General features: G+C 34.2%; 6 protein-coding genes and 2 pseudogenes across 8 annotated transcripts; 5 read left to right on the forward strand and 3 right to left on the reverse strand.

Moving 5' to 3' along the window:
* The first annotated feature begins 3658 nt into the window (after positions 1 to 3658).
* On the forward strand, positions 3659 to 22296 carry LOC110723019 (protein ENHANCED DOWNY MILDEW 2-like). 2 transcript variants are annotated; one of them, XM_021902293.1, is made up of 20 exons: positions 3659 to 3848; positions 4251 to 4669; positions 4749 to 4845; positions 6565 to 6618; positions 6732 to 6919; positions 9402 to 9498; positions 9618 to 9716; positions 10292 to 10539; positions 10630 to 10719; positions 10852 to 11292; positions 11456 to 11606; positions 11744 to 11845; positions 13538 to 13630; positions 15594 to 15635; positions 16480 to 16590; positions 19389 to 19460; positions 19563 to 19681; positions 19774 to 19837; positions 19918 to 20075; positions 20906 to 22296. In XM_021902293.1, exons 2-20 carry the CDS (start codon positions 4260 to 4262, stop codon positions 21912 to 21914), a joined length of 3645 nt encoding a protein of 1214 aa, XP_021757985.1. In that variant the 5' UTR covers positions 3659 to 3848; positions 4251 to 4259; the 3' UTR covers positions 21915 to 22296. The 2 variants fall into 2 exon arrangements, with proteins under 2 accessions (XP_021757985.1, XP_021757986.1); XM_021902294.1 differs by lacking the exon at positions 3659 to 3848 and having other exon boundaries at positions 4586 to 4679.
* A 202-nt stretch (positions 22297 to 22498) lies between these two features.
* LOC110722920 (long-chain-alcohol O-fatty-acyltransferase-like) lies at positions 22499 to 23856 on the reverse strand. The gene has a single exon (XM_021902202.1). The coding sequence runs from the start codon at positions 23795 to 23797 to the stop codon at positions 22748 to 22750; it is 1050 nt and encodes a 349-aa protein (XP_021757894.1). The 5' UTR covers positions 23798 to 23856; the 3' UTR covers positions 22499 to 22747.
* Positions 23857 to 26422: 2566 nt separating this feature from the next.
* On the forward strand, positions 26423 to 28642 carry LOC110722921 (long-chain-alcohol O-fatty-acyltransferase-like). The gene has a single exon (XM_021902203.1). It carries the CDS (start codon positions 26950 to 26952, stop codon positions 27949 to 27951), a length of 1002 nt encoding a protein of 333 aa, XP_021757895.1. The 5' UTR covers positions 26423 to 26949; the 3' UTR covers positions 27952 to 28642.
* Positions 28643 to 29530: 888 nt separating this feature from the next.
* On the forward strand, positions 29531 to 30612 carry LOC110722923 (annotated as a pseudogene).
* Positions 30613 to 30822: 210 nt separating this feature from the next.
* On the forward strand, positions 30823 to 32273 carry LOC110722924 (long-chain-alcohol O-fatty-acyltransferase-like). Its single transcript, XM_021902204.1, has one exon. The coding sequence runs from the start codon at positions 31087 to 31089 to the stop codon at positions 32158 to 32160; it is 1074 nt and encodes a 357-aa protein (XP_021757896.1). The 5' UTR covers positions 30823 to 31086; the 3' UTR covers positions 32161 to 32273.
* Positions 32274 to 33974: 1701 nt separating this feature from the next.
* LOC110722925 lies at positions 33975 to 35556 on the forward strand (annotated as a pseudogene).
* An 8001-nt stretch (positions 35557 to 43557) lies between these two features.
* On the reverse strand, positions 43558 to 48490 carry LOC110723020 (transcription factor VOZ1-like). Its single transcript, XM_021902295.1, has 5 exons — positions 48260 to 48490; positions 46082 to 46356; positions 45800 to 45958; positions 44498 to 45197; positions 43558 to 44335 (listed from the first exon to the last, which is right to left on the reverse strand). Exons 2-5 carry the CDS (start codon positions 46301 to 46303, stop codon positions 43848 to 43850), a joined length of 1569 nt encoding a protein of 522 aa, XP_021757987.1. The 5' UTR covers positions 46304 to 46356; positions 48260 to 48490; the 3' UTR covers positions 43558 to 43847.
* A 1277-nt stretch (positions 48491 to 49767) lies between these two features.
* Positions 49768 to 59189, reverse strand: LOC110723021 (histone deacetylase 9-like). Of its 2 annotated transcripts, none has more exons than XM_021902296.1 (14): positions 58994 to 59189; positions 58763 to 58875; positions 58545 to 58662; positions 53320 to 53394; positions 53026 to 53245; positions 52645 to 52708; positions 52328 to 52420; positions 52122 to 52230; positions 51944 to 51993; positions 51773 to 51863; positions 51597 to 51667; positions 50689 to 50787; positions 50279 to 50342; positions 49768 to 50169 (listed from the first exon to the last, which is right to left on the reverse strand). In XM_021902296.1, exons 1-14 carry the CDS (start codon positions 59028 to 59030, stop codon positions 50084 to 50086), a joined length of 1290 nt encoding a protein of 429 aa, XP_021757988.1. In that variant the 5' UTR covers positions 59031 to 59189; the 3' UTR covers positions 49768 to 50083. The 2 variants fall into 2 exon arrangements, with proteins under 2 accessions (XP_021757988.1, XP_021757989.1); XM_021902297.1 differs by having other exon boundaries at positions 58545 to 58676.
* Between the last annotated feature and the right edge of the window lie 4788 nt (positions 59190 to 63977).

Below are 63977 nucleotides of genomic sequence, written 5' to 3' on the forward strand. Positions count from 1 at the left end.
AAAATAATGATTTTGGCCGCAAGGTCCACCTCCCCACCGGATACGCCACAGAGCGCCATCCAATTCATCCTGGTACACATGACGATAAACATTTCGGTTAGAGGCAATTTCGCTGTACATCAATTGACGCACCAAACCGTAGTTGTCTTCGCCCATTTGAAAACATCAGCCACGACCCGGAATCCGCAGTTACCATCTACGACTACATCATTCCACCCTTCCAAGTACGGCATGATGATCGCAGGTATCCTGTCCTTGTACGGAAACTGATGAACATCGTTTCTTCCTATTCACCATATAATTAAACACAGTTAAGAAGGCAGGAGTAACCTTATAAACAATGTGCAATGTAAAAAACCAAAACGTACCAGTTCTCAGGGGCATATTCACAGACGATGAAGATTGACTACGACTAGATGACGATGTCTGACCACGAGCACGAGCACGACCAAGACCACGGATATACTCAAACGCACTCCTGTTCCGCCGTTGTCGACCTCGAGGACGGTCAAATCCTTCGGGTTCCTCATAATCTAAGGTAGACGTGTGGAACATGTCATGAAGTACATGAGTAGCGTCACGAATAATAGAAGGATGGCTGGAGGACACTCGGTCGTACATCGAACGAAAATGCTCCAACTCCTCCTGTTCACGGTCGGCCGTTTGAGTATCTGCATGCTCACCAATAACGAGCGTCCGCCAGAATGAATGGACCTGATCAACATGTAACGACGCCCTTTCTTCTGTAATAACGCGGTGAATGGTGCATGCGCAAGGTAATCCATGAGTTACTGAAATAGCACACCCACACCGAGCATACACTTCGTCAGCCAAGTCCCTCATCTTGTTCAGCTCAGTGAGAATCAACCCCAAGCAGTAGTGCGACACACGACCATGGAGAATCTTAAATATGAAATGGTTATACATCGTACCATGTCGTCGTCTGGAGTCCTCTAGAGAGTTCCTGATGCCGTTCTTCTGAGTTTCAATGGACTTGTTAAGTCTATCGAACAGTGTATCCAAAGCAGCGGTCGATGAATCAATCCAGTCCTTGGTAGCTCTATGAGCGCTCTCAACTCTGCATGTTGTAGTGTTCCCGAAATGAAGTACCTGGTTTGTCCAATATTTGACAAACTTTTCCCTGTGAGGGACCCATTGCTGCATCACATAGTCCACCAGTGCCGGACACCACTGGTACGAATCCCTGAAGTTAGCTAATTCTCGCTCGTACGCTTCCTCTGTGGTAGCCTGTAGGATCTTCCGCCACTTACCATTCACCAATCTCTCTGCCATTTCCAAATTCTTCTTGAAAAGGTTGTAGGCTTTCACTTTCACGCAGTTGTTGATGTGCCATGTGCACAATAAGTGCTTCGATTCTAGAAACAGCTCTGCTATGGGGGTAAAGAGACCTCCCTCACAGTCGCTGACGATGGCTGCTGGATGAACATTAGGCCCGATGTAGTTTCTCAGATTCTCCAAGACCCAATAATAACTTGGAGCCGTCTCATCCTTGATGATTGCATGACCAATCAGAAAGTTCTGGTTCGTTGGAGTCATCCCCATGATCTCAACCAGTGGGAACTTGTACTTGTTTGTCTTGTACGTTGAGTCGATCAAAATCACAAATGGCCAAGACTTGATCATATCAGCACAATTAGGATGCACAAGGAAAAGATGAGTCACCTCCGCTGTATCTTCATCAGAATCAAACCAGAACAGGTAACCACGTGATTGTGCCTGGTGTAGCAGCTGCTGTATAGGGTTCCTTCCCTCTGACCGTTCAAACCTGAGTTGCTGTCTGACGTTGTAGATGTGTCTTCGGTTTGGATGGTCTTCTGGAAATTTCTCTAACACATATGCTAATATTTTAGCAGGCTTGACTTGAGCATCACTCATTTCTTTCACAACTAGTTTCGCAGCAGGACTTAAGCCGCTCAGCTGTCGATGACCCTCTTCATATACTATCATCTCATGGTTGTGATACCCCCATTTAGAGTAACCAATCACTTCCCAACCGTCACGACTCCGTAGTTGTCGGACCTTTACTCTGAACTCACACCCACAACCTTTCCGCTTTGTATCAAACCGAGTGGCTGTACGAAAATCTCTTTCTTCTCTTTTGCGATAACGGTCACATCTCAAAATGCGATCTATTCTACCATCCCGTTGAGATTTATGAGTTACTACTACCAAGCAAAATCCAGCTGCAATTGCAACCTGTTTTGCCCAATCAATCGATTGTTGAGCTTCTTCGAATGGACCATCATGTCCAAATATCCCACTGTAATCATTTCCGTCTCCACCATAATCTTGCATCAATTATATATTATAATAAATACATTTAACGGATAATACATTTAATTTCTATATTTACACAGAATTAACAAAAAAAAAAACATAATTATGTATAATATTATTCATACACATACACATACAAATTTTAAACACAATCATTTATAAAAGTCACATAAACAATTTGCAATTTTTTTTAATACAATTTCGAATTGTCAAACTTAATTTTAGAAAAAAACCTTTCTCAACAATCAAACTTAATTTTTAAAAAAACCCAATTCGAATTTTCAAACTAAATTTAAAAAAATACCATTTCGAATTGTCAAACTTAATTTTAGAAAAAAACCTTTATCAACAATCAAACTTAATTTTTAAAAAAACCCAATTCGAATTTTCAAACTAAATTTTAAAAAATACCATTTCGAATTTTCAAACTTAATTTTAAAAAAACCTATTTCGAATTTTCAAAATTAATTTAAAAAAAACCCATTTCGAATTATTTAAAAAAATCATTTTCGATTTTAAAAAAAAAAAATAAAAAACAACAACAAAATCAAAAAAGAAAAAAACAAAAAAAAAAAAAAGAAAAAAAATATAAAGGTGGCGTCTGCCAGGGCCGCCACAGCCACTGGACTGGCGCCTGGCAGGGCCGCCTCAGCCAGTAGAGTGGCGCCTGGCCAGGACGCCAGTCTGGTGGTCTGGGCGTCTGAGCTGGACGCCACTGTGGTGGTTCTGGCGTCTGGCTTGGACGTCCATGCTACGGTTAGGGCGTCCATCCTAGGCGCCGGAGCCATTCCTACGGTAAACCGTGAATTTTAACGGTGACTTACCTCGTTTTCCGTCGACGACAACGTACCTCCGGCGTCCCCAGCATCTCCGGCCTGCCCTCCGGTCTCCCCCGGCGAGCCAGTACGGCTCCACATTTTTTAAACCGAGATTTGTTCAATTTTAGAAAATGGGCATAATGGTCACACCAAGTCATATTTGTGGGCTTTATATGGTAATTTGCGGGCGATGTTTAGCGATTCACATAGTATCTCGGCTTCCCACTAATTTTATTGTAGGTTGTAGGACTTTGTCTGTTTTTGAGCTATATGCGATAATAATAATAATAATAATAATAATAATAATAATAATAATAATAATAATAAAATCTGCTCTGTTCTGCTGAAATCTGATCTGCTCTGCCCTGTCAGAAGCTTAAAAGAACCGGGCCTAGATTAGTTAAAACTCTTAAGAGGAGATACTCGAGACCTAGGATCAAAATCCGTCTATAACTCTATATCATTTACCCTTGCGCCCCTCTTAAGATTGCCATATTTCAATCATTGGTTGGATAATTTAGAAACATACTTGTAGGTGGACATTGTATTGCGGAATTGAGTAATATAATAGGGATAACCATGGATATAACTTAGATCCAACGACTGTCATTATACTTCTGTTTTCATATTTTTTCCTTCAAAAAAACAAACAAAAAAAATTCACTAGTACTCTGCACCGCGCTCTCTTCCATTGAAGCGTGCTCTTAATTTTCCATTGAAGCAACTTTCGAGGTATTTTTTTTTTTCTTTCGCGTAATTATCGAATTTAATAGTCAATTTAATCAATTTAGGGTTTATCGTTAATTAATAGTCAATTTAATCAATTTAGGGTTCTTCTAAGGAAAAATATGGAATTATTGTTTATAATTACAAAGTTATGAAATTTATAACGAGCGATTTTGTTGCAAGAATTTTGTTACATGCAATTTACTCTGATAGCAGAACTTCTGTATATTGTTAATTGTTTATAAATTGTTTTTATTTATCGTTGTTTGATTGTGAATTTGTGATTGATACTGTTTGTTTTTTGATGCTAAATCATCTTGTCAACTTCTTTAATGGTTTACTGGAAGGTGTTTTGGATTATTTTTTGAAGTTAGGTTTTTGATTTTTATATATTGTTGATTATCAAAGGTAGAGAATATGGCAATTTCTGATGATGAGATGGAGGAGTTGCCGGAGTCAGTCACAAATTATTACTTTATTGATGATGGTGAGGAACCGATTTCATTTTCGGTTCTTCCTGTCAACTGGAATTCAAGTGAGACCGAGCAGGGGCCGGGAAGCCCGATATACGTGCGTGGTAATGCTGATGGTGGGCTGGATAAAATCTTTAAGCCTGTGAAAGCTTGGAAGTTTGATTGCTCTGGAGTAAAACCGGAGATATCGGTTCTTTCTAAGGACAACAACTGGATCAAACTTCAAAAGCCTAGGCAAAGTTATGAGGAATATATTAGGACGGTGTTGATAACCGTGAATTTTCTTCATGTTGTAAAACGAAAACCAGAATGGACTTGGACGCGTGTGAGGAATAAGTTATCGGATATTTTCTGGTATTTAATGGTAAATAGGACATTCCTTCTGCTTGCATTTATAGAAATATAGTTTCTCACCCTCTCTTTGGATTTGTAGCTTGTATGATAACATCCCTTCTACAAAAGACCTCGCTCATAATAGGGCTTTGATTGAGCAAGCTGTGAAGCATGACGAATCATTAAAAACATCAAAGGTACGTCAGTCTCATGACACTCTCATTGTCTGTATCAACCTGATGTGTATATATATATATATATATATATATATATATATATATATATATATGTATCTGTTTTTTTTTTGTCTGATAGTTAGCTTTTACATTCCTTTGACCTGGCTGTCTGATACTTTGTGATTATTTTCTTTTGACCGGGTGATGGCTTATTGCACATAAAAGAATTTCTGTTTTCTGTCCCTTGTCTGCAACACATGTTCCTTTGTTTTGGCTGATATGCGTTTAGAGAAGATGCTTTGGTTAAAGATTTGGTTTATTTTATAGAATTAAAATATTCTAATGATGTGAAACTCATGTTACAGCTTATAAATCAGTTTTCCATCATTACACAGGGATTTTACCAATTCAAAAATGATACCAATTTGTTCTTTTTGTTGATGTGTAAATTGTTTGCTTCGTCATTATTGTTTGGGTTTTCTTTATTTCATGTGAACATAATTATCCGTAAAACTGGTTTTATCATCCTGGATTACAAAAATGTAGTTCTAAGATGATGGGAAAGGAGGGTTAATCCTTTGGTGATAGTAGTGTTAGTAATTAGTGATCTCACAAAGCCAAAATTTAGGCAACCTGTGGAAGAATGGAAGGTATTGCTGTACTGGTGATGACAAGGAGTTATTGCAGGTTGTGCTGGTGGGTATTTTTTGGGGATGGGTTTGAAAAGAGGGAGGGCGGTGGTGGTGGATTGGTTGAGGTGAGGCAAAAGAAATTGAAGGGTGGTAGTGGGGCAAGCGTTGGGGTAAGGTTGTCAAGTAAGAGAAAGGGAAAGGGAGTGTCAATTGTATCACTGGTGCATATATGGGATTTTTGATATGACAAAAAAGTTACAGGGAGGTCAAGGAAAGTTGAGGAATCTGGTGACTGTGGGCCTGTGGCTGGGAAATGTTTGACTTATATGGATTTGGGAAATTAAGCGAGGAATAAAATATGTGGGAAATTTTTATTATGGATGAAATCTCGGGGATTGCAGTTTGTGAAGAAAATGGATGTTCGTGGGAGGGGTAAGGGCTGAGTTGGCTGGTGAGTGAGGGAGAAAGTCAAAAGGGAGTGTAACTGTGGCTAGGGGGAGGGAGTGTGGGGTTTATGGAAGAAAGGAGGTGTCAATGGGTGATTGTCTGATTGAGAGGAGAGAATGATGGTTTGAAAGTGGTGGGTATAGGGAAGCAAAGATTTATCTTAACTTCTTAAGGATGGATGTGGTTAATGAATTGTGGAAGGATTGTGAAAGAAAGCGGGAAGCAATGGATTATCAGTGAGGAGAAATTGAGAAAACAAAGTTGAAGAAAAAATTGCATATCTTAGAATTTTGTGACCAAACAACTTAATTAATGTTTTTCCTTGTCTCTTTGGTTACAGTTCAATTGTTCTTTCTATATTGCTAATATTCTGCAATACTTTTCTCTGTTTGCCTCCTTTCATACTTGTAGGCCACTGACTAGATGTAACACCAATTAATTTTTTGCTAGTTACTCGAGGACCCGGGGCTTCTATTATAAGACTTGTGAAAATTATACTATGAATGTGCTTTGCAGCATTCTCTGTTCACATTGTCTATACGCTATACTTTGATCTGCCTTTGTGATCAAATACATGTATAATGGTTCTAGTTTACGTTATTTGTTATCATTTTTATGTCATGTATTCTTTAGTCTAATATCAAAGAATGGCTCTGGACAGTGCTTAATGGCATTTCTTGAGAGAAACCCGCAGAAGAAGCATAAAACTGACGAGGTTTGTTGATTTAATATCTAGTATTTTGTATATGTTTTTGTTCTATGTTATTTTTCTATTGAAGTGGCATCATAGCACATTTTGCTGATGCGGGCCCGTTGTTGGTCACACAGAATGTTTTAGCTAAAGGAAAAAGTGAGTTTGTGGTTAGTGATGATGATTGTTCGTCAGATGATCTCGAGGATGGTTCTGGTGATGACGAAGTTGGTTCTGGTGATGAAGGTGGTTCGACTGATGAGGAAGACGATGAGCCTTTTGATTCAGTTTGTTCCTTATGTGACGAGGGAGGTCCCTTATTGTGGTATGTATATCATCTTGTATTTTATTGATCTTGGATTAATTTAATATTGGAAAGGAAAGGTTTACTGTTTTGAGGATGGGTCGTTGTGGTCTGGTCTGTACAGTGTCGGGATGGTGTACTGTATTACGTGGGAGGGGCTGACTGGTGAAAGAGGCTACATTTTATGTTATTTTTTTTTTCCTTTTCTTTCTCTCTTAAAATCTTTTGCAGTTTGTACCTATACAACTGCTATTTATTTAAATCCAAAGTAAGCAAGTCAATTTTTAATCATAGAGAATTCAGGGGCTGTTCGGTTGGGGTGATGTGTAAAGAGAAAGGGAGTTAGTTATCTCATTTCTCTGTTAGTGTTTGGTTTGCTTTTTTTTTTTTTTCTTCTTCTTTTCCCTTATATCTTTCTTCAACATTGTTTATTGAGTTCATCTCTAATCCCTTTATCATGATTCTCAAACCTGCTGAGACTTGGATTCCTCCAAATCTTACCAAGTGACCACCACCAGTGCACAACGGTAGCCCTCAAGTCATATACACAATTACCTCTGCTGTCAAATACCACCCAGCCCCACCACCTTGCCCTGCCAACCCCAACCCACTAAACTGGCAACACTCACACCCTTACCAACCTGCAACCACCCAACCCACTCCTTACCAACATGCAACCTCCCCACTCCTTAACAATATGCAACCTGCCCAACCCATCCCTACCAATCTGCAACCAGTACAGCCCCTCCCTTAACCCTACGTGTCTCACACCATCACTACCACCACAGCCACTTGAATCCACAACCAAACTAGAGTGAAGAGGTGGGTGTTGGGGGGAGGGGGATGTTAAGAGCAACCAACCTTTCCCTTCCGATCAAGGCCACCACGAATGACAACAATAGTTGTTGTCTAATCACTAGTTTCACCATCACCATTCAGATCTATACTTTGGCGACCGGACATAGTGTTTGGGCTTGGCGTTTGTGAGATGATGAGACAATTGTTTTTTAACAATAATGATTGGGCTTAGAGTGGTCAAAACGACTTGATGGCTTGACAAGAATCCCAAAATAAGTGGGTTTGGGTCAAGAATTCTTGACGTGTTTAAGTAATCTGGTCAACACAAAATTAAACGGGCTAGGTTTTGGTTGAAATATTCAACCCGAAATCGACACGCATAACACATTATATTAAAGGGTTGACCGTCAACCCAAACCCTACACGTTTAACTTGTTTATTAAAGTTGTCAAAAATAATTGATTAATTTATGCCAATCTTACTAACCCTCTAAACTGCATAATTGGTAGTATAAATATTTTAGTAAAAACTTTTAGCGGGCAAAGTTTTTTGGTTTGGGCGGACAAATTTTACTTTTCCAATTTTTTCGCAACTCTTCCTTCACCCTGACCTCCTATTGTAGGTTTTTTTTTAATTTTTAAAATGAAGTATTTTAATAGTCTTGCATGAGTTAATAAAGATAACTGGGTAACCCGTTTAATAAGCGGGTTAGGTTTGGGTTAAGGGTTTATCAACCTGTCTAATATTAACACAAACACAAATTGGACACAACACGACCCGTTTGATAGCCCCCTTGGGCATCTTGAATTGGTGTTGACTGTTGCAATTACTTTGAAAAAGTAGCAGTAGAGCAGCTAATTTCCTTTTTCTGTAATAACACCTATGATAAGGTAATTGTATTACTTTCATTAAGCGAACTGATAAAGTGATACAAGTTTCCTCTCTTTATTACTTTTCCCTCATTTTTCTTTCTTGACTTCTTACCCCTCATTTTCCTTTCTTTGTTCCTTTCCCTTATCATCGTGTGAACCAAATAGCCCCTTATGTAAATGCTGATAAATTTTAGCAAATTAGAATGATTGAATTGTTAGTGTCTGCTGATCCAGCTCCTGAATATGGATACTTTTACCCACATCTCTGAATGAAACATTCTTTATGTCATGTTCTTGGTTTATGACAAATAATACCACTACATGAATCTCACTGTTCTTGTGTAGAGGTTAAGAATTTATGGCATAAATTCATGGTGGTAAAAATTGATTACTTTGTGCTTAGCAATTGCTGTGACTTACATTTTCATGTAAGAAGCAAGCAACACATGCTGTACACTTTATGGTTTATGTTGTCACCTCAATGAATAAATAAATCTTGAAATTTTGCGTTGAGAAGAATATGTTGAGCCAAATTTCTTCCACGAGGGCTCATTTTACTTTCTTTTTATATATTGCTTTTTTTTTTGGTTTCTGTTCTTTTTCTGTGAAAATCATATGGCAGATTAGCAGTAGGAAGTGAATCAGTTTGATTTTAGTGTATAGCTGCTTGCATGATATTCCACTATGTAACATTTGTGAATTACAGCCTATGGATTGGGCCCTATGTAACATTTGTGAATTACAGCTTATGGATTGGGACACGATATACTTGAAACAATATATCTACGTTGATATGTCTATGGTTAGTTTAGATTTTGTTTGTTTCAATGCAGTTGTGAAGGAAGTTGCATGAGATCCTTTCATGCTACTCCAAGAGCTGGTAAACCGTCAAAATGCGTCTCTCTTGGTTTTACCGAGATGGAAGTGCAGGTGTGTTGCTTTTCATTTTTTATTCACATTGTCAAATGAATTACTAGCTTCTGCTTATCAAAATTAATGTCTGCACTTTTGGTGTTGTGTGGAACTTGATATGAAGTGTTACCTTGCAGGCTTTGCCTTATTTCAAGTGTCAAAATTGTCAGTATATGCAGCATCAATGCTTCGCCTGTGGGCAGTTAGGTTCTTCTGATAAACAGACTGGTGCTAAGGTATCAGCTCGATAAATTAAGATTTTGCTTCTTGCTCACCCTTTTCTGTTTATATGCTCATTTATATCTTTTCTATCTCTGGCTGTCCCTACATATTTTTCATAATTTTTGTGACTTAAATATATTGATGTACACAGCATGAGAGGGCTACTCTATTTTACAATGGAGTATAAGTGACTGGAAACAAGCTGTTTTTGATAGCTTTTCTAATGCTAATGTGGCCATTGTGTGGTTTCAGATTGAATTTGTTGGATGTGCACAGTTTGGTTTTCTTTATTTTCTAATATTATTTTAAATGAACAAGTTTGGTCTGAGTTCAACAAGAACCTTAAAATTTGGATGACTGGTTCCTCCGTTTTTATTTTACTCTCATCTTTTCTTCCATGTCTCATGAAACTTTTCTTCTGTATCTGAAACTTGAATACATGGTTGAGTCACATGTATCCACTATATGTAGAATTGAGTGTGCTGCATCAAAGTATACATTTTCTGTTTATATGGTCTTATGAATTCTCCAAGTGTGCAAATTGTCTCTACTATGGTGCCTTTATGAGTGTCAACTCTTTTTTTCCTAGGTGTTTCAATGTATTAAAGCAACCTGTGGATACTTTTATCATCCCCATTGTGTTGCAAAACGGCTACATGGGAATCATGAAGATGCTGCTAAAGAATTTGCAGAGAAGATCGGTTTGGGAGAGTCATTTACTTGCCCCCTTCATACTTGCTGTGTTTGTAAACAAGCGGAGGATAAGAGTAACCCTCAACTGCAGATGGCTGTTTGTAGACGTTGTCCAAAGGCATATCACAAAAAATGTTTACCCAGGTAAAATCTATTTTAAATTTTAGGTTCGCTTGCTTTTAGCACCAGTCCTTTTAGATTGTCCCTTGATTTTTTTATGTTACCTCTCACCAGGAAGATAGCTTTTGAAGAAGATGAAGATGCAGGCATTGAACAAAGGGCTTGGGAAGGCCTATTGGTAGACCGCATTTTGATATATTGTTTGTGAGTGAATTTAAAGCTCTGCTGCCAAGCTTTTATTTTTTGGATTGTATATATTTGTCACATTGTTACATAATTCTTTAAACAGCGACTAATTTTTTTTTTTTTTTTTTAAATGTTCTTTTTTTGCATCAGAAAGCATAAGATTAGGGATGATTTAGGGACTCCTTCAAGGGACCATATTATTTTTGCTGGTGTTACAAAGAAGGAGACAGGATCCTCTGTAGGAGTTTTGCAGGAAGATAAAGTTGCACTAAAAAAGGAAATTGCTTCTTTGAAGGCACCTTCTCCGGCTTTATCTGCCATTGCGTCTAAGAAAAAGACTGTTGAAGACATTGATTCCGATAAAAAGATTGAAAGAAGAGTTCCTAAATTGCAAAAAAGTAATTTATCCAAGAAGATAACGTGTGAAAAAAAATCTGGTTGGACAAACATTGATGGATCTTTTGCAGTTGAAGAACGCAAGTGTTTCAAGCCTTCCCAGACTGAGAAACTTGCAGTAGTTGAATCTTCTAAAACAAGTACATCTGCAGTGAACAGTTTTGTGCCAAAATTAGATTCTGATTCTGAAAGATGGTAACGTTTATTCCTAGTGTGAGATTTCTGAGTTTGGTTTCTCTAAATTAATTTGTTTTTTCTTTGTGCCGAGGAGTTTTTAAGTTCTATAACCAGCAGCTTAGCTAATTAAACTTCCACTGTGTATCTTATTTAGGTGATAATGTATGGTTTCATTATGCAGGATTCTCAATTTGATGAGTGAAGCTTCGTCTATAATCACTTTGGATGATATCATTGCAAAACATGAGAGTTTAATTTCTAGCCGTGTCTATAAGCGAAAAATGGATCCCTGTAAGAGTATTACACTGGGGAAAGTGCAAAACTCATGTGATGTATAATTCTTGACCCATTTTGAGAAGATTAAATTGACATTTGTTGTTGCTTTTCCCAGTGTGCCATTACATCCTGTAAGTTGGGTTGTGCTATTGACTGTTTGACACTGTATGTTTCATCTTTGTGTTGTATGTAGGCTGTTCGTGATGCCATTAAGAAACTAGATGGAGGAAGCAATATTGTAGATGTAAAAAAAGACTGTGAGCCATCAGTTTTAAACAATTTGATCAATTGGAAGGTAGTTTCCGTTGCTGTATTAAGCACTACTGCTATGCTATTTGATTTCATAGCTTATGAGGTTTTTGAGAGCTATTAGATATTTTACCATGCCATTCTACCAATCCACATTTCCACAAGTAAGGAGTGGTTGCCTTTTTTTATTTTGGTTGTGGGAAGTGAAAGTAGTTTCTTCCAGTGTTTCATTTTCTCTTTAGCTACAATCGCCACAACTTTCTGCAATGTTTTACATCCATGGTTATATTTAAAGTCTAGGTAGTTCAGCAAGAGTCTCTTCTGTCATATTTAAAGTCTAGGTAGTCCAAGATATTGAGCTGGACTACCTGGACTACCTTTGGTCCCATAATAATATAACTCCAAATTTTCGGTTTTTTATACTACTCCAAATTAGTAGCTGTTGGAAACTTGTTTTAAAGTATATATATTTAGGTCTAATTTTAATAGCCTAGTCAACAAGCTTGAGTAGTGAGCAACTGAGCATTGTGTAAAAGAGCTTATTATTGGAACCGTATTTCTCGCCCCTAAAGCTGGTTGACAAACACTCAAAAGTCAAATTCAGGATTTAAAACTGATCGAAGGTCTAAACTCTTCCTAAAAGTTACTCTCTGTTTCTTTTTACTTGATAAATATCTCATTTCACGCTTGTCAATGCAATATTTCTCTCACTTATATGTATTATATCAATATATAAAAATTTGATATGTTATGAAAGTAAGTGTTTCCCTAACTATAAATCATCAATACCAGTCAAATTAGATTATGTGAATAGTGCATAAGCCAAAGGTGTTGCAAGTAAAAAGAAACGGAGGAAGTATTAGTTTTGAAACCTTGCAATGAAAATATAAGGGCTCGTTCTGTAGTGTTGTAGTTTTCTGATTTTTGGTTTTTTTTTTTTTCAAAATCATATAATATATGTCATATAATGAATCAAAAATCGGTCAAACATATTAATATCATGATAATTTTTAAAATTGACAACAAAAAAGTAGAAACAACTTTTTCTAGTTGCTTGTTTTTGGTTTATTGTTTATTAATAAACAGAAATCTAAAAACAAAAAATATCACGAACAAGCCCTAAACTGGCTGATTGTGTTTTACATGCATGGTTCTTTATCCCTATAAAATTGAGGGATTATTTCCACTTTCCAGAATATACATTCAGTTTGATAAAAATGATGATACATCTTTAAATTGAAAGTGGCCGACTGTGTTTCCTGTTTCTTTTTCTTTCTTTTTTTCTTTTTTTTTTTTTTTGGGGGGGGGGTGAATATGGTAGGATTCAAATTGGAGGGAATCTATTATCTAGTATTAATCTATTGTAGCTTATAATTAAATCATATATGTTGAACACTTGCTATAATTGCCCCACTTCTCGTCATCACATGGGCTTCATTTTAGGAAGATTCAAATAATTGCAACATTACCCCCCTGGTCTCATCATCACATGGGTTTCATGTTGTAGTTATCGAATACCGAAGTATTTAGGAAGGTGATAGCAGTTATATCAGAGAAATAATAAATCTTTTGAAGCTGTGAGGACTTTAAGATAGTTCTATATTATTTGTGATTAAGATTGCATAAATTGTTTTACTTTTGGGTGTAGTTTAGTTGGCTACATATTATGAGCTACTCTGGTATAAAAAAAAGAAAAAAAGTGAACATTGATTGTATGCTGCATCCTTCTTGTTTGCAGGGCAAGCTCAGAGTTCACCTTGCTCCTTTCCTCTATGGTATGCGCTATACTTCGTATGGTCGTCATTTTACCAAGGTTGAAAAGCTAAAGGAGGTAAGCTGTTTTCAGATATTATTTACTCAGTGAGTGAGAATTATTTAGCACTTTATTTCTAAATGTTTTTATTGTGATTGTAATTCTACCACTTGTTTTCGTTGAATTTCAATTGCATGCCTTTTTTTTTTGGGTAAAAAAGTCATATTGGTGCTGGTGAATTACATTTCTATAAATTTTCTTGATTTAACTTGGAAATTTGCTAGAATCAAACTGGATCAGTAGGAAATTATGAGAATTATGCAGTAAATCAAGGAAGCAGTAAAATAGTAGAAAGCTGAATGTAATTAACACTTGCAAGTTATCACTCTTCGATGGGTGATAAACTGATAATTCCTTCTATACTCTGTCTCTACATTTTACATGCCTCTCTACTCCCGTATTACAGCTTTCCTTTATTATTATTACTTGTTACTGGCGTAGCAAAGCTTCTTTCTAACAAGCTCTTACAAAAAGACCTTGATACCCTCTAACAAACAGTGATATGAGCTAACATTATCCTTATCATGTACTCCCTCTGTCCCATTATTTTTGCCCCATTGTCATTTGTTGGGTCAAATTTTATAAATTTTGACCGTAAATTACCAATAATCTATAAAAGTTAATATAGTCACGAGTGATCTTGTTAGATTTGGCTAATTGCATATTTTATTAATATCACATTTTTATAATTTTTACGTGTATGGAAATGAAGATATGTGCGTTCTAAGACACATCTTGGAGAAATGAAGATATGTGCGTTCTAAGACACATCTTGGAGACCGTGAAAAGTCAAATGGGGCAAAAAAATAGGGACAGAGGGAGTATATCTAGTATTACACCATGGAGTTCTCCTGCTCCATGTAAAAAGCATAGGAGGTGTAGGGTGAGCCATAGCATATTCAAATAAGCTCTTGCTTATATTTCAGTTGCATAAGCTGCATTCAATTTCCAGTCTTTTTTTCATTAAAGAAAAGAAAGGCATTGCCTTTAAAGCTGTTAAAATATTATGTGTAGTTGCAAAAGATGCAAGGAAAGAAATAAGTTTATGGAATTGTAAAGAGATACTGACCTATTAATTTAATTTGCTTACCCTTGCATCCCATCTAGTTTGATGAATTTGGAATAATGAAAGTGTAAGTAATAAGTCTTAATAATTTTTCAGTAAGCAATGGAGTCAAAAAGTTGTAGTTGAAGTTTCTTTTCCATCCAATATGTTGGAGTGTTGTTTCCTCATAAACAAATCTGGGTTGGATGCAGGAGAAATTGAGATTTTTCTGATTTTTTTATTGAGGATATATATGTTCAGAAATTACATTTTTAATTTTTGGGATTCTCTGGTACAAGAAATGCCATCTTCATCATTACAATTAAAACTTTATGTTTTATTCAAAGTCTGTGATTCTACTAGTCATGCAAGAATGTCAAAATTCAAATGTGGAATAGATTGGGATGGATATGTTCTTGGTTCAGGTTTTAGGGTACTAGCTCTTTGGTCTCTAATACTTTTTCCAAGTGGGTGGTAAGGTAAGTTTTCAAAATTTTCAGGGCCTAAAGCAAAGGCCTGTGGGCTGTAGCCTTGTACTCTTTTAACCCCTAATTCCTGCCTGCATGACTACTACTTTTTATTTTTATTTTATTTTATTTTGTTTTTCATTTTTTTGGGTAATTCTGGCTTTGTATTGCTCAAGCTTCTAGTCAACTTCTGCCTTTTCTGGCAAAGTTATCCTTGTGTTCTGGTTTGTCATTGAAACCTTGTTCTGTGGAAATAATATGTACCATACCCTTGAATGAGCTTCTTATTATATTGATGTGCACATCTATGCATACAAGTTATGTTTGATGGTAAATAAGGTTATTTGAAGAATCTGCAATGTGATAGCATTAGCACTGTCTTGGATAAATTTTCTTTTGTAATTTGTGTTTTCTGTAATACAAGCAAAATCTCTGAAAGATTTTCTGAAAGCATCATTTCTGTATGCAGATTGCTGAATTACTTCATTGGTATGTTAACGATGATGACACGGTATGATTTTCTGTTGCTATTCACTCTTCCACTTTGTTTGTTATATACTTGGATCGTTTTTTTTTTTTTTAAAAAAATATATATATATTAAGCTTTAGTTAGAAGCAGTGTCTTTGTGCGCAACCTGTAATTGATAAGTGAGGTTAGCTTTATATTATTGGATGTACTAGGTCTTGTGAAAATCATTCATTAATATCAAGGTGATAGATCTTTTATCCTCAGTGCTTACCTCCATTTCCGAAAATTCGATTCTTTTACTGTAGACTCCTTTTTAAGAATAGTTTGGAGAAAGTGAGTGGTTGTGAGAAAAGTTGGGTATAAGTATGTGTGTGTGTGTGTAGGGAAGGGAGGGATGTGAATAGTGATGAAGTAGTGTTCTTATGTTGGGGGTTAAGAGGTATTGGACTATTGGTGATTCTCTGATTTGAGGGTATTGATTTAGCTGTGGAAATGTTAGTACTTGGCGCCTCAAATTTGCATGATCATTCTCAGGTAAAATAAGCTCGGATCACTTAAACCTGTTGTTAGTTATCGATGGAAGGTGTTACTAGGATTTGTAATGTGCAGTTTTCTTTTCAAATCAATAGCAATAGTTTGTAAAGATCTTGCATATCAGGTAGATATTATACAAGTTATATTTATTCTCTTGCAATTTTAGTGCTAAAACTGTATTTGTAGTTTGCAGTATTTACATGTTTAAGCTAGTTGATTTTCATGCTTGTTCTGCTATGTGCTGTAGCCTTTAGGTAGTGGGTATGTTTGGCTTCCCGTTACTTATTAAACTCTCGATGTAGTTCTTTCTTGAATTACTAATGCTTTGCTGTATGTTAAATATTTTGAACAGATAGTTGATTTCTGTTGTGGAGCTAATGATTTCAGCCGGCTTATGAAAGAAAAGCTTGAAACTAGAGGGAGAAAATGCAATTACAAAAATTATGATCTTTTCAGACCAAAGGTATTACATATTTTTTTCCTTGGCTATTTAAACTTGTATCAAGTGTTGGGATCGTGAGATGTAGGGGAAGACCTAAGAAAACCTGGAAGAAGGGTGATTGAGAGTGACATGGGTGGTTTGGTGATCAAGGAAATATGGTGTTGGATAGGGTAGTGTGGAGGAAGAAAATTCACGTCAACGACGTGTCGTGATTATGTATTTACTTTCTAAATTTATTTTTGTATTTAAAATTATTATTTTATCCCACTAATGATTTATGATTTATATTGATTTCCTTTTGCTAAAGTTTTCTCAAACCCTTATGTTTTTTTTTTTTACTCCAACGTTTTAACCATCCCTTTAAAACTTTCTCGAATTTCATTCTTGGTTCTCTTTTAAAACTCTCTTAATTTTTCTTGGATGCTCTTTCTTTTGCTCACTTTACTTACCTTTTTTGTAGACTTTCAAATCATTATCTTGTTATGCCCCTTTCTTTATGTCATACGGTTCCTTATGATGATTCATGTTAGCCGACCCTAAATCATTTTGGGACTAAGGCTTTGTTGTTGTTGTATCTAAACTTTTACCACTAAATAATTTTTTGCAGTCAGATGTTTAAGCATGTCATATATATTACTACATGTGAGACATATTAGCTGTAGTGATTTCATGAATTTTCCAATTGTATGACAAGATGAATTCTGAACCCATAATAACATGATCTCCACTTGCCAAACTTCTTATTCGAGGTTTACCCCTGTGGCTGGTTCATTAATCAGATCCAGAGCTGAACTTTGCTACCTTGATCTTAAGCGAAATTCCACTGGAGTGACCTGTGTTTTCAATATTTTCATGTTTGTGGATGAATGTATAATCACTTTGGTAATGTACTTGTTGTCCCTGTTAACCCCAGTGTTAAGTAATAAAAGCATTTCTTGAATTACTGACTATAAGTGACTCGTGTCTGGGTATTAAAGTTGACAAACTTACCTTCTGAATCCCTAAACAGTGTCTAAGGTGCTGAATCTTGCTTCAAACTCCACAAAACATCCCCTAACACATGTATCGGAAGACAGAGAGTGGCTAAGGTGCTGAATCTTGAATTACTGACTATAAGTGACTTGTGTCTGGGTATTAAAGTTGACAAACTTACCTTCTGAATCCCTAAACAGTGGCTAAGGTGCTGAATCTCGCTTCAAACCCCACAAAACATCCCCTAACACATGTATCGGAAGACAGAGAGTGAAACTAATTGGCATGCTAGGAAATATCTTGTTGGATTTTGGTGATTTTCATCCTCATATTAAATGTACAGATTTACTAGTGCCGTGTCAATTATTTTAAAAAGCGTTAATAACATACGGTTTTCATCTACTCACGTACTAGTGTAGTCTTCAATTTCTTCATTTGATTTATGTACACCATTCTTCTATAGGGGAGAGTTTGCTGGTGAAACTCCATCAAGTGGGATTATCTAAAATATTTGTGCTCCTTTTTTGCTTTCACATGAACTCTCTCATTTTAACCTTGCATTGTTTTCCACTTACTGCAGTTTTTGTAGACTTTGAGCAAATCACCCCCTTTGTTTCCAAATAGTTGATCATTTCTTAGTGCCCATAATTTTTGGAGACGAGTTGTGCTTCCTTCCCCATTGTTGTTTGAGACGTGATAGGAGATGAAGGGGTGTTTGAAGCGAGATCTGATTGTAATAGTTATAAGAGTATATTAAGATTTTGAAATGAGATATGATTGTTAATAAGTGTTTTGAGAATTGCTTTAGTCTTGTATTTTTTTTCTTTTACAGAACTCCTAAACTTTGCCAACTATTTGGCTAGCATATTTGAAAATTTGAGTGTAATGCAGAATAAGGGTTTTATCCTTTGTTAATCCATGAGTATTCTGTAGGTCTTAAGCTTATTGTTTCACCCCTGTTTCCCAAGAGGATAGTCTGTTAGATACTTAGTTTTGCGCCTAACCACCAACAATCAAATCGCCCACCACCTTGGATTCACTTAAAGATTTGAAGAGCCTCCAAGATTTTCATACCAAAAACCATCTGTTCCATAGTTTCTTTCATTGATTTATTGTGAAGTATATTTCAAGTGGACATGTAAATCACAGAGTAATATTTGGAGAGAATGGGAGGTATTACATGTTTTCTGTGTGGAATTAGAATTCAAGAAAAATCAAATAATAAAGAAAGCAAGCAAATAGTGGAGTGAGCAATGGAGATATGAGAGGGTGCAAGTAGAGGGGGATGCAGAAGAATAACTGTGAGGTAAATGCATTGAGGATAGTGTGGAGGAAAGAAACAAACGTACAAATAAGAACTAAAATAGCTGCCCCCTTTTCAAATGCAACAACAGGATGGACCATAGTTGTTTTTTGGTTTTGAACTGGTATCCTTGCCCCATTTCCGGGTGTGAGCAGAAGGTTGAGTTTGGCCAGTGGCATTTGCATGATAAATTAGCTTTACAAGGATGGAGTTAAGCATATGTACTTCCCGAGACGCTGTTTGGTTGAACCCTCTAATTTTCAGCCTGTGGTCCACTTGCAACTTCATTGTTCCTTTCAGCCTTCCCCCTTCATCATCTGTTTCCCTCCCTCAGTCTCTCCTTTTTGTTGATCCCTATGCCTTAATAAAATTGTCATGAATTTTCAAAGTCTCTTGCTCTTAATCTTGTCATCAGCTTATTGAATTGACCAAGGCTGTTATATTTCCTCTCATAGCTCATCCTGTTCTCTGATTTTTATCATGTTATATTTCCTCTCATGCTTGATATTTACAAGGCTGGTGATTCTAATGAATACTTGTACAGAATGATTTCTGCTTTGAGACAAGAGATTGGATGGATGTTCAACCTAATGAATTGCCAACGGGGTCGAAGTTGGTGAGAAATATTTTCATGAAAGATTTATCAGTTTGATACTTTGAGCCAATTATTATTCATCTTGGAAAATTTTCTCCTGCTTTGTTGTTAATGCTGGATCAGATTATGGGGCTAAATCCTCCTTTTGGGGTTAAAGCAAGCAAGGCAAACCAGTTCATAAACAAGGCCCTTCAATTTAAGCCAAAGCTCCTTATTCTTATTGTCCCCCCTGAAACAGAAAGGTATCGTTCAACTCCCCCCCCCCCCCCTCTCTCTCTCTCTCTCTCTCTCTGTGTGTGTGTGTGTGTGCTTAGCCGTGTTTTTGTGTGCTTAGGCTAGATAAAAAGAAACCTCCTTATGATTTGGTCTGGGAGGATAAAGATCAACTCTCTGGAAAGGTAATCTGAAATTTGTATGAATTCTCTATCTATTTACAGCTTTTTGTTGCATATTTTTTTGATGCCCCTTTTCCTTGCAGTCTTTCTATCTTCCCGGATCTGTTGACATAAATGACAAACAATTGGACGATTGGAATGTTGTGGCACCCGTCCTCTATCTTTGGAGTCGCCAAGATTGGACTGCTAAACATATGGAAATAGCAAAGAAGCATAATCATCCGCATGGACAGAAAAGAGAGTGAGCTGCAGTTATCCCATCTTTTTTACAATTCATTATCTGCCATTCCTACTTGTTAGATTTGTATGCTAACTGGATATCAGATATTGTGAAGTGGTTTTGTGTTATGGGGATTTTTAGTAGCTTGAGCTGTGCACCTGTGCTAATAATACCCAGTTTTAGTAAGCTGGTCAAATTGCATAAAAGTAGTGCAGTACAGATGAGTAGTTTTGTGATGCTCCTTGCCTTGTTTTTTAAACATAAAGGGGTTACCTTGTATTTTCTCTTTCCCTCTTGCCCAGTAGGCCTCTTCAGTAGCAAAAATTCTTTCTTTTGCTCTTACAATTAATTTACTGCGGCATATGGCAATTTTTTTTTACTGGTGTCTTAGATGAGGTGAGAGCCAGCCCATCAGTCTAAAAACTGTCCTTGCATCTTGAGGGTATGGGAGAGTAAGAAAACCTCCATTTATATCCTGCCAGTGTGGTGTTTTGGGTGGTGCGAAAACTTTAGGCCCTGTTTTATTTTACTTAACTGAATTTACTTTTGCTTTTTAAACTGGTTTTTACAGATTGTCAAGTGTTTCTTCAATATTTGTTGATTAAAACCTGTTTTTAGTGTATAGGGCCTCTGTGTAGTTTATTTAGCTAGTTGTCTTGGAATTATATGTCTTAAGCTATCAAATACTCCCTCTAACGAATAGAGCTATAAAATTTTGAAGACGTAAAGAAATATGCTTTAATTGATATTGCAAACTTGACTGTGACAAGTTGAATACTTTGTTCTTTCTGATAATTTTGAAGGATGAAGAATGCTTGTGTTTCACTTTCCTATGTCATTTTGTTTGTTAGGAACAACCCCACAAATAGGCTGGATCGTGATTTGTCATTCAAAAATCACGGTCAGAGTTCTATAGCAAAGGAGGCTGACAATGCTTCCCCACAAACTCATTCACCTGAAGGTCTGAAGGACAGAGCTGTTGGTGGAAAAGAAGATCTTAAGAAGCAATCTGCTCGCAAGGATCATAGTAAAGACAAACAAGTAAATGCTACCCCGATGAATAGCAAAAGTAAGAGGAAGAATGAAAAGAAAAAGAGGCGCTGTGAAATGATGCGTGTAGTTGGACGGCCTGTTGAGTCCTCTCAAGACTACAAACGTCAACGTTTTTCTCCAGATATTCCTCGCCATGAAGTGCCCCATCACTCTCCTTTTGATACAAGAGACAGAAGGGAACCCCACAATTTAAGGCATCATCCAGGATCTCCGAACTTTGAGCCTATCCATCACAAAGAGAGACGATTTTCCATGGAGAATCCAACTTCTATGTACAAGTCCCCTTCAAATGTAATGATTGGAGGCCCAGTTCATGATCATGATCACCCAGGGGCTACAAATTACAGAATTGGGAATCCTCACTGTCATGACACAGTGGCAAAGTACCATCCAAGAGGTGATGTTTATCCCAACGGGAGAGAAATATGGGATGAAGATGCAGGCCCCATTCCCAATTATCACCACCCTCGTGGATATGGAATGAACCAGTCTTACAGTGAAACTGCTGAACGGTTTGCAGCACCAACATACATGCCAGAACCATCTCTTTTCCATAACAGAGTGGATCACATGTCAGCTATAAATAAATATAGTGCTAGATTGGATGAACTGAGCCTTATGATGGGTGGTGGTGCTGGATTTGCTCATGGTCCTCCTGATATAGGCCCCAGGCCCACTGGTCCTCAATTCTACAATCATCATCCAGGTCCGAGGCATGAACATCCTGGCATTCCAATGGGCTTCATCCCAGGTTCTGCCAATCCTTACCATCCTCATTCTTCATCTGGAGGCTGGATCAATGATTAGATATTGCCAGCGTATTCAACTGAAGTGTGCTGTGCAATGACCCTCTACTACATAACTTCGGTTTAGGGGCCTGGGTTTTTCTCTGCTGGGAGTCATAATTGTTTATCAGGTGTAAATAATCATCGTATCTTTTTATTTATTAGCAGCATGTTTATGGTAGGGATGTCAATGGTAGTGTCCTGGATCAAGTTTTATCATGACTGTCATATTGTACGGCTGCTAATAAGTTCTCTTTAGATGTTAAATTAATGTAATTCCTTAAATCTGGTTGTTTTTGTGGATATCAATATTTTTACCATGTCAACCCTCAATGATTTTTCCAGATTTTTAGTGATTGGGTTGAACAATACACTAATAAATTTATAAAAGAAATTGATCGTAATGTAAGATGTAAGATTAATCATCTAATATTTGGCAAAATTGCATGTGAAATAAGTGGAGATCATTTCATGCATGACTAAGCTCTATAAGATAACCTTGAAACTTTCATGCATGACTATGCTCTATAAGATAGAATGCGGCAATGCACGATATTGTTGACATCTTGATTTATTGATTGCTAGGGTTTATATGTTAGTTATTTATTGAGTGCTAGGTGATTAATTATCTAATATTTGGCAAAATTTTGCCAGATAAATCCTACTACGTACATTAAGTACATAGTAGTATGTGTTTTTTTTATTGTATATAACGCGTTTACTTTGTAGGCGAAAGAATGAAAGGTAGGCATGAGATCATGAACAGAAGTTGGAAAATGGAATTAAAAGATCAAATCACAACTACACAATTAGATACTTCGATTTTTGATGAACCTAAAATCTTAAAACCATAATTCATCCTCTAATCACCAACTCTTTCAAATACTTGCCAAAATCAATAATGTCTTGAGTTGCTTTAACATCTACCTCATTTCTCATTAATTGAGGGAAGAACAACCAAAAGCCCGTTATCATCACAAACCCAACTGTTAATGGGCCAGGAACAGCCCAATGCAACTTCCACTTCCGGCCCAAACCTCTCTTCACACCCATCTCCAACACCACACACACACCATGCAACACAAAGAACCACGTGACTTCCCACGTGGGAGTCACTCGTGTTGCATAGTAATAAACCAACTCATGCATCAACCCTGAAACAACAAATGAAGCCATGACACCTGCCACTTGGGCCCACTTTTGACCAGCAAACTTCACAACCGTTGACCTAACGGGTTTATATACAGTGTGACGCAGTATATCTGTTACCCTGAGGTTCCATCTCCGACCCCAAAAATCTTGTAGTGATGTTGACAAGTAAGGCTCATCGGACGGTGGTTCGAGCTCGATCCCAAGTGTGGACCCTACTAAAAAATCACACACCCCAAATGCAATATCAATAGCCAAATACATCAAACCACAAAAAGCCACCATGTTTTTATTGTACGAGTACACCACTTCTAAAATGACAAAAATAACCACCTTTGACCAAAAATTCAAGGGTAATACTACCTCCTTTTTGTTGGGTGAAATTACTAAATTACCCTCTTGACTTTTTGTTGAGGGGTTGACTTTCTTAATCTTGATGGGAAAAGCTGCAAGAAAAATGAATCTAAGAAGAGATGGTTGATCATCATTATCATCATATGATAAAGGGCCAAGATTGAAGGCGTACAATAAGAGTTTGAAGTTTGCGAGCCACACGATAAAACCCCCAAAGAGGATATTTGTAAGAGGTCTAGAGAGAGAAAGAGGGAGAAGAGTGAAGAGAGAGAAAATTGGTAAAAGAGAGATGAATCTAAGTATACCCTTTGGAATTTTAGAGGTTATGAAATAGGAGTAACAAAGTGATGCAAGGATTATTATCCATGCTTTTATGAATTTCTTGCCTTCGTCTTCTTCCATTTTTATGAAATAACTAAAAATTTATGGGTTTTTAGAAAGTTTTAGTTAGAATGTATGTTAGTTTTATACAAGTAGCTAAGCTTTGTGATCTAATGATCTAATTTTAAAAAGAAATATAATTAAATTGATAACTAAGTTAAAGTTGTTGGAGATTGTAATTATTTGATTAATTTAGTGATGGTACAAGCTGGCTTTCAACGTGTATGAAGCATATTGAGAGAATGACATTAATAAAACACTTGTTTCAAAATATTTAGGAAATTTTGTCAACAACTATCAATTTAAGCCTCTGTTTTGAAAACAACTATCTTTTAATTTTTTTTTAAAGCAGCTATCACAAACTTGTAAAAAGTTAGAGTAGCACTACCACTCTTAAATTTCTGACAAGAATCTCTAGTGAGTGGGTCCCACGAGTCATATTGAGAGAATGACATTAATAAAACACTTGTGTAAATGCAACATTTTAAAACCCAACAACAGAGATAAAAGTAAATATATTTACACTCTCTTTGTTTTTTAAATGCAACAATTTGACTTTTTGGGTTATCCCACGAGTCAAATTGTTGCATTTAAAAACAAAGAGAGTGTAAATATATTTACTTTTATATCTGTTGTTGGTTTGTTGCAGGGTTATGTGGTACTCCCTTAGTCCCATTAGTAATAGGTTTCATTTACACAAATTAATTGTAAGCCATAAGGTGATGTAGTTATTTATTGATTCAACTTCGAAAGTTTTTGATGTACCATATATTCATTGAGCAAAATGAGAATGCAATATAAGAGAATTAAAGGTATAAGTTCTTTTAACTCGTAATCAATAATTTTGCCAAACTTATTCATTTCATCTTTAAACTTGAATTCGAGACCGAGTGGTAGACAATTTCAAAAAAATCCGATCCTCAATAAATCAACAAGTATTATAACGGATGCAAGAAAGAACAAATATTGGATGTAAAATTGACAAGAAAAACACACACAGATTTACGTGGTTTACCAACAATGTGTTGGCTACGTCCACGAGCAGGCGAGAGTAATAGTTTTATTGATTTTGGGAAAACAGAATACAAATTTAGAACAAATTTGAGACCAATCACAGAAAATAGATTGATTGTCTCTCGGATTTCTAATGTTATCTCTCTTAGATTTCACAGATGAGAAATACACAAAAGAATCTTAGATTTCTGAATAACCACTTGACTTATTCGGTTAGGAGTAACTCTAAGGGGTATATATAGAATTGTCCAAAACAGAAACTGATTTGGGCCAAAACCCAATTAATAACCACATGGACCAAAATCACACGACCGTGTGACATGTCTTGTAGTAGCAGAACTACACGACCATGTACCAAGAACCATATGGTCATGTATATTGAAGAGTACATAGTAACAATAATTACACGATCGTATACAATGAACTACACGTGTACGTTCTCGGTCACCTATTCAAGGCATATTTCTTACAACAAGAAAGATCATTTAGATTTTATGATCCACATCCAACAAATTCCTTTCGACATCTTGGAATTGCTCTTTCAATAACCATTCACAAAATCACAAATGTAACTTCAAATGAATCAATCTCTAGAGAAAAAAATAATTTGCATATGTTCAAATCAAATTCATCACTCTTACTAAAAATAAAAATGCACCAAAAAAAGGCATTTATATCAAACAGGCAACGATTCTACCAATGTACTTAAATTCTGTTCCATTGAATGTGATTTATAAACGAATAAATACATCTGTTAAGTGGATCAGACAAGGCAGCCAAAAATGTGGTAAAATTGAATAGAGTTTTATGACTAGTCTATATCGTATTAGTTACCCTCTCTCATCTTTTCATCTACCAAACAACCAACACAGTAAAAAAACTACTTTTTCCGTTTTTATTTAGTTGACGGCTTGACGCGTTCAATTTAGGCCCACATATTAAGGAGAGGAGAGAATGATAAAGCAAGCGGGGTACACTAGTAAATACAAGGTATAAAACTTACCCGAAAACAAAAAGTGTCAACTAAAAATAATCTTCCTAAAAAGGAATACGTGTTAACTAGAAAAAAAACGGAGGTAACTATATCAATTAAAATGAAAAGTGAAATGTCAGTATGTCACTAGTTGAAGACATAAACTCTAAACTAAACGCATTTAAGAACAATAAGACCATAACTAAAGCCATAATAGTTCACTTTATTTCCACTTAATTCAAGAAAAGCGAGTTATATATTTAGGCCTTGTTTGATTGAAAATATAGAATGGGGGAAATGAAAATTTATGGGATTTGATAAGTTGGATACTTGTTTGATTGACATACAAAAGAAAAAATGGAATTGCTAACCAAGCAAGTTTAGGTTAAAAATTTCCTAGAAATTTCATTAGGAAAATAACTTCTTATGAAATGCAATTATGTCCTACGTGAATTTTATTCCATATCAACCAAACGAGGCATTAGATTACAATTTTTTTTTTAGGGAAAGGCATTAGATTACATTTAATAAATTTAAATAAGATAAGTTAAGTTTTAACATGAAAATACAAAGGTTATTTGACATTCATTTACAACTAAAATAAATTTAAATTAACTCTTATAAGTAAGTTTAGAATAAAAATCAGGTAATATAGAATGTACAATAAGTGTGTGATTCATTTTTATGAAAGAACTTATTTTATATGCAACTCTATGGTTGTACGCATTATACTTACAATTCAACTCTCAAATGGTCAAAGTTAGGAAATTATGAAAAATTAAGCATCAAGCAATGTTTCTCCGTAGTAACAATTTAGATTTTTTTTTTTTTTTTTTTTTAAGTAAGAGTTAAAAATTAATGGAGAATTTTCATTTTAAAAAGTGTTACACTTAATAAAAATAGCCGATTTAGAAAAAGGGTTGCACTTAAATCGATGGGATGAAGTATTAGGTAGATTTTCAATAACATATGAATGGTGGTTGGGTTGTATATCTAGAGAGGTCCTCTATATATAAGCTACTAGGTCTATGACTATGACTTTTTCTAAGAGTATATGACATATACATCCTTTGTTAGTTTGTTACACTACAAAACCAAACACATAGTACAAGGATAGAAACTAAGTATATTGGCAACCAAAAAAAAAAAAAAAAACCATCACAAACTTCAAACAAATCCCAAAAAAATGGGAGAAGCACAAAAATTCTTCCAATCTTGCTTAATAATTTTAGCATCACTTTGCTACTCTTACTTGATACCTTCAAAGCTTCCCAAAGGCAAAATTAGGTTATTTTCTCTCTTACCAATTTTCTCTCTATTCATAATTCTCCCACTTTCTCTTTCTAGACCAATTCCTATCACAATAATTAGTTGGTTTATTACTTGGCTTGCTACCTCAAAGCTTCTTCTTTTTGCTTTCAATCTCGGCCCATTATCGGCCCAAAACTCTTTAATTAATTTTATTTTAATTGCTGCATTACCAATTAAAATTAAGGAAAAAGATCCTCTACATCACACCCAACACACTAGAATATTACCCCCTGATAATTGGTTAAGATCTTTCTTTTTTACCCTTTTTGTAATAATTTATGACCGTACAAAAAGTTGGGTTATGTTTGGATTTGCATTATTTCTTTTTATTGATTTATGTTTTGCACTTTGTGCTTTCATTGTGGGGCCCCTAGGGTTAGAGCTTGAAGAGCCGTCCGATGAGCCTTACGCGTCATCATCTCTTCAAGACTTTTGGGGTCGGAGGTGGAACCGCATGATATCAGATACACTGCGTCACACTGTATATAAACCCGTTAGGTCAACTTTTGTTGATTTGGTGGGCCTTAAATGGGCCCAAGTGATGGGTACAATGGCGACGTTTTTTGTATCTGGGCTTGTCCATGAAGTTATGATCTTTAATGTGACCCGGGTTTGGCCCAATTGGGAGGTCACGTGCTACTTCTTGTTGCATGGGGTGTGTGTGGTTTTGGAGATGGCTGTTAAGAGGGAATTGGGCTGGAAGTTGAATTTGCATTGGGCCGTTTCAGGCCCATTAACAGTTGGGTTTGTGTTGATTACGGGTTATTGGTTGTTCTTCCCTACACTTTGGAGGAGCCATGTTGATTCTGAGTCTATTGAGGATATCAAAGTATTTGCCAAGAATTTGAAGGATATTATTGTACGAAGTATAAATTAATTAGAAGATTTTATATTATAAGTGAAATTAGAACTCTAAATTTACTTTACGGTTGGTATTAGATCTTATTTTAGGAGATAATTGAATGACGGATTGGTATAAATATGTAGTTACTATGTTCGAAGATGTTTTATTTATCAACGAGATTTACTAATTGAGTGTATTATGTAGCACTCTTGCACTTGTACTGTTTTTTATGGTTCTCTATTTATTGCTTCCATTAACCAACTACAAAGTACAACTAGTAGTTCAATACCAGTACAAGTAGTATTATTGTTCATTAAGTATATAGTTAAGAATTACGAAAATAAAAATTGTATTTCCTCCGTGGCTTCGTCCCATAATGTCTGGTCCATTTTTATTCTTAGTCTGTTTAGATTGTTTTAAAGTTTACGCCTTACTACTTTTGATTATAGAGGAGTTTACATTTATAACTATTACATTTAATCCAACCACTTTTCTCCCTCATCAATTTCCATCCACCGAAAAAAAAAAAAAAAAGACTTAACCCTAGGAATTTCTCCTTACCCCCAAGCATCTTTATTATTTGATAAGATTCGAACTCTAGAACTCTAATGAGCTAACACTTTGTTAGTTTCCCTGGGAAAATTGGCCATGACAAATACCGTGTGTCTGTCAAGCATTATTCATTGACTTTGCCCATGACTGGAGCAACAACTTGAGTTTTTAATCAGACAAATCAAAGATTCAAAATGGAAGAGGACAATTCATGTAATATAAAAACTTAGATTAAAGGAGTGATTGATTAGATCCAATCCAGTAATACTAGTAACAAACTACAGTATGAAACTATGATGTACAAAAACTCTGTTTAGGGTCAACATTTCTGTTTCCGATGCCCTTTTTATTTCTCAAAATTTTAAAAGGGCAAACTACACTTTATTATACTCTTATTTAAAAAGTTAACGTTATAAAGACAACCTATATAATATACCAACGTGGTCAACTAGACGGTGATTCAATCAACTGTACAGAATATATATTTTTACAGATTGACATTTTCAACAATCATTCCATTTCTATTGTACAAATCTGAAATTTCTGCAAATTCAATTCCAAAAAAAAAAACTCAAAACTGATCTTAAAAAACATGGAAGAACAAGAAAGCGGGGAAATTAAGGCATTAATTAAGGTATGGTTTAAGGTATTAATCTCTCTAATTTATACATATTTCATAGTTTCAAAGCTTCCAAAAGGTAAAATCAGATTAATTTCTTTATTACCAATTTTCTCTGTTTTCACTGTTTGGATTTCTTTCTTTTGAGAATAAAGGCATTAAGGCCTATATTATAGCTTTGTGCAAAATTGTACTCTCCCATATTCTTTATCTACCCCAACAACAGCAGGTTTAACTGGTTTTTTCATTACTTGGCTTGCTAATTTCAAGTTAATCCTGTTTTCCTTTAATCTTGGTCCATTAACCCATGATTTACCTTCTAAATCATTCTTTAATTTCATCTTAATTGCTGCTTTTCCTATCAAGATCAAGAAGATAGGAAAAGACCCTTTTACCCCTACTCAAAAATTGCCCCTTAGTTTGGCGTCGAAGATTTTGATTTATTCATTGATTATTGTCGCGGGGTATTTTAGTAACTACAACAAGAGTTTGCACCCTAATGTTCTTTTAGGGGTGTATTGTTGTATAGTGTACTTAAATTTGGAGGTGTTTGTAATAAAATGGTGGGGTCCATTCTAGGGTTGGAGCTATCTCCACCGTTCGATGAGCCTTACTTATCGACATCGTTGCAAGATTTTTGGGGCCGAAGGTGGAACCTCATGGTATCAGATGTACTGCGTCACACTGTATATTTTCCAGTAAGGGCATTTTGGGAAATTCACATCGGGAAGAGGTGGGCCCAAGTTGTGGCTACTATGGGGCTGCTTTCGTGGTGTCTGGGTTGATGCATGAGTTGTTGTTCTTCTACATTACGCGTGCGAGTCCCACGTGGGAAGTCACGTGCTTCTTCTTGCTTCATGGGGTGTGCTTGGTTGTTGAGATTGGGCTGAAAAGAGGTTTGGGCTTTGGAGAGTTACATTGGGCCTTGGCTGGTCCATTAACTGTTGGATTTGTGATGGTAACTGGATTTTGGTTGTTTTTTCCCCAATTTGTTAGAAACAAAATTGATGTTAGCTCTCTTGAGGAAGTCAAAGCTGTTTGTAGGTTTCTCAAAGGAATGTTACCATTAGCTTAATTGATTTTGGTATTGAAGAATACAATTTATTACCATTTTCTTTTCGATTGAGCTATTTGTGAAAGTTTTTTAAACGATGTATTGATCACTAGTGACTTTGTTCTATCCTCTTCCATGTTGAGTATACAATGTTTATATGCAAGAGAAACTTTAATTTTGGGATTTATTGATGCTAAGAACAAGATCGATAATACTACAAGTTCATGGTCTCAGGGATTATTTATGATCTTTCTCTTTACATAATATTATTCCTGATATTCACATTCTCACCCCATACTGTTGCCCTACTAAGATCCGTAATATGCGTTTCCAAACTTATCAGGAAGCTTAACTTTTACGAAGGCAATATATTTTATAATCTCATCTAATAGTGAAATTTGCTCTTTACATTTCCCCATATGTTTTCTCTACTTACCTTACACTAAATGAACGTATATTACTTCCTCAAAAATCCCGTTAAAAAAAAAATAAGGAGGTGCTTAATTATTTATTTGGGATTTAAATTATTTTCATGGTTGGAACACAAACAAATCATCACTTATTAATCTGAAATTTGCACAATTAATTTATAAAGAGGTTTGTTATGTTCGTTTATGCATGGAAAACACGTTTCCTTTGCTTATAAAATGATCTACCCTAGCACTCACTTTACATGACCAAGTAAAAACACAACTCTCATTTGTAAAGTTAGTAATCCAACTTACGTGATTGTTTTAGGTTTCATGTAATTGATTCTAACAAAAACCATCACTAAATTTACCAATTGTTCATTAGTCCCTAAAATTAGGTTATCATAATTGAAAATCTATAGGAGCATTTTAGGGTTGCTAAATTATTTTTAAGAAAAAATCAATACCAAAAATCCAAAAAAGGAGAGTGGAAACAAAATCAAGCAACCAACTATAATCCAAACATAGGTTAAATGGAGGGTGAAATCAAGTCATTTCTTCGGGCATGGTCAATACTACTATCATCTTTATGCTATTGCTACTTTATAGCTTTCAAGATCCCAAAGGGAAAGTTAAGGTTTATCTTTTTACTTCCATGTTTCTTTCTATTCACCATTTTCCCCCTCTCTTTTTCCTCCGTAATCCTTAAAGGAATTATTTCGTATTTTATCACATACGTAGGAAACTTTAAACTACTCTTATTTTCATATGACCTCGGCCCATTGTCTGATTGTCTACATAATCCTACCACTAAACTTGACAAACAGAAAGGCGATCCACCCATAAAAATAACCTCTCTGATTAGGTTTATATTGGTTGCTATTTTTCCGATGAAAATCAAAGATCCAATTTCCAAAAAACAAAAAACCAAGAAAGTAATACCCCTAACTATATGGCATGAGGCCTTGCTTTTCTCAATTCTCTCAACTTATTATTATGCTTACAAAAGAAAACTACACTCATGTGTTATTTGGATAAGTTATTGTGGCATAATGTACTTATTCCTTGATGTAATTGTGGTAATATGCAACAAGTTAGCAAAGGTCATCTTAGACGTGGAGCTACATCCGCCGTTCGATGAGCCTTACTTGTCAACTTCACTCCAAGATTTTTGGAGTCGAAGGTGGAATCTCATGGTAACAGATGTACTACGACACACCATATATGTACCCATGAGGGTATTTTTGTCCAAAGATAATGTACGTCAACAAAAGGTCTTGATTCCTTCTGTTATGACTGTTTTTCTAGTATCTGGTCTAATACACGAACTAATCTTTTACTACTTAACATTTGTGAACCCCACGTGGGAGGTCACGTGCTTTTTTGGGCTAAATGGGATTTTAGTTATTTTGGAGAGCTATTTGAAGAGGAATTTGGGCCGTAAGTTAAGGTTGCATTGGGCTTTAAGTGGCCCATTAAGCCTTGGTCTAGTAATGGGTACAGGATATCTATTGTTCTTTCCACCATTTTTAAGGAATCAAGTTGATGTAAGAATTGCTGAGGAGGCTAAGGCATTGTTTAAGTTTATTGGATCACAATTATTTTAAATGAAATCTTGTAATATTATTTTTTTAATTTCATTATTTATTTACTCAATGTATGATAATTTAATTTGGATTATGTCTTTGTTAGATATCATATTATTTGTAATTTGATTGTTTTCTCCTTATGATTTATAAAAATTGAGTTACTAATAGTTACTTTACAATTTTTGCACGGAATGTAAATATATGGGTAACTTTGTAATGTACAATAATATAGAACAAACCACCGAGACAATCAAAACTAGTGTATTTCAAAATTGCTAGTATATTTTTTCTAACAGGGCGAAGGAAGCTTTTCGATAAAGTGTAAAATAGTGAAATACTCTTATTTACCGCTAGTAGCAATTTAAAATATATCACCTCAAATAGATCACCTCATTGGGAAGAAACATTACAATACTCCATATATATGATTTTTTTTTTCTTATAATGATTAGCTTACAAATGATGTAGAAGTTTACTCATTATCACTTTTAAATAGTACCTAGATTTCAAATGAAAATAACCTTTTGGAAATGGAGTGCGTACTATATATTATTGTTATTGGTTAGTTCACATTGTGACAAAGTTAGACAAATCCGACCAAAATATTACTCCCTCTATTATGCTTTAAATTAATAAATTATATCTCGCTCTACTTAATAATGTATCCTTAAATGAAATTACAAATTGAAATATATTCTAACAAAATCTCAGGTGATAATGTTTTGTAGTTATGTAAATTTTATAGTGCCGCCATGAACATAAATATAGGTCTAAGGGACTCCAATGTTAAGAAAGTGAAAGCTCGATCATGGCTTGACTCTTGAATGAAACTGAAAAACTTAGGAAATTTAAATGCTTTTTTTTTTTTTTTTTAACCAATGGCTAGTTAAGTGGTTATTGATATTCAACTTGTTCAAATTCTACCTTGAAGCAATTGTGCGTGTTACATTCATAATAACTTTATATTCCTTATTTCTTTAAGCCTTCAAATACGTAGTATTTACTAATTAATCATTTTATACTATATAGAGCTTTGCAATCATATTACACTATATAAAAATACCATTAATTGGTACGTATTTATTTGTTAAAATAAAAGTACATATTATTAAAACTAATAAAAAAATAAAAGTACATATTATTAATACATATTTATATATATACTAGTTTTGTGCCCGGGTGATGCCCAGATTGTAAATAGATATCTACGTTATTAAATTTTTTAGTTTAATTTGAATGTTAAAAAAGGTCTTATAATCCCTTTTGATAATGCTAGATATTTAGACATATAATAATAGTACTTTTTGTAGTTTTGTTTATAAATAGATATCTATGTTATTATATACTTGAAATTATTTTTTATTGAACTTAGATTATTTTTATTGAACTGAAAATATTCAATTTTTACCAAACTAAAATTATTTTTACTAATTAAAACTTATTATCTCTATTATTTTTAAAAATAAATTAAATATATCATAAAGAATCTTACTTTAAAACAAATTTTATGATGGAATTAGAACTGAGTTATAGGATTTTTAATAAAAGTTATGATTAATTTTGTATATGTGAAATATTAGAAGTATATCAATAATAAAACTCTATACAACATTTTTATCTTAAGAAAACTATCCAAAGTTCTCTTTCTTGCCATAATATGTGTCACAATAATATCCATTTATCGCCTACGTGGCTCAACTTGGCGAAAAACTGAAATGACAAATGTCGATGTCTCGTGGCCTGACTACGAGATCGACTTTATTTATTAGTGATATAATATCATTTTCTTTATATGACACTTAGATTTCTTATCTTAACATCAAGTTTACATGATCAAACTAGTTACAAGGACAATCCCTCTCTCTCTCATATGAATTGAAGTAAGCTAAAAAAGAAATGCACATACAAACACACGCCTTCATAGACACCTTTTGCAAGGCCAACATTTCATGCGTGAATAAAACCGATTCTAAGGAAGAAATAGGAGTAGGAAACACGTACAAGAACATAACACACAAGCTAAAATTAAAAGTATACTAAACTAAATCAATTATAAATTATACACTTGTACATCTTTGACGTCTAATTTTGTCATACATTTTTAAATTTATACCAATCATAAAAAACAAAAAACATTAAGATGACAAACAAGCCCAAATTTAAAAGAAATAAAGAACCCAATGATGGTAGAAAGTGAAGCAAAGGCATTGCTCCAATTGTGGTCAATAGTATTAGCTTCTCTTTGCTATTGCTATTTTATTGTACCCAAAATTCCCAAAGGTGAACTTAGGTTTTTCTCTCTTCTTCCAATCTTCACCCTTTTTACCATATTACCACTTACTCTCTCCTCAGTGCTCCCCGCCGGAATCACTATTTTCTTTATTACATGGCTCGCTAACTTCAAACTTCTCTTATACTCTTTCAATCTTGGCCCTTTATCATCTGCTCACTTATCATTGGTTAATTTTATACTAATTTCTGCTTTTCCCATTAAAATTAAAAATAACTACCCATCGTCTAAAATTAGAAAACTCGTTATACTTTTCCTATCAAACTCCTGGTGGAAGATAGTAATTTCCACCGTTATTTGTGACATCTACAAAGAAATGTTAAATCGAGGTTTGCTCTTTGTAATGCATGGTTGTATGTTATATTTACTCATTGATGTTTTTATGGGGATTGTCAATAAAATTGTGGGGTCCATCATGGGTGAGGAGCTACTTCCACCGTCCAATGAGCCTTACTTGTCAACATCTCTCGGTGATTTTTGGGGGAAGAGGTCGAACCTCATCGTAACAGATATGCTGCGCCACACTGTATATTTTCCGACTAGAGCATTTTTGACTAACTATTTGGGCCTCTTTATCTGGTGTGATGGCGGCATTTCTGGTGTCTGGGCTAATGCATGAGCTAATTTTTTGTTATTTGGCACGTGTGAGTCCCTCGTGGGAAGTTACATGGTTTTTTGTGTTGCATGGGCTTTGTGTGTTATTGGAGTTTTTGTTGAAGAAACTTTTGGGCCAAAAGTTGGGCTTACATTGGGCTATAACTGGGCCGTTGACGGTTGGGTTTGTTATGGGTACTGGATATTGGTGGTTCTTCCCACCACTTGCAAGGAACCAACTTGATACTAGAGCTATAGAGGAAGTTATGACATTGTATGAGTTTATTAAGGGATCATTCAAAATTAGCAAGAATTTTTATTTTTCCTTTCCACTTAATAGAGTTGAGGGTCCAAACATGTTGTACATTTGTAGTGGGGGTTACTTAGCTTGAAGGCTATAAACCAAGTTTGAAGAGTCTGTGTAGATTAATTTTATATATTATAGTTAAGATGAAGGGTCTTATCGGACCAAAATCTCTCACGGGTCAGCCCAACATGGGTTAATGAGCTACACAATTTGTGGGGGGGGGGGGGGGAGGTAAGTGAATCCCCTCCCTCAAATTGTCACTATGGAGTTGGGATTGAAAAATGTACTTTCCTATTTACTAGACTAAGTTTATTGGGTGATGTGGCATAATGAGGGGATTACATGACACATAAAAGTTCTTAAAAATATTTATTAATATATTAGTATAGATGAGAAGGGGAAGTTGAGGGAGAAAGATGCTTCGTGGGGGATAAGACTAGATTAAGGGGCAGAGAAGATAATAATAAAGAAAGAAAATCACAAGCAAGCCAACAATGGAAGTAGTGAATGTATTTTTTCACAAAATTTCCACAAATAAATTGACTAGCTACACACAAAATTTTATAAGTTTCACAATGTCTTGAACCAACACTTTCGTAAAAAAACAAAAAGAAGACTTTGAAAAGTAAACAATGCCCGGTATATTGTTTTGCAACCTTAAATTTTAATGATATATTTTGTGTATTATTATAAGCATATGTAATATCATTATACTCGTAATGACAATATTAAATATCACGTGTATATACTATATGATGTACTCTTTATATATTCATTTGACCCATTAAAAAGATTGTTATAATATATTAATATCATGTCACCTTGTAAAGATACTATCTACTTAACTGGTAGTATCTTATACATATAGTGCTGTCAAATTTCAAACCGAAACCGTTTAACTGCCCGAATCCAACCGACCCAAATGAGAACCGAACCGATTAAAAATCGTTTCTTTGAAACCGAAAACCGACCCGAACCGCATTTTAGTAAATTCGAAACCGAACCAATCCGTGTAATGTTAAACCGTTTAAGAACCGAACATGTTAACAAATCGAACTAAATATAAACCGAACTGAAAGAAAACCGAACTGAAAAAGAATCGAACCGTATCTAACTCGAAACCGATTCCAACCCAAAACCGTTTGAACTGGCATAAAAACCGCTTACACCGAACTGTTAGCAAACTGCTACTCGTTTGCACCGAACCATTTAAAAACCGAACTGATTGTAAACCGAACTGCTTATAAACCGAACCGTTTATGAACCGAACCGTTTATGAACCGAACTGCTTATAAACCGAACTGTTTATGAACCAAACCGCTTATAAATCGAACCGTTTACAAGCTTTTTTTGTATGTAATAATAAATTTTTTTTTTTGGTGCACTTTTTTATGTAATTATATGGATTAAGTATTAGAAATCTTAGAATATATTTAGCATATATTCCATACTTATCAATTTTTCTTGAGACCATATACTTATCATATTAATTGTATATATCTTAGTAACTTAGTTAATACTAAATTCCCTTAGAAATAGCACTTCGTTAGCTAATCCGTGAGTATTGACTTTAATTTGGTTTTTGGGGAATAATCTGCAATTTTGGTTTTTTGGGAAATAACCTACAATTTTTTGGCCTTTTGGGCCTTATTCATCAACATAGCAGTATTCCAGTAGCATAATAGGATTAATAGCATTAACAAGTTATAAAACTTCTAATTCAACAAGTTTCAACTTAACAAAACCAAAACAAACTAATCCAATCCATACACATAATTAAACAATTTTTAACAACAAAGTAACAAAATCAAACCAACCAATCCATACAAACAAGTTTTAACAACAGAATTGTACAAGTTTTTAGCATAACAAGATTAACACCAGCACCACAGTCTGCAGCAGAATGGCAGATCAGCAGCACTGCAGACTGCAGCAGCAAAATGGCAGAACTGCAGCGATGGAAGAAGAGCAGCAGAACAACAGAATGGAAGAAGAGCAGCAGAACAGCAAAATGGAAGAAGAGCAGCAGCAGAATGGAAGAACAACAGCAGAACAGCAAGTCACCAGCACAGCAAGTCAGTAGAACAACAGTAAGGAGAAGAAGCAGTCAGCAGTAGCAGCACCCTATACTTATCATTAGTGTAAGAAATGAAGCTACACTTTTCTCACAAAAAAAAAACAAGAAAGCTTGAATTAAGCAACACAATATAAATGAAGCATCAGTAAAATAGCAACATCCATACCTTTCTAATTAGATGCAAAACTTTCATCTATCACCTCTTTACCAATTTCAAGGACGTCTTCTTCAATATCACAATCATAACCACGTAACCAATTTTGTGTGGTAACCAACGCCTCAACATTCTTAGGAAAAAGTGCACTCCTATACTTGTTTAAAATACGACCACCCATGCTAAAAGAAGACTCAGAGGCTACCGATGTAATAGGAATGGCCAAAACATCCCTAGCCATAATAGCTAATATGGGGTACACATTAATTTGAGATTCCCAATACTTGAGAACATCATAATTCTGCCCTTCAATTGATGGTTGACGAGGAGTATTCAAATAATTATCAATCTCCATCGATGGTCGATTTAGGCTATCATCAACATCAACATCCTAGAAAAGTGCAAAAAATATGCTTTTATTAAATAATAAAAATTAAGACATATAATTATTATTTTAGTAAACCACAATAAACAGAAAATGATTACCTTGAATATATCATCATCATCCAAGAGACTATTTGATTTATCAACCCCAATAGGGATGGAGGGGGGAACAATTGTACTTGACTTAAAACCGGAACATATAGAAGAATAAAAGTTATACAACTCCAAAAGAACATCTTTAATCACCTTCGCCTTTTCAACACATGCCTCCTCAACATAAAGCACTTTCAACATATTCGTCAATCGAAAAAGCTTATAGCGAGGATCAAGAACAATAGCTATTGAAAGGATCAAACTATAGTCATCCCAATAGCCCTCAAACTTTTCAAGCATAACTTTTGCCATGGGTGCAATTTTAGGGTCTATATGGGCTTTAGTTATTGTGTGCTCAATTTTCAAAACACTAGCAAAATACAAATTTGCAGTAGGATATTCAGAACCAGAAAATAACATAGTGATTTCATAAAATGGCTTTAGGAAATGACATATTTTTGCAAGGGTATCCCATTCATCATCCGAAAGTTTGAATTCATAACCCATATACTTATCGATAACCACTTTCAAGGCTTCCTTTGCTTCTAAAGCTTTTCGGAGCATCGTATAGGTGGCATTCCAACGAGTCACAACATCAAGACGTAACTTACCGTTAAATAGACAGTTAACCTCAGAAAGAGCATGCTCAAATTGAGTAAGTCTAGAGTCCGAAGAATCAATATATTTACAAACCTCACGCAATTTTTGAACACTACTATCAACTTCTTTCAAACCTCTTTGAACAATAATGTTCAGGACATGAGCTGAACATCGAATATGAAAAAATTTACCATTACAAGGAAGAGGAGAAGTCAACATTAAATCTTTCTTCAAAAGTTTAACCATAACATCCATAGATCGAGCATTATCAACAGTAATTGCAAAAGCTTTACCCTGAAGGTTCCACTCCCCAATAAGTTTAAACACAAATTTTTCTATCTCAACACCAGTATGAGGAGGACCACAATATCTAAAATTCAGAATTTTAGACCTTAGACACCAATTTTTATCAACATAATGTGCAGTTAAAGTGAGATAACCTCGATTAGTGCATGCTGTCCACAAGTCACAAGTGAAGCTAACTCTACCTTCAATTCCAGAAAAAGATTGCAACAACAAGGACTTAAACTTATCATGCTCATCAATACAATATTTCAACATAGTGTTTCTACACACATGCTTCACATTAGGATTCAGATTCGTAAAAACTTCCCTAAGGCCATGATGCTCCACAATATTTAAAGGATAGGAATGCAAAATTATAGCTCTAGCAAGCAATTGTAAATGACGAGTTTGATTAAACGTAGGATCAACAACACTTTCAAGATTTGCAGGATGATGTATATTTTTACCCATGCATGCCTTAGTATGAGCTTTACAAGTGGAAGTAACAGCCTTACCTGGTGCTTTATATTCATTACCGCAAACATTGCATCGCGCATATCTTATCGGAGCAAGACCAACAATCTTATCAAAAAAGGTGTAATGCCTCCACACATCTGATGTTCGTCCACGCTTACTACCACTAGTGGTAGTGACTTGTTGCTGAGAAGAATCTTGATTCTGAATAGTGTTTTGAGAATCTGAAGTTTCTAAATAATCTTGTCTGTCCTCATCATAATTTTCATACCCTTGACCCATTGCTGAAAAAACAGGATCAAAACAACACATTTCAGCCTTATAACAAATAATTGTCCCTATCAATGCTAACACATTTAGGTACTTTTTACACTCTAGTTAAGAGTCGAAAACCCATTACATTGAGATGTACACTTAATAGTGAAACCAACAAATAGAATAGAGAGTGAAAAGTCATTAATCCCATATTATTTTTCTATAAACGCTAATAAACTCATATAATCAAATTTCAGTAGCAACCCATTAATTTTTAACTACTAGAAAATTAAATAAGATGAACCCATATTATATACTATTACCACTAACTTACAATTATACAATTATATACTCATTAAGGGGAATTATAACTATAATAATGCAAAACGTAGTGGACAACTATGTTATATAGTGTGGTAGCTTAGAAAACCTAAATTTTAATGTCAAATTTGATTATTGGTCTTTCACTCTTTCCTATTCAATTCTTTAATCTTGATTCATTTTGATTGATATGCAAACAATAATGCAAAGCAGTCAAGAAATACAACCGTCAAATACTAACTAACTTAAGATAGACCACTAATCAGAGTTATACAGTAAACCACTAAATTACAATTATACAATTATATACTCATTAAATCAACTACAACTTTAATTCTTCTACTTCATAAATCAGATTAAATCAGTTGCAAGAAGTACGAGGAAGAGAGATATCATACCTGGACAAAAAAAGAGAGGTTTAGAGCAGCAACAACACTGATAAGTGAGGATTAGAGCAGCAACAACACCGATGAGCAGCAACAATGAACGAAAGGCGCCGTGAATGAATTAGGGAGAATTGAAAATGAATGAGAGAGACGACAAACGAAGAGGCGCCGTGAATGAATGAGTGAGATCTGAGAGGAGATGAGGGAGAGAAAGAACTAGGAGGCGTGAAAGTGAAAGTGGAATTAGGGTATCAAAATGGTTGAGATGTAAATCTAACCATTGATTTTTTAATCTATGGTTGAGAATGGTGATCCGTGTGTGTTGTGGGGAAAAAAAGCTAACCGTAGATTGTTTTTAATCTATGGTTGAGAGTGGTGATCCGTGTGTGTTGTGGGAGAAAAAAATTAACCGTAGATTGTTTTTGATCTATGGTTGAGATTGATTAGATGATGTTTTGTGTGTTGTTTATTCGTTTGATCGGGATCAGTCTCCAAGACTCGTATTAAAACATCTACGTAGTATATCTTTATTTTCATACAAGTAAAAATTATAAAAACGTTATATTAATAAAATATATAATGATACAAATTTAAAAAGATCACTCATAAAGTCATGAGTCATGACTCATGAGTCTCGTGACAAAATTAAATTTTACTGTTTTATAGATTAGTGGTAATTTATGGTCAATATTTTCAAAGTTTGACCCCAAAAATGACAAAGGGACAAAATAAAGGGACGGAGGAGTATTAAAATAATAGTTAGAGATGGTGTAGATCATTATACTTAAACTACACGAACAATGATCCTAATTTAATTTAAAACAACAGCTCAAGTTATTGATCCAATCAAAATAATGTTCACTAATTTATAACTTTGTACTAATACATACAAAGTATTTAACTATGAGATGGTTAGATGCTATGCGTTAATGTGTACATACGATCGATTGAACTAATCAATATTACCTTGTTAATAAATCATTAATGTTTTCTTTCATTACACAAATCAAACTACTTTGTAATATCTTCATAATTTCATGAAAATATATAAAGATAAACGAGCCATAATTATCAGTCTTGTTGATTAATCAAGTATCGAATTACCAAATTGCAAATTTCCATTTAATAAGAACTCATCAAATCATGACTATGACACTAGTATTTAAATGATTAAATAAGAAACATATAACAACCTAGTTGTAAAACAATAATACATTAATTCACTAACTTTTATAATCTACTTCGTAATAAACTAGTAAGATCAATATGACTAAACTTGAAACAGAACATGATATATATTTATAAAATCGATGTGAATTTGTTTATAATATGATGCCTAAATATGAAATGATGAAGTCTTTACTTTATATAAAACTTGTTAACCAGGAAATACTATCAAATTTCAAACCAAAACCATTTAACTGCCCAAATCCAAACGACTCGATAAACAATTGATTTTTTGAAACCGAAAACCGACCCGAATCGTAATTTAGTAAACTCGGAATGGAACCGATCCGAATAATGTTAAACCGCAGAAGAACCGAACTAGTTATAAATTGAACCAAAAAAGAACCGGATCAGTTATAAACTGAATCGAAAAAAACCGAACCAGTTATAAACCAAACCAAAAAAGAACCGAACTGTTTCCAACCCGAAACCGCTTCCAACCCGAAACTGTTTGAACCGGGATAAAAACTGTTTACACCGAACCATTAACAAACCGCAACCCGTTTGCATCGAACCGTTTACTACCCGGACTGTTTACAACCCGAACCGAATTAAAACCGATCAAGATTAAACCGAAACCGAATCGAACCGATAAATATTTAAACCGAACTGAAACCGACCCGCGAGACACTTAAACCGATTTAATACCGACCCGATTTAATACCGAACCGATTTCAAACCGAACCAAACCCGAACTGTCAAACCGTTTGTACTTATTACCTACTTCCTCCGTTCTTTTTTACTTGACCCGTTTTGACTTTTACATTATTCACCAATCTTCCTTTGACCGTGTTTTGTGAATAATATTTAAAGAAAAATATATTCATGTAAGATATTTTTAAATTCGTCTCAACAAGTAATGTCATAATATATAACTTTTATAATTTTTACTTGTCGAGAATTTAAGTTATTGATCGTTAAAGTTTTGCATTGGCAAGCGTGATAAAAGAAACAGGTCAAGTAAAAAAGAAGAGAAGAAGTATGTGGTTTTAGTTGACACGTTTTCTTTAGGGGTGGAAGTTATTCGGTTTAAATTATTACTTATTTGATTTGGTTTTATGTATAACACGGTTCGATTTGGTTTGGAAAAATTAAAAAAATATGATTTATGATTTGTTTTCGGTTTGAATTTATGAAAACCAAAAACCTAAATAAAAACCAAATTACGTATATAAGCCAAATATTCAGCGCAAATTACAAATTGTGGTTGTAAGCTAGAACTTTTTAATGTTTGCCCAAACATTTTTTTTAATGCTTTATTACAACTTGATATTTGCTAGGACATGGCATTGTAAGCAATTTATTTGATTTATTTCCGTTTGATTTGGGTTATTTTTGGACAACCAAATTAGAAACAAGTTAAAAATCAGGCCTAATACGATTGGTACAAAAACTTGATTTGGTTTTTTTTTTTTTTTTTAAATAAAATTAGAAACGGCTTGGTTTAGATTGGACCAAATATTAGTTTGGTTTGGTTTGAAAAAATCCCAAACCAAATTAATATGAATAGGTTTTGATTAGGGCTATTAACCAAACTGTAAGCCAAACTTTCACTGTGTACGCGCTTTCCTTTGACCGTGATTTCTAATTTATTCATAATGCAAAATCCATTCATGTGAGATATTGTTTTATTTGTCACGATATTTATTTTCAATACATCAACTATTTAAGTCATTGAATTTGTGTAATGGTCAACGTGACTCATAAAACAAGTTAAAAAGCAACAAAGGTACCCTCACCCTCATTATGTGTCCACTTTACCTATCTAATTATAATACTCATGTCTCTAAACAACTTTCAATACTCAAAAAATTCAAATAGAGGGATCACTCACATTTGTTTCATTGACTTGTTAGATGCATCAGAAAGTTGCTTATTAAGCTTAAGATTAGAAGAGTAATAATATCTTCTGGTGTGAGTTAAAAGTCATCGCTTTGATTGAAGGAAGTTCTGTGATCTTGTCGAATATAAAATAAATTGACTTCCTTCTATATATAAATCTTAAGAAAATCTGGAAGAGTAGAAAAGATGTTTATTCAAGGGATGAGTACAAAGATGTTTGAGCCATATGTTCAACTATACATTCAATAATAAAGAACTCGACAAGAACAAAACCTAATGGGCAAAGAAAAACAAAATAATAAAAAAAGGCCACAAACAAGAAAAAAGGCCCCTGAAGCTGCTAACTACATCTATGAGAAGGTAATGTGTCAGTGTATCTGTTAATAGTTAGATTTAACCTATTCAGTAGAATGTCTTTAAGAAGAACCACCGGATCCATTTGTCTCACTTACAATATTTGGACCATGGTCTGAATTCATACTGACCTTTGCCTTGCCCTTCCCAGAGCGCTTGTTCTCAGCCGAACCTTCAGCAGTGAGCCTACCCATCTGCTTTTGTAGATCAACAAGGGGGTCACTTGATACTTTTGTCTTCGGGCTCTTTTTCTTCTCCTCTGCAACCTTCAGTTCTAATCGGTACAATGCACAAGTACTGCAATTATAAATCTCATACTCAAATAGATGCCATTCTAAGTCCTTCTGTGGTTGGGGATCAGCATAGTAAGACCTCTTCTGGCCATTGTACTCTTTTGCAATCTGCTTCCTTGACTCATGCCAACCACGCCCCTCGTGGTCTGGCAATGACCTCTGCTTTCTGTTTCCAGTCTCAAAAGCTCTTCTAGGCTTATCAAAAAAGAGCCATTCTCTGATCTTTTCATCTTCCAAAATAGAAATATCGAATAGTTCTGCAAACCCAAATAAAACTAAATGAGTAGACAACAAGAAGGATAGCAGAATATACAAATCTCAACTTCATATGTAGCATAATTGAATAAATTGATTGAATTTCATCCTACCATCTGTGGTTTGGCAAGGCGGAGTCCTAACTAATCATTAAACATGCTTACCAGGAGTATTCCATGGAGATTTTGCAGAAGCAGCCCCAAGACATTCTGGAATGCCCACATCTTTTCCCTCCAGCTTTGACTTTAGAGCCACAAAAAGTGGACCATCTTTCAACCCTATACCTCCAGGCCTCATGATAGGTACAGTTCCTGGAGGGCATTCCTTTACTGCTAACTCAGCATGAAAAGCACTGCAGTAGTTGTTACAGAACTCAGACATCTGAGCAGGTCTTACGCAATCCCAAAGAGCACATTTTGGACCTAAGAAAGCGGATGGCGGAGGGTTGACATTCGGCAATACACCCAAGAAATCAGGAATGTCATCCAATCCCCAATTCTCAATGCCGCTGGCACTGATAAAGATTTCACTGTCAAGATTATGATGTTCATCCAGTTGAGTAGTCATGTTAAAGTTATTAGGCACCATATTGTGCAGACCTGAAGCTTCAAAGTTATTGATCATTCCACCTTGCATATTAGTGGCAGCGTTATTGCATCGCGCAAACCCTTGATAGTCTTGAGACTCTGGTGTATGATTCACAAAACCTGGAAGTTCGTGATGCTGTGGTGTATGATTGTCAAGGTCAGGAAACCCATGTTGTGATATATGATTTTGGAAACCTTCGAAATCATGTTGCTGAGGTGTATGAATCTGAAAACCTTGAAAATTTTGTTGCTGGGGTGTATGATTCAAGTAGCAAACCTGTAAGCAAACCAAGTATATGAGTCATGTCATGCAGAATTATAGGAACACATATCTAATAGCTACACAGAGAGTGGAGATTTCCAACGGTCAAGAAGTTACTTTAATAAAATGCCTAAGAACACTTACATAATTATTGTTCACTAGAATTATAAGAAACTCCACTGCACATTATATGGATGATAATATTGAACAAACCTTACTTTAAGGAGATTGAATATTTTGTTTTATTTCTCTTTCTAAGGATGATAACATTGAACAAACCTTACTTTGAGAAGATTGAATATTTTGTTTTATTTCTCTTTCTTTTAATAACAGAAATCAGAACAATCTGCACTCTAAAAGGTGGCTCTCATCTCTCAGTGACTTGAGGTGAAAGAAAGCTAAGGCTGTTGGTGGTTCTTTTGTTTGTAGGCATAAGAACATGTTTGTATAAAAGTAACAACTGGCAATCTGGCATAGATTTCGGCCTACTTGCTACTCATCCTTTTAGATTTACAACAATAACTCAGCAAACATTGGTTTCCCAAGTTATTTTTTATTTGGCTACCAATTTATTTAAATACAAGGTTGGCAAGAAGGAAATATAAGAGAAAATAGACCTCCACATCTCCTACAGAGTTTGGCACCGCAAATGTGCAGGTGGCATCACTATGCCTCGTGATAGGCGGTGCTGTTAATGGACTTGTTGCATCATCTTCTACGTCAAATTGTTGCAACAGCTGACCAAGTTCTTTAGAAAATGACCCAAGACTGTCTTCCTGCAAATCAATGAAATATTGTTATTCAATCTAAAGAAGAGATCCCAAATCATTTTAGGACTAAGGTTTTGTGATTATTGTTGTTGTTGTAATCTAGAGAGAGAGAGAGAGAGAGATACACACAGGCACTGAAGAAGTTGGAGTTGGTTCAGAGAGATCGGCTTTCCATTCACAAAGCATTTGCTTAACTTGCTCTTCCAAAGTAGCAACATCACCGGCCCGACTCTCTTTCATGGCACCCTGAAGTTCATTGAACACTGATTGAAGACCCTCAATTCGATTCTTCGCTTGATCCTTTAAGAGCCGGTGAGAAGGTTGTTTGCAGTTCTTTGAATCTTTTCCCATCTTCTCTCTCACTATCCTCAGATGTCAACTTTACATGCTACAAATTGTTCAACCTAATTTCAACAAGGAAAAAAAATTAATAACACTATTCTTTCACACACAATCGTAGCAACAAAATCTAGTTTGAGGACAAGGAGAGGTTTACAGTTAAGAAACACCAGTGAAAAAAAAAGAAAGAAAAAGCAATGATATTCTTAATTTAACTTTTTGCACTCTATTCTGTGAGTGGTCTGGCAGTCCAGGTACATGGGGATATTAGGTGTCTAACAATAAGATGGCAACCATTCTTTGCAAAATTGAAAGCGAGACAATTACTAAGAAGTTGAAAGAATAATGTTAAGGATGAGAGTAAAAAGTAAATGGCAAAACCAAAGCAACATGGAGCACAAACTTAGGGAAATACAAAAAGAGCTTATTCGCCTTTAATAAAACCTTTCCCATATTATTCAAACTTGTCATCAGATATCCTGTTACTTATGTCCTAGTCAATCATACAGAGTAGGTAAGATAAACATCTTGGGGAGTAAAGAATATATAACCAAAAGCAAAAAAGCATAGAGCACACTTTACTTTGCAATTGATTTCAATTATTGCACTAAGATAAAGCCAATATTATTCAGATCGATAACAGGGGTAATCTAATATTCAGTAGTTATCAAATCTAGCATTAAAATGATGTAAAGTGGATGTTAGCACTAACAAAGTAACAAGTACTTCAAATAAAAATATCACCTTTTTTTTATATTCTATAATAGCCCCAATTTTCGGGATCAATAGTATGTTAACACATCCACCTTCGCCCTTCAAAATTATTAGATAATCTTAATTTATCTTAGCTTAAATTTTCTGTAATAAATCATCTTTCATATAATTTAATTTGAACTTATTTTGTCTTAAATAAGTCAAAATAAGTTGAGTGAAAAGGGGCCTAACAATTGTTCAGTGTAATTCATTAAAAAACCATGTTTAATCCAACAACGAACACACAACAATGAGAAACAAAATAGAAAATTAATAAATCAGTTAGAAATTTAAGAACCAATAACCTTGAGCTGGATAATTTGCAGGTGATTCAAACAAATAAAAAAGCTGTCTTTCTCTTCTTAATCCTACTAATTTTCTTGTTTAGAAGGATTAGCTTTCAAATTCTTTTTGGCCTTCTTTAAGGGCTGCTGATGTTGAGTGCAGTAACTCATAATTGATAGATAATCTAGTCGGATAATCGAGCAGCATTCAATGATCACCTCCTACTCAGTCACCATATTACTAGTTTACTAGTTTACACTAACAAATTGCAATGATTTTCTCCTCCTTGGTCACCTTTTACTAATTTACACTAACAAATAGCAATGATTTCATCCTACACAGTCATTGCAATGATTTCATCCTACTCGGTCACCACATTATTAATTATATTCTCCTACTCAATCACCACATTACTAGATTACAATAGCAAATTGCAATGATATTCTCCAACTCGGTCACCAAATACTAGTTCACACTAACATATTACAATGATCCCCTCCAACTCAATCAACATATGATAGATTAATTCACTAGCAAAAAGCATTAATTTCCTCGTATTAAGTCACCACATTACTAGTTTACACTAAAAATTTGCAATGATCTCCTCGAACTCGGTCACCACATTACTAATCTACAATAACAAAATTGCAATGATCTTCTCCTACTTAGCCGACATCATATCACTATATTGCACAAACAAACGAAATTATTGATCTTTATCAATTCCTTAGCAAACTAAGAACTAAATTAATTCCAAAATCTACACTCAAAAACCCCAATCAAAAACCATGCGATCCCACAAATAATATAACTTTCTTCAACAAATCAACAAAATAATAATAATAAAGTGAGATTAACAGTAATCAAAATCACTAGGGTTTAGAATTCAAAAAACAAAAATAGGAATAACAAAGAAAATAGGGGATTGACCTCGGAATTAGAGACAGAATCGCCGAAGACGGCGGAGAAGGCGGTGGTTGCCGGAAAAGATGCCCTAGATTGGAGGAGAAGGAGAAGTTAAGTGATTAAATAGGTTGTGTATTTATACGACGCGACGCGTTTACTTTGTTGATTTCAGGCGCGAGACCAACACTCGGCGTTCAGTCGTTCACAACTTCAACTTGCAATTTTGCACGTGGGTAGGTTCGAACCTCTCTCTCTACCCAGGTTTTGCTCTTTTATTTATAAAATAAAAAATACGGAGTAAAAAAATTTTGTTTATCACGAAAATGCAGTGGGGATCCTTTTCCTTAAAATACAAGTGCATCTTTGTGATAATCAAAATTTGTGTTATCTACTGTCATTTTCGTAAGTAAATCAACCAAACATCCCAGTTAGCATGATATTTTTGTAATTATTTCAGCAATGTCATGTTGATTGGGATGTTTTGCTGATATATTTATAAATATGCCACTAGATAAACAAATTTTGTTTATCACAAAGATGAAGTGGGGCTCCTTCTCATTTCCATACAAAAAATGCATAAATAAATAAACACAATATAAATTACATAATACTCCGTAGTATGTTATTATTTACATAGGGTTTGTTCTCTTCGGCTTAATTTCAGTGCAATTCCTAATTTCCTTCTCTCATAAACAATTCAGTTCATTCAGTTCAGCTTAGTAAATCAGAACATGCCATTAATTTCTACTCCATAAGAAGTATGTTGCAATTGATTAACAAGTATCTTTTATTTATTTCTAGATTTTATGCTTTCCTAATTTGAATAGGATTGTAATTAGAAAACTAGATAGATTGTAAGAATATGATCAATCTAGGATTATTTAGGCTTGAGGAGTCTTATTTTGTATGAACTTAATAAAACTATATTTTTGATTGAGGGGAGGAAATTCCTCATAACACTAGTCTCTTTTATTATCGTGTTTTGCTTTTTATTTTACATTATATGAGAAGGTGAGTTCCCAAATCGTTCCATGCACACTTCCGTTATAACACAAGTAATGGATGGTTGTATAATGAATATGACCGCACATCTCTTAAATACTTCATAGCTCTTAATTCGTGAAATTTTGGAAGGGGAAGAAAAAGTTCATAGGATCCTGGGACTCCATGGGAGCGATGACTAAATGAGTACTAGTAGGCTTTCAATTCGGCCGGTAACTGTTACCACTTAATCCATATGAGCTTACTTTAGACGGCAGCATGGCACGATCTGCTTCGAAGAAGTTCCTGTCTTTATCCATAGTAAAAATAATGGAACTCATAAGGAAATACCTTGAATCAAGACTCAAGGTTTTATTCGGTTTTATTTCGATATCATTTCTTCTGATCAAGATACAATACAAAGAGGTACTTCATTTGGACCTAAATTAAACCCGCCACATTGATATTCCTACGCATTGCCAAAGGCCATGATAAAGAGAGATAGGACTGATAAACAATGCAAAGAGCTTGGTTTAACAATTTCGTATCAATAATAGAGAATTGGCCAAAAGTCTAAATAGACAGCCAAAGAGCACAAGAAAATATATCATTATGCATACATACGAAGTTATGAATTAAATCCGCAAAAACAAAATGTTTGCTTCTCAAAAATCTGTCAAAGGTACTGACTTTCTATTTTACAGTGACAAAACACGGAATTTAATGAAACCAACTCGGAAGCTACTGAAATTGCCTAGTACATGAACAGGGTATACTCTAACTGAAACCTAATTATATACATTCACAATATCAGCATTAATTCACTCCATAAGTATGTGAGGCTAAATTTTAAACTAGGGCATCATCCTATACATCGTCCATGTTCTGATCATTGTCATGATCACCATCATAATACTCATCATCCCTCTGGATCATCTTATCCTGTGTGTGCTCTGAAAACATGATTTAACAGATAAAATAAGAACCGCAGAATAAGATTACAAGTCGTCAGATCAAGTACAAATGGGTGTGTAGTGTAATAAATTGTTTTGTGAGACTTACGACTAATGCGTTCATCAGGATTCTCATCTTCATCTAAGTCAGGAATATAAAAATCAGGGGGGACCTGCAATGAAACTAAATCTCATCAGCTCACCTTTGCCAGAATTGATGTATTGTTCAGATAGCAGCCAATTTCTTAAGCAAAACACAATGCTATCCAACATTCCAACATGACTATTGACACATTGTAACCCTCCATCATGAGCAAGAAGATGTGTAACATAATTTATTACAGAATTTTGCATCAACCCAATGTGCACACAACTGAAAGACACTTACAAAGTAAATGCATATTCCACGGATAAAATTTCTAGCAACACATTTGTAAACATGCAAGCAACTTCAATTAATAACCTAAGTAGTAACTACATTTAAAGTAGAAACATCATAAAAGTATTCTTCCTACTGACCTCTTGCATCTGTACACTTGGTGCATGTTGGATACACCGAAGATTTTCGAGAACTTGCATCTTGATTGTTGTCAAGTATGATTTACTGTTCAAGTTCTCCTGGTCAATGAAACCAAACAAAAACACATTAATAAAGTATTGTCTATTACCTTTATTAATTAGAAAACAAGTCCACCAGACTAAAAAATTATCAAGCCTATTTATTGTGATTTATAGTCTACATGGACTTGGGACCTCGGGTACCCATGTCTGACACGTGTACTCGTCCAAACTTTCTTCTCGGCTATTTTGTGAAAAACTTCCATGATTTCCAAGTGTCATACCCATATCCAAATGTCGAGGATTCGACACGGGTAATTGAGGTGAAATGACGAATCCATGTAACATAGATCATAGTTATCCTTCTCAATGTACATACTCATAATGTTAACATTCTAACAAATTACATAATAATATTTACAGATATTAATCGTCAAACTTGTACGTTGTCAAATATGATAATAAAAACGGAGGAAGTAGGTCACATTTGATTAGAGGTCATTCTTAAAGAATACAGTTAAAACACAAAAATGATTAGAGGTCATTCTTATTTTTTTACTCCACCATGACACATTATAATTAAGGAGAATACTACCTCCGTTACATATTATGTGCAACTTTTGGGTATTATTTGTGAAAAAAAAAAGAAAAAAAAAAATGGAAAATAAAATAAAATAAAATAAAAAATCCAAAGTTGCACATAATTAATATGTAATAGAGGTAGTATGAAAGTTTGAAGTTTAACAAAAATAAATATATCAAGAGACAGCCTGCTGTTTTGAAACTGTACAAAAATATGAATAAGGCCTATGATTCGGAATGAAGATTATATTATTATACGAGACAAAAGTTAAGAGCAAAAACCATACTATGTGTCCATTTGGAATCCTCAATGAATAATCTGGTCCAAAGTATTTGATATACTCATTCTCTGGAATCTCTGTATGAGGGAAAAATAAACATTCAGCACAACAATGAAAGGCATCAAGACATATAGATGACTGGAAAAGAAAAATAACTGGAAGTCAGCAGCTAGGAAGAATACCATTTGGTAAATCTGTATCTAAAAGAACTCCTGTTTCAACAGTCCAGCATCGAGCAACATTCTCCTTTGTGTAGCCACCTCCTCCAGTAACCTGATAACAAGATCTGTCAGGACAATGTAGTTCATATAAGCAACATAACCACCAAAACATATAATTTCCCTGAAACCTACCAGCAAGGGAAGATTAAATTTCTTCACAAACCTAACGCACTCTGCATGCCCTGTTATTTGTAACATCATCAACACAACTATTATTACTTAGTCTTCCAAAAATCTACAATGCACTTTTATGCCAACAAAATTACCAGAAAGTAATAAGACAATATGATCAAATAACATAAACCAGCACCATCGATAGAGAGGTTGAAGCAGCCTAATCTGTCACCAGCAAGTGAATCTGCACCACATTGCAGAACAATCACTCCAGGCTGATAAAATTCAACAACCTTGGAAATGATCTGCAACATTGAAATAAAGACAAGAATTTAACATTGCTTGTGGTGCAACATATCTTACAGTTTGTATTAGCTTGGTGGCCTCTGAAATATAACATACCGTCTTGAACAGCCTAGTAAAGCTAGTGTCATCAATACCATCCTTGAGAGGTACATTTATGGCATAGTATTTCCCTTCCCTTTCCCCATTTTCCTACATGAAAAATGACAACAAATCAATATCAAAGAAAAGTTTTCCTGATTAAATTACAATGTAAAAACCTTTTTACATCTATTTGAGCTGCTTATAGAAATACCAAATAGCAAAAAAATCTGGCCAACCAACACACAGTCTAGGGTAAAAAAACACCAGTAATACCAGAGAACAAAGCAATCAATTTCATATGTAATAAGACAAAAGGTGACTAAAGATCCAACCTTGACATCTCCTGTTCCTGGAAAGAAGAGATCTCCAAATTTATGGAAACTGACAGTCATCACCCTGGAACAAAAGGCATGGAAGAACTGAGATGCAGAGTAAACTATGCAAGCACCAAACATATTTAGTTTTGCCATATAGAGCCCTAATTAAACTCGTTACTCCAGAATCCAGATGGCATGTTAAATTGTTAAAATCCCACTAAAATACAATTATATAGTTCCAATATGCATTTTTATCCCAACATCAGTTAACATTCGACAATAAAATACCTAGCAACATCTCACCTTGAGCTAACAATATAATCGTGAAAAAATTCTATATGTTCAAATTCGCAGCATGATGCCAAATGGATTTTCAACTCTAAAGAAGTGGCATACCTATCAGTGAAATAGAATGCCTCTTCAACACCATCCCCATGATGCACATCAATATCAATGTACAGAACACGGGCATGGTACTTTAAAAGCTCTAAAATCCCCAAAACCAAGTCATTGATGTAACAAAATCCAGACGCCTCACATTTTTTTGCATGATGCAATCCCCCCGCCCAGTTTATAGCAATGTCACAAAGGTGATTATTCAACCTACGAGCAGCATCTGCCAGGAATTAACACAATCATTAGGATAAAATAACACAAATCAAATTGTTTAGAAAAAGGTCCTGAAACTACCAATGGTTCCGCCAGCATAAATTTGGCAAAACTCAAACAAATTGTCGAAGACAGGACAATCTTCTCCAAGATTATCTGAAAGAAAGGGAAATCTTTTGTCAGCCAGCTCACACATGCAAATAAAAGGGGAATTTGTCATATGCCAATAATAGACCAAAAGGCATATCAGAAGACCAAATAAAGGCAATTAAATAGAAGGGTAGAAAAGAGGGCAAAAATTTTGAGTTGAATTGAGTAAAAAGAAAAGTGTGGATGACAGATGGAGCGTATCATAAATAAACCCAAGTTTGCTTCATGAAAAATTAATTAATGAGATGACATCACAAGAGAATAAGGACACCTAGGACTAAATAAAACATGCAAAAGATGTAACTTACCTACCAATTTATCAGATCAAAATAGAATTAAACATGTAAAATCAGTTTTCTTTTTTTCTTTTTTTTTTCAAAAAGATTACCATTTATGCTGGTAAAAACAACAAATAATTGAGTACTTCAAATCCTTCTCTCAATATTTTTGAAACACTGAAGTGGCAATAAGAAGAAAAAGAGGAAGTAAGCTCAAAAGTATAGAAACAACTCAATAGATGGTTCAAATGGAGGAATTTGCAGCAAAAGAAATCATGGAGTACGAAGTGCTCAAAATTGACTTGACTTTGCAAAAAGGCTTAATGAGTGCAGCTAGAATTACTAATATTAATGAAAGCTCCTCCTAACAGCGTAGCAGAAATCGGAAGTTTTCGACAAAAGTGTGAGCATTTATGCAAGCTGTGAGGCAAAAGTAATTATTTCAAACAACAGTAATCTCACATAAGAACCTTTTCTTCTAGCATACAGCTTATTTTGTAAATAAGGCATTAAGACGCTAATGCAATAAGACCAATGCCAAAAAGTCCGTCTCACAGCACTCTCTCGAAAGAGTTCTGAATGTTCCAGACTGGCCATTCCCTATTGCAATAAGGCTAAAAAGCCAAAATGTGCGTCTAATACCATTCTCTTGAATAAGTTCTCCGGATTGGCCACCCCCATCATTTTCCCTAAAGATCATATTTATATCTAATGACATAATGCCATAAAAATTTTGCAACCCTCCGGGACATCATATAAGCAAACCCTTAGAGTTAAGTGTATACAGTTATACACTAAGTCCAAATTCATTAAATGATCACCTACCATTACCATACCCTAAGGAGGGAAGATACCTTATCAACCTCCAGAGATTTTTAATTTTTAACTAAAATGGATTATATGAGAATCACTAGAGAAAAAACAAAAAAGAGAGGGAGTACAAACAACGAGATATACATATAACCAAACCCTTAAAATTTAGTTTATAAACTAAGTCCAAGCTCATTAAATGGTCCTTGGTCCTTACCATACCCTGAAGAGAAAAGTCGAAAAGATACCAAAATCTTAATCAACCTCCAAAGTTGTAAAGGAAGATATCCTCTCCAAAGGGTAACCCATGTACGTTGAAGACCAACCCTTGATCTTTATTTCTTAAATATGAATACTTTAGTAAGAAAAGACTAGGATGCTCACAAGTTTCCCAAAAATTAACAATTTCTTATTCAAGATTCCATTATTCCCAAGAATAAACATGGGACACAGGCCTTTGACAGCTTTGCCACTTTGACCCTGGAACTTATAAGCCATTACCTCAGCTATTTACAGAACATTACCCCAGTATTATTAAGAGAATCCTGTGCAACTTCATTAGCCTCTTTACACATTACATGAAAGGACAATACCACCCAAACATTCCATTGAAGTAGCAAAATAGTACCATTTTAAAAAATTTAGCTATTTCTAGTTTCCTCTAGTTTCCTACCATCAAAATATATCCAATTAACTTTAAGCAAATCCAAGAATTAAGTTCCTGACATTGGAGATTCCCTAAGCTTCTCCCAGTGTAGGTCATCATCAGTAAAGCATCCACACAACAAAGAATCATTAATTTCAGGACTAGAATCAGACCCACCATCTATGTTACTCCAACTCTTAATTAGTATGACACATCATTTTCGGAACAAAATTTACATAAAACGGCAATGACATTTGCGGACACATACCCGAGTGAGACACTTCTAGAAGAGTATGAGCAACATAGCTCACCATCATTAACATAGTTATCAAAAAGACTAACTTGAATTTAATACTAATAGCCACTTCTATTGAATAGAATATTCATGTTCCTTAACAAAACAAAGACGAAAAGCTATGCTCAGCCGAGAGAATAGAGTACTATAACTTTACTCTTATACCTTATGAATAGACAAGACCCTTTTACCTCATGATACGATAACTTTACCCTTATCATTGACTACATGAATTAAAAACCCTTGAATTGCGTTACTTATGGACTCAGTAATGGTGCGGCCATTGCACGTCAAGTCAAGTACCTACACTCACTAGATCACACAAATTGCTTAAGCACCAATGTCTCTGCTGCCTCACATAGTATCTCAAAAGCCTTCTTTACAACTCTATATCTGATTAAACCCTAGCTACCCAAAAGATTCTCCATCAAGTCTTAAATCTAGAAAACACTCACTCAACTTAAAAGTTAAGGAATGGTTCGTAGTTACAAACATCTATTTAAGTACCTAATCGGCTAATCCATTAGATTGAGAACTCGCCATCCTTACCACCATTAGCCATCACATCACCCAACACCCTATCAAGCGCCACCTAAAATCCACCCTCACATCAGCCGTCCTCTCCTAGAACAACAATCGAAACCCTATTCTCTCTTGACAGCAACCCTAATTCCAAAAATCCCCATTTTAAGTACCAAAAAGCTTCAACTCTAGTACTCTACCAATCTACTCCCCTTATTAAAAAATTAAAATTAAAATTTATAAAAAAGAAAAAACAAAACAAAACAAAAACAAAAACAAAACCAACCACGAGTTTCTTGAAACCATTGTGCCATTACCACATACCCCCACCATCATAAAGCGTTTGCTAGGCTTCATTCCTTAATCCTTAGTCATAGCAAATCCACAATCATTTTAAGTTCTCAAATGACAGATCAAAAGATTCACATCTATCTATACGTAGGATAACCTCAAAGGTCTAACTAGAAGATAAAGGACATAGGTCAAAAAAGGTGGGCACAAGAATAGAATAAAATGAGAAATGAAAGCGACAATATGGAGAATTGTCTACTTGTGAGTTCTTAAAATGGCCTCTGCATCTAATACATAGTGCTAGAGCTACAAGTAAAAAAAAAAAGTCAAAGGACAAGGGAAACATTGAATCAAACATTACTTGCACTTCAAGAGATCAAAATCAAAGAACGGTTTCACAATTTTAAGGACAATTATAACACCCCTAAGCCCCAGAAGGAAGACTATTGTATATACCGTCCCCTTAAGAACCTTATCGACTCCCTTGATAAAAAAAACATAAGAGGAAGAAGAAAGATGTATTCGATGTAGATAGAGAAATACAAGTGGGGAAACAAAATAATGAGGGAAATATTACCAATCATCATGTTTATCAATCACAAATTGTCAGGCAAACTAATAACTTATAATAAGTATTGAAACTAAAGAATTCACAGTCTAAACACTGGTGGGATTCTAAATACAAATAGGAAATTGCAAGACTAATAGGTTCCACATTTCTAGTTGGACTAGTTATGGAAAAGAGTTAAGTTAATAATATCCCACATGCTTGTGATGGACTAGTGATGGAAAAGCTGATATCCACAACTATAACTCCATGCCCAAAAAAAAATATAGGTCCCAATATGATAGTTCAGTCCACATTATATTTCACATATCAAATTAAAATTCTTATAGTTCTTCCCCTAGAAGGTTCAAATGACAAAAAATTTAACCACTTTAAAGTAGACAATCACTTCTGTTTAAAAAGTATGTACCAAAGTTGTTAAGAAGACTCAAAACTTTAAGCAAAAAAAATACGCCTACTAGCCCAGCTAAAAAAAATAAAATACACACAACCTCTCTCTTAGAATATTCCTTGAGGTTAAAGTACATTTCCCAATTGTTGTTGTTTATTTATTTATTTATTTATTTTATTTTATTTTTGCATAGCAACTAATTGGCTCATAATTTCAATTTTGAACTCGTTTCTATAGCGTGCAATTGCATAAAGGATTTCAACCATATATACTTTTAATTATCAACTTAACAACAGTGGAAAAAATACATGAGGATCAGCAAACCAAGAAACTTAACTTTTTTTTAAGACAAGGTGTTTACAACTTCAATTACATTTTTGCAACATTATAATGTCAATCTTATAACTATACTCCACAACCTCCTCACACATAACCAAATGCTCCTCACCTCTCAAGAGCATATACATAACCCAAAGTACGCTAATGCCTTAAAATATGATAGTTCATTATCCAACCCATTGGCATTATTTTATACATGAACTCTATGTTTGGATAACAATAGGGAAGGGAAAATGAGGTGAGTTGAGTTGAGGGAGAAGGTGAACTTCTATTTTCCTATCTCTCCATCAATAGAGAGATTTGGTTTATTAAAGGGCGGAGGAAAATGGAACCTACTAATTCCTTCCTCTTCTCTCCTTCCAAAAGATATTCAAACAAAAGATGACATATCCTTCCTTCTCTCTTCTCTTCCTTTCCCTCCCTTTCTCTCTATCCAAACATAGTAGAACTTTCCTTGACTATGTTTCAACTGTTTCTTTCATTTTTCAGCATTATTTATGTTTACTATTGATGGAAAAGTACTTTACCTCTTTAATTACTATCTCTACCTCTTTTTAAGGTACACACATTTCAAGGTTAGTACTAAAACTCTAACAAAAACACCCTTTAAAGGCAAACTGGCAAAGGGAGTATATAACAAAAAAAAACAGGGAAAAGTACCAAAAACAATCATACTCAATTAAACAGACATTCTAAATCTAATGCACATAATGACACCCTCTTGTGGACAATTGAATATTTGATTGACTAAAAGGAAAAAACCTACAGAAAAATGATTTCTCTATGCTAAAATGTAAATGTGGATTCAATTAAAACCACTTTTTCATAGAGTTCCCAAAAAAACATCACAAATCACATTCCTCAGCCAGTCAATTCTCCTACTCCGGCAGAGCGCTAGCAGTACATCAAATTAATAAATTAACCACAACAAACGCATTATATACTTTCCAATGTCACACCAACAAACTCAAATATACAACAAAGCTCAACAAAAAAATACTTTAAAGCAAGCATACATTTGGCCATTTCAGTCATGAATCGATGCTGTTTTTCGGGCGTAATTCGATGCAAAAACTCGACATAATCAGCCGAATGAAACTGCGCTAACTCTACCGGATACGCTTTATGAGGCCTCTGCACCGTACAAACTCCACAAAAACCACATATAATGAGCAAGAAAACACAGAAATTCCAAAAAACAAAATCAATAAACCCATAAAACTATACCACTTACATAAATTTCCATCTTTTTGTGAAGATCGTAGGACAGAACAAGGTGATGGGTCATACATAATCTGTGAGGCTTCATCGGATGATTCGGCCCAAAATATACACTCCCAACATCACCTACAAAACAATTGAAACGATTAATTACAACAAAGGTATGAACTTTCGAAGGAAGAATTGGAGGAGAGAGAAAAATTAAGGTTTCAATCGGATAAAAAAGGGGGATTTGGAAAGATACCATCGTAGAAGTAAGAGATTTTATCTTTGGAGCGCATGTTTGGAAAGTAGTTGGTGTAGCTGAAGAGATGAAGAGGCAACTACAGTAGCATATGTATCAGGTAGTTTTCGCCATTGCAGGATAACTGGAGCAGCAGAAAATGGAGTGTGAGAAAAAGAGAGTTTTGGAGCGCGGGTAACAAAATACCACCCGATTCGTATGTAATCAAAATTTCAGATCGGGTTTGCGTTAGGCAAAATTTAGCCGTGAAAGTAGACCGAGGGTGTTTGACAATTAGATAATCCGGGTAAGAATTACTACCCGATTGGTATGTTCAAGGTGATCAAAATTTCGGATCGGATCGAGTCGTGTCGGGCCATTACAACTAAAAGTAATGGGCTTGTTGGGTTAAAGTGGACTTTTTGAGTTACGGGTCATGTTTTGGGTGTTTTTGTCCCTCGGGAGAGTTACGTCACGAAGTCTGATCCGGCTGAGTTGTACCTGCAAAACAACGGAGACTCCGGGTGGTAGGAGCTCCGCCTCTGACGATCAAGTTAGTAACTTGAAAGGAAACAAAGAGTACGAAAATTTAGGTGGGCACATGCTTGGATTCCAAGCTCAGGTGCTTCTCTGATGTGAGAGAATGTAGGTGTAATAAATGATTGAATGTATCCCCTAAATGGGGAAATATCTCCCTATTTATTGGGTCATTGGAGAACGTGCCCCTATCTAGGTCACTTGACCTAAATTTCAGTGGGTTGCGCCGTAAAACGGCGCTTCTTGGGATTTGGGCCCTTGAAGACCGCCATTTCAGAGATGTATCTAAGGGCGCCACGTGTCAAGAGGATATTAAGCCACATGGGCCATCCTGAACTCGACACGTGGCCTCCTCTCATTGGTCCACGTGTCTAGGGTATTTTTACCCTAAACAGATCGGGTTTGGGTTTTTATTTAATTAAAAATACTACCTTTTGTTTTATACTATTTGCAATAATTAGAAATTTTTCCTCTCTTATTAATGTCAAATCGTTACAAATAATATGAAACGAGTGTAGTACGAAGTATATTTTTAGGCTTGTCTAAACCTGCAAATTTAATATGGTCCCACGACCAGCATAGTTGCCTCATCATGACGTATCCCCAACAAATATGAACATTTATTATATTAGGATAAAAAAAAATGAATATTTAGTAAATGAACATATTTGAAGTAACATTGAAAACTACAAAAGCATATGATATTTGTGGTAAATATTTTGTTAAATAACAATTAACACTTTTTTTCTCAATGAAGAATGAATTTCAAAGCAAAAGAAAACAATTATCTAAAACTTGAAATTAACACTGCAATATATAAAAATGAACATTTATAATATAAGAGCCAAATAAATTGACTTTGAAACTAAAAAGAAAAAAAATTGTACATCTAATATTATATACTTAACATTTTAGTTGTAAATAAAAATGAATATATAATATTGTTGCTTATTCATCAATAAATTTTTTAAGCTTCATGTGAAATATCTTGTTTTGTTGAATTATCTTGAATGGATGTCCATCCGTCGAACTACATGATTTAGTATTAATTAAATTAATCAACAATATGTTTTTTTTTAATAATGAACAAAAAGCTTTATTTAAAAAATAATAATTATAATGAACAAAATGCTAATGTCTAACATTATCCTTAACTATAAAAACAAACATTTTACACAAGTGAACAAACACAAAATAGTGTATTAATTAAATAGAAAAATGAACATTATTGTATAAGAATAGATATCATACAACATGAAAATGAACAATTTTTTTATAAGAACAAATAACATAATGCATAAACATTAAATTATTGAAAAATACAAAAACATTCGTGATACAAATGAACATATAATTTTAGATTTTTGAAAGTTGAAATAAATAAGATTTTTTTTTTAATTAACGCGATATACAAATAAAGAGTCCTTTCCCTAAATAATGTTGGGAAATTATCTAATTCCCAAATTATAGCTACTCTTTTTTTAATTCCCACCCTACCGTCCACGTCACCGGTTTAGTTGGGATTTTTTTTAAAAAATGGGTTTATTAGAAAACCGCTACTTCAAGTAGCGGTTTACATATTAGAAACCGCTAGTTGAAGTAGCGGTTTGTATTTACTAATTACTGATTTACAGATATTTTGCTTTTAAAGAAAACTTACAAAACAAATCCATAAACCGCTACTTGAAGTAACGGTTTGTTGCTGGACCGAGAAAAAAAAATGGTTTGTTTTCCTTAGCTGACGTGGACGGTATGATGGGAATTAAAAAAAGAGTAGCTGTAATTTGGGAATTAGATAATTTCCCAACATTATTTAGGGAAAGGACTCTTTATTTGTATATCGCGTTAATTAAAAAAAAAAAAATTCTTTCAAATTAGTAACCAGTTGTTTTGGATTTTACATAGTATACCCTCTATTTTTTTTTTTATTTTTTTTTCCAATACTACTTCAAATAAATTTCAAATTGTTTTAGGATCACAAAATTAAATTTTCTTCTAAAGGGAAGATAAAATTTTATTTTACCACAAATAATTACAAGCATGATTTCACTACCACTTAATGAATTCTTTCCCCTATTTTTTTTTTGTAGGAAATTAGTCCTTTAATTTATCATAGTAATAGAGATTATATTCATCTATTTTCTTCTTTCTTCTCCAATATTTTTATTTTTTTATTTTTTTGAGGGAAAGATATTAAGGGTTTTTGATTTCACTACTACTAGCTTAGGACCCGTGCCATGCACGATAATTAAAAAAAAACATGTAAAAGTATCATCGAAAAAATACAACTTTAACATAGGTTGAGTTTTATTTCTTCTTATTTTGATATAAAATTAAACATGGAAGATAACAAAAGAGTTGATTAGACCATGAGTATATTAAAATTATGTAATACACCCAATGGGTAGGATAATAATCCCAGTTTAATGATATTTGGTCAATATTTTTTCCCCAACAAAATATAATAATATGATAATATTTATAAAAAAAATTTAAAATTGCATATATAAGATTAGGGTTTATAATAGATTAATAATTATAATGTTAAGATATATTGTTGTACTCCCTTCATTGTTCATTCCAGTATGTTTTTTGCATATAGTATAACTAGATGAAGCCCGTGCGCTGCACGGTTTGTTTAAATTTTATTTTAAAAAAATTTATAAATATATTTATGTACTAAAATTTCTTATATATTTAGATAAAATTCCTGATATCAAAAGATAATATTTTTTATTTAATTAATTTAAACTGGAAAACCTCATTCGTCAATTTTGCCTACGTGTCATTTAAATTATTTAATTCTAAAAGAAATTAATAATCTCGTATTTAATTGGCTACCACTAAAATTGTTTATCTTACATGGCGCGCTAAAAAATTAAATCCTATATGGCTCTCTAAAAACTCGGGAAAAAACACCCCTTTTTATATATACATATAAAGCCCGTGCGATGCACAATTTGTTAGTATTTTTTTTAAAAAAAATCATATATATGTGATTAAAATTGTTATTATATTAGTTTTAAAATATTAGAAAATTCCTAATTTCCTCAAAAAAAAAAAAAAAAAAAATTCCTAACCTCAAAAGATAATATTTTGTACTTAATTAATTTAAACTTTAAAATCTCATTCGCCAATTTTGCTTACGTGGCATTTGAATTATTAAATTGTAAAAGAAATTAATAATCTCTTATTTAATTGGCTACCACTTAAATTTATAATCCTACATGGCGCGCTAAGAAAATTAAATCCTACGTGGCTCTCTAAAAATTCGGGGAAAAACTCCCCTTTATATATATATATATATATATATATATATATATATATATATATATATATATATATATATATATATTAGATTAGGCGAGAAACCAATTAATTTTTTTTAAAAACAAAATTCCCATTTTATATTAAAAAAAAAATTTCTAATCAAGATATTAAGAGAAAAATTGCACGGGAACTTAAATTGTTGTGCATTTAATATACTTTGTAATAGTGGAAAACATAAATAAATTTATAATCAAAATAGAATAGTGTTATTTTTGACCAAGAAAGAAATAGAATGATGTTATATTTTTTTCCCAAAAAATACATCCTATTATGTTATTAGTACTTAAGTAGGAAATTTTATAAAAAAAAAAAATATTGAAATTTATCAATGAAAAATATTGCAAGAACAAAATCACAATAACAATAACAATAATAATTAATTCATCGGGGTTTTATTAAATATTGTTTCACAATTACCTTATTTAAAATAATTCCTATTAATAATTGTAAAGAATAAAATATGATGTATTGTGCTCTTTAAAGATATGGCATATGGAGTAATATTTATAAGATACCGTGCCATGCAGTAATCTACAATTATACTCCGTATATAGTTATAGCTTATTAATTGATAAATATTAATCATAAATTAGTTGATGAATAATATAAGTATGTGATATGTCGATTTTTTAGTTGTAGCTTCTAATACACAACTAAAACAAAAGTAGGCAAAAAATTTGAGCATTTGTGATGTTGTAAAATAGGCCACAAAATTGTTTTAAGAATACAATTTTTATTGTATAGCTGTTCAAGTTTTTAAAGATGATTTGTGAATTATAAATATAATAATTACTACGTATTAATATGGAACATTTTTTTTTGTAAATAATTTGTTTCCTTAAGCAATAGATTTTTTTTTTATTAAAAAAAATAGCTAAGGACACACCAGAGATGACATGTATCATTTAGTATATAATTATTGATTGATGATTATTGATTGATTAATTGATAATACAATTAGCACTTCCTTGTAGAATAATAAACCTAGCATATCTAACTTATTCTAGAATTATCATAAGGTTATAATGGACATCTACTAAATATATATTATATAACAAAAACTAAAATTGGAAAAAAAATTATTATTGATTAGTTGTGTTGAAAATGTTTTTAAAATAGTATACGTTATATTACAGTA

The sequence above is a fragment of the Chenopodium quinoa genome, unplaced genomic scaffold (genome assembly GCF_001683475.1).
Source record: "Chenopodium quinoa cultivar QQ74 unplaced genomic scaffold, ASM168347v1, whole genome shotgun sequence".
Classification (NCBI taxonomy): Eukaryota; Viridiplantae; Streptophyta; class Magnoliopsida; order Caryophyllales; family Amaranthaceae; genus Chenopodium; species Chenopodium quinoa.

Excerpts from the sequence above, each read along its gene's own strand:
- LOC110722920 (XM_021902202.1), bottom strand. The coding sequence starts at position 23,797 with ATGGAAGAAGACGAAGGCAAGAAATTCATAAAAGCATGGATAATAATC.
- LOC110723019 (XM_021902293.1), top strand. The coding sequence starts at position 4,260 with ATGGCAATTTCTGATGATGAGATGGAGGAGTTGCCGGAGTCAGTCACA. Across the intron at positions 4,670-4,748 it reads AAGTTATCGGATATTTTCTG|CTTGTATGATAACATCCCTT; the intron begins GTATTTAATGGT and ends TTGGATTTGTAG. Across the intron at positions 19,461-19,562 it reads TGCCAACGGGGTCGAAGTTG|ATTATGGGGCTAAATCCTCC; the intron begins GTGAGAAATATT and ends ATGCTGGATCAG.
- LOC110722924 (XM_021902204.1), top strand. The coding sequence starts at position 31,087 with ATGGAGGGTGAAATCAAGTCATTTCTTCGGGCATGGTCAATACTACTA.
- LOC110723021 (XM_021902296.1), bottom strand. The coding sequence starts at position 59,030 with ATGCGCTCCAAAGATAAAATCTCTTACTTCTACGATG. Across the intron at positions 58,663-58,762 it reads ACAAAAAGATGGAAATTTAT|AGGCCTCATAAAGCGTATCC; the intron begins GTAAGTGGTATA and ends TGTACGGTGCAG. Across the intron at positions 50,343-50,688 it reads CAAGTGTACAGATGCAAGAG|GTCCCCCCTGATTTTTATAT; the intron begins GTCAGTAGGAAG and ends GTTTCATTGCAG.
- LOC110722921 (XM_021902203.1), top strand. The coding sequence starts at position 26,950 with ATGGGAGAAGCACAAAAATTCTTCCAATCTTGCTTAATAATTTTAGCA.
- LOC110723020 (XM_021902295.1), bottom strand. The coding sequence starts at position 46,303 with ATGGGAAAAGATTCAAAGAACTGCAAACAACCTTCTCACCGGCTCTTA. Across the intron at positions 45,959-46,081 it reads CTCCAACTTCTTCAGTGCCT|GAAGACAGTCTTGGGTCATT; the intron begins GTGTGTATCTCT and ends ATTGATTTGCAG. Across the intron at positions 45,198-45,799 it reads ACTCTGTAGGAGATGTGGAG|GTTTGCTACTTGAATCATAC; the intron begins GTCTATTTTCTC and ends GTTTGCTTACAG.